This window comes from Lontra canadensis, unplaced genomic scaffold (genome assembly GCF_010015895.1).
Source record: "Lontra canadensis isolate GAN:19392208 unplaced genomic scaffold, GSC_riverotter_1.0 scaffold102, whole genome shotgun sequence".
NCBI lineage: Eukaryota > Metazoa > Chordata > Mammalia > Carnivora > Mustelidae > Lontra > Lontra canadensis.
In genome coordinates this window covers 2,181,159-2,252,725 of record NW_022631096.1, presented here as the reverse complement: position 1 = coordinate 2,252,725, position 71,567 = coordinate 2,181,159, and the positions used below count along the sequence as shown (strand labels likewise).

The 71,567-nt window shown below is 41.9% G+C and overlaps 2 protein-coding genes across 4 annotated transcripts in view; one reads left to right on the top strand and one right to left on the bottom strand.

Annotated features, from left to right (window-relative positions):
* The window catches only part of UBXN8 (UBX domain protein 8), an 18,509-nt gene extending 11,284 nt beyond the window's left edge, over nucleotides 1-7,225 (bottom strand). For 2 of the 3 annotated variants that reach the window (XM_032838124.1, XM_032838126.1), the window contains exons 1-3: nucleotides 7,090-7,225; nucleotides 3,212-3,334; nucleotides 902-972 (exon numbers count right to left, since the gene is read on the bottom strand). In XM_032838124.1, the coding sequence (XP_032694015.1) occupies nucleotides 902-972; nucleotides 3,212-3,334; nucleotides 7,090-7,177 (282 nt within the window). In that variant the 5' untranslated portion in view covers nucleotides 7,178-7,225. The remainder of the gene's footprint in view (nucleotides 1-901; nucleotides 973-3,211; nucleotides 3,335-7,089) is intronic. The other variant, XM_032838125.1, reaches the window with a different exon arrangement.
* Nucleotides 7,226-18,522: 11,297 nt separating this feature from the next.
* On the top strand, nucleotides 18,523-62,718 carry GSR (glutathione-disulfide reductase). The gene is made up of 13 exons (XM_032838166.1): nucleotides 18,523-18,819; nucleotides 34,274-34,300; nucleotides 36,541-36,629; nucleotides 38,092-38,161; nucleotides 40,663-40,810; nucleotides 43,934-43,988; nucleotides 47,604-47,703; nucleotides 50,746-50,832; nucleotides 51,911-52,069; nucleotides 55,350-55,461; nucleotides 57,321-57,452; nucleotides 59,371-59,504; nucleotides 62,392-62,718. Exons 1-13 carry the CDS (start codon nucleotides 18,523-18,525, stop codon nucleotides 62,539-62,541), a joined length of 1,560 nt encoding a protein of 519 aa, XP_032694057.1. The 3' UTR covers nucleotides 62,542-62,718.
* The last annotated feature ends 8,849 nt before the right edge of the window (nucleotides 62,719-71,567 follow it).

The window sequence follows — 71,567 nt, the reverse complement described above, 5'->3', positions numbered from 1 at the left end:
AATGATCAATCTGGCTACTGCCTCAGTCTGACAGTTCAAGGTCAAGAAATAAGTGTTAGATGGTCATGCACAGTAAATGGAATTCCTAGCTATCAAACACCATCTTGAATAGGTTACAGCAGTGCTCAGAGGGAAAGTTATACCTGTAAACATCTAATTAAAGAATGATCTTAAATCAAGAAGTTAACCTTAAAAAACTGTAAAAAGAACAAACTAAACAGAGAATAGAACAGAAAAACAACGAGAACCAAAATTGGTTCTTTAAGAAGATCCAAAAAACTGACAAACCTTTAACCTGATGAAGACAAAGAGAAGACAAATAATTAAAATCAGAAATGTGAGGATATTACTACCAGCCTTACAGAAATAAAAAGGATTAGAAAAACAGTATTAGAACAATTGTAGACCATCACATCAGAAAACCAAAATAAAATAGACAAATTCCTAGAAACACAAATTGCCTAAACTGATTCAAGAAGAAATAGGAGGGGTGCCCGGGTGGCTCAGTGGGTTAAGCCTCTGCCTTCGGCTCGGGTCACGATCCTGGGGTCCTGGGATTGATCCCTGCATTGGGCTCTGCACTCAGTGGCACTCAGTGGGGAGTCTGCTTTTTTCCTCTCTCTGCCCCTCCCCCCTGCTCCCTCTCTCTGTCAAATAAATAAAGAAAATGTTTTGGAACTAGACAGAGGTAGCAGTTGCACAACACTGTGACTCTTCTAAATGCCACTGAACTGTACATTTTAAATTGGGTTTTTTTATTTGGCAATTTTAGGTCATGTGAATTTGACCTCAATAATTAAAAAAATCTAAGCACAAACATAGAAAGCAATAGACCTCAATTTTAAATGCCCCAGATACTCTAAATTCTCTCTATATATGCTCTCTAAAAATTATGCTTTACCTTTTCACCCTGCGCCTCTTGTTGTTTTTTTCTGACAAGTTTTTGTTTTTCCTCATTCTTCTCTTCTTCTTCTAAGACAGCAAAACATAAAAGTGCTTTTTAATTCCCAAATATGATAAACTGAATGCTCTTTTCTCTGAAAAGAGTCTGTAGATAACATTTCAAGAGACACAACCCTCCAAAAAAGACTAATTTTTGAAATAATGAATGAGATATAAGCAGGTAGTTCAAACAAAGAAATCCACAAGTAAAATCTATAAGAAAAGGTCTGTTCTGAAACAAAAGTTCTTTCACATGTATTGATATTTTATGTATAGTTTGGGTGAGGAGGCTTCAAGAATGATTATGGGAGCACCTGGGTGGCCCAGTTAAGCATCTGCTTTTGGCTCTGGTCATGATCTCAGGGGTCCTGGGATCGAGCCCTGCGTCAGGCTCCCCGCTCAGTGGGAAGTCTGCTCTGCTTCTCCCTCTCTCTCTCTCTCTGCCCCTCCGCCCCTCGTGCTCTCTCACGCTGTCAAATAAATAAATGAAATCCTAAAAAAGGAGTGATTATGCTGGGGAGAGGCTGGGTGGCTCAGTTGGTTAAGCATGTGAATTGGATTTTAAGTGTAGGCCCTAGATAGGGCTTCAGCAGCTCCAAGACATGGCATAGAAGCTCGTTACTGAACCTGAGCATGGAATGCTGCACTGCAGACTTGAGTACCATTTGGTCACCCTTAGACATGACCATAAAAGCAAAATGCCAGGATGCCTGGCTGTCTCAGATCTCAGGGTGGTGAGTTCAAGCCCCATGTTGGATGTAGAGATTGCTTAAAAATAAAAACATAAAATCATAAAATCATTAAAAATAAATAAATAAATGCAGGGGAGCCTGGGTGGCTCAGTGGGTTAAAGCCTCTGCCTTCGGCTCAGGTCATGATCCCAGGGTCCTGGGATCGAGCCCCACGTCAGGCTCTCACCTCAGCGGGGAGCCTGCTTCCTCCTCTCTCTCTCTCTGCCTGCCTCTCTGCCTACTTGTGATCTCTGTCTGCCAAATAAATAAATAAAATCTTTAAAAAAAAATAAAAATAAAAATAAAAATAAAAATAAAAATAAATGCAGGGGCGCCTGGGTGGCTCAGGGGGTTAAAGCCTCTGCCTTAGGCTTGGGTCATGATCTCAGGGTTCTGGGATCCAGCCCCACATTGGCTCTTTGCTCAGCAGGGAGCCTGCTTCCCCCACTCTCTGCCTGCTTGCCTGCCTGTCTGCCTACTTGTGATCTCTCTGTCAAATAAATAAATAAAATATTAAAAAAATAAATAAATGCAACATGCCTAGACCCCGAAGCTGGGGTGTGTTTGGCAATTCCGATGATTGAACCACTATTAGGTTATTAGCCACTGAATGGCAAGAGAAAGGATTTTTGCTGTTGTATGAACTTTTTCATTCTGGGTATACTAAATTAGTTATTTTAAGTGGAGCCCAACATGGGCTTGACTTCACAAGGCTGAGATCAAGACCTCAGCTGATATCAAGAATGGTAGCTTAACCGACTGATTGACCCAGGCACCTGCACCAAGTTTCATTTAAATTAATTTAACTGTATTCCCTTGAGGAATTATCCATCTTTTTGGAAAATATATCCATTAACCTGCCTGGCTCTTTAAATAGGAACACTCCTTTCTGTCAACTACTTTCTCTCCTGGCAATAAGTGTTTCCTCAGATTTATGAAAGAAAGATTAGGGGAGCAGCAAAGCACACAGGAAATCAGAAGGCCCAGTCTGGCCACTAACTTGCTATGTGATGAATCAGACTTAGTGATCTTAAGACTCCCTCCTGACTCTGAAACAAAGAGTATAGCTTCTAAATAAATCAATAACAGGTGATTAAGGAGCTTTAATTTTTTTTTTTTTTTTAAGTAGGCTCCATGCACAATGTGGGGCTTGAACTCACGACCCTAAGATCAAGAGTTACATGCTCTACTGACTGAACCAACCAGGAGTCCCAAGGGGCTGTAATCCTTAAAGCCACTGAGCTTTTGATACATTTCATCATACAAATCTTTACAAAATATGGAGGATTAAAATTTTGGGAAGACAAAGTATATAAACAAGCTGATTTTTTACTCATTTGAAGAAAATCTGACAATTAAGCACTGGGGATTTATAGTCCATTAAAAATCAAGACAAAAGTTGTAATGATGACTCTACCTTGAAATTGCACATCACCAATTAACAGTAAGTAGCTCTTACTATGCAGAGTTCTAGAATAAATAAAGGAAAGAAACTTGAGTAGAAAATTATAAAAGGGTAGCATAAATAATAAACTTACCTTTCAGATACACTTGGGATGATTTAAATGAATTAAGCCATGAGGTAGTCACAGAAATAATTAAAGTAAGAAGAGCAAGCAGTAAGAAAATCCGACCACACAGCAAAATTAGATCTTTAATGCCTTATAAAGGTAAAGAAAAAAAAAGTACAATTAAAATTCAAAACACTTTTCTTGATACTAATAATAAATAGCAAGGCATTAAAATAATTTAGAGTGGTATAGTAAAAGTTAATTTATGCAACTGTCTTATGATTTTTTTCATACAGTCTCCTTTGTGACCTAAAATCATCATGGTTGTCATTGCCAGAACGAGTTTTCAGAAAACAATTTTAGAATAGCTTCTGTCTCAGGAATATATGTATAATTCAAGTGACTGGCTACATTATAAACAGTATGACTATCAATAATGAATAAATTCTGGTTTCCCTCTATCCAGAGAAGGAAATGAAATTATCCCACCAGGAATTAAATTGTGACAGTATCATCTTGTCAAATTCTCATTCTATGTAAAAACAGTCATTCTGAAACATGAAATTCATATTTCTCATAGTTAAATTATACAACTGTGTACTTCTCTATTTCTTAATGTTTATTCCATCATTTGCAAATAAAATTACTATATACAGGGGCGCCTGGGTGGCTCAGTGGGTTAAAGCCTCTGCCTTCGGCTCAGGTCATGATTCCAGGGTTCTGGGATCGAGCCCTGCATCGGGCTCTCTGCTCAGCGGGGAGCCTGCTTCCTCCTCTCTCTCGGCCTGCTTCTCTGCCTACTTGTGATCTCTGTCTGTCAAATAAATAAATAAAATCCTTAAAAAAAAATTACTATATACATACATGTTCACCTAGAAATAAGTAAAAATTCAGTATTTCATCTTATTTTAAGAATAAAGATGAAAATTAGATGAGCAAAAATGTAACAAATACCTATATTCTGTGTAACATTATTTGCTAATAGTGAGAGAACAAATACAAAGTTGGGTTAAAAATGCTTTCTATGCTTCCCTCTCTCTCTCTCTCTCTGCCTGCCTCTCTGCCTACTTGTGATCTCTGTCAAATAAATAAATAAAATCTTTAAAAAGAAAAAATGCTTTCTAACCTCCAAGAGTTTTTAGTTTGGTAGTTCTCAAAAGTTACCAGGCATAATCAGGGCAATAATCAGTCCAATTAAAGATTAAAGAAGGAATTATATATACATACTTAAATATTTCTTTCTTTCTTGAAGTATAGTTGACTAGACTTGTAATAAATACTTTATTTATTTTAATTAATTTTTTAAATATTTTTAAGTAATATCTGTACTCAATGTGGGGCTCAAACTCACAACCTGGAGATCGAGAGCCACACATCTTCAGACTGAATAGGCCAGGTGCATAAATATTTCATTTTTAACTCAAAACTGATATATATGTTATCCTTTTAAAAAATAGCAACTTAAAGTTGTTTAAAGAAATACTTGTTTTGGGACACCTGGGTAACTCAGTTGGTTTGGCTCAGGTCATGATCTCAAGGTCCTGGGGTCTAGGGATTGAGTCCTGCATCAGGCTCCCTCCTCAGTAGGGATTCTGCTTCTCCCTCTCCCTACCCTCCACCCTGCTGGTGCGCTCTCGTGCTTGCTTTCCCTCTCTCAAATAAATAAATGAAATATTTTTTTAAAAAGAAAGAAATACTGTTTTGTTGCCTCACAGTCCTCCAACTTTCGCCAGCATTAGCTGTTGACCCAAGTGTTGTTCAAAACAACACCTAACTAAATCTAGGGTATAATAAAAGTAATTTAATACCTACAGCTTTGGTATTTAAAGAAACCACTCAGGTATGGGATTTATGTTCCATTATGCTGCTTTTTGTTCTAACAAGCAAGCAATTTGTAAATGTCATATGGGAATATAAAAGAACTAGATATGTGTGCACATCTTTGAAGTAAAAAAAAAATTTATTAAATTGATTTTTTTGGTACTTATTCTCAAGAGCCCATGTACAAGGCACTTCAAAGAATAATACATGTGAGGAAGCGGCATTAATATATTTAGCTGTAAGTACAAGTAAAAATGGCAATGAAGGCTTTTACATACTAGAAAAAGATAGGAATCATTTTTTTCAGTGTCTGTCCAAAAATACAACCCAGGTGAATGGACAGGTCTGGGATTTCTAATTTTCCAGCCAGGAATTCAATTAGCAGCTCCGGCTGAGTATTAGTGTCTGTAAGTACTGCTCCATATGTAACCACTCCTGCAGTCACTGCACTGGGACATATGGTTTGTAAAATAGACTTAACTACTATTACTGGATATTTGGAGGATGCATATCAAGAAAATAAAGTAGGGGCACCTGGGGAGCTCAGTCGTTAAGCATCTGCCTTTGGCTCAGGTCATGATCCCACCTGGGATCATGCCCATGCCCTCCTCAGCAGGAAACCTGCTTCTCCCTCTCCCTCTGCCCCTGTTTGTGTTCCCTCTCTCACTGTCAAATAAATAAATAAAATTAAAAAAAGAAAAACCATTAAGTGCGAAGTAGAAGAGAATCTAAATTAACAGAGGTGGATACTGTAAAGGCAAGGGAGCAGGTAAATTCAAGAATAGGTAAGTGTGAATTTAACATTTCCTTATGTAATTTGGATAAAGGTCTTTTGTTAGATTCCAATACAGCCTGAGTGAGTAGGAGGTTTCTAGAGGGACTCTGCCGATTTTTTTAAAAAAGCATTTTATTTTAAGTTCTTATTTTCAGCAACATTTCTAGGTACCTGACTTTTTGGGGCTGGAGAGAGGGAGAATATACAAAGCTAGGTTTTAGCATGGTCTCTAACATAAAAACTGAACACAGGGAGGGAGACATGCATGTAAACCCATGACTAACATATCCAAAAATGGACTGATTCTCAAGTCCATTTTCCTCTCAGTTTTCCCTTTATCACTGGCACTATCAACTACCAAGGGTTGTTCACCTTCACATGTAGGAGTCATTCTTGAATCCCTCCTTTCCATTAATCCATCCACAAATCCTGTTGATTCCACTTTGTAAATATTCCAAGTCTGTGCACATTTCATCTGTTATCATCCTAGTCCAGGCCATCATCACTACTTGCCTACTTCAAGAGTCTCACTTGCTTCACTGCTTCCACTACAGTCTCCTTCCAAAATATTCTCCACAGAATCCAGTGACTATCCAGTTATCCCTATGCCTAGCGTGGGGCTTGAACGCACAACCCTAAGATTGAGTCGCATGCTCCGCTGACTGAGCTAGCCAGACGCTCCTCCAGGGACTCAAAGCCTTAGGGACGCGCTCAACCTCCGTTAAGTCTGTTTTCTCAAGTGTAAAATGAGGATTGTAACAGTAACCACCCCCATAGTTATAATACAGATTGGATGAGATAACAGAGTTAGGCTTTTAACGGGTGCTCAGTGAATGATACTATCTCGAGCCACTCTCCCCCTAAGTCTCCTTGTTTCATTAATAGTGATGTTTATCCTTTCCTCTAACACGTCACAATTCCCTTTGTCTAGAATGTTTTTGGCTCTGACTCCGTATCATTCCTTAAATTCCACGGAAGGCCTACATCACACCACCCTATTTCCTTGTGAGCGTTCAAAACAATCTGCCAGTAGTTTCTACGTATGTTCCTGTGCTTTCTGCCAGCCTCTCCCCTTGCACGGAAAACTGGAACACCACCTTCTCCGCCAAAAAACAGTCAGCCACCGCAATGCCCCGGGAGTCTCGCTCCCCGAGACTCGGCGCCGGAAGAGAGACGGAAGCGATGCAGCCTGGGAATTGTAGTCCACGCCGCCCATAGAGGCGGCGGCGGCCTGAGACCGGAATTCGACGCAACACTCGTGGGAAAGTTATGCGGTTGTGAGCGCCAGAAGGAAAAAGCCAACACTTACCTAGGTCGGGGATCCCACGCCGGAGCTCCAGACACAAGAGGGGGAGAGCAGAGAGGAGGAAAACCCCAATGACCCCACGAGAAGCCATGCTAGCAGAAGCTCCGCGGCCGGGGGAGCCCCGCCCCTTCCGGTTGCGCCTTCCTTCGGGCGATGGTGGGGATCCCTTCCTAAGGGACGGTTTTTTCCGGGGGCCGCTAGGTCCTGAAGCTGGGTCGTTGGTTCGACTGATATCGCCCCTGTTTTAGAACTCATAATCTGTAGTCTTATATCAGAAGAAATGCAGGTCACCTCCCCACGTCACATGTTGTCCAGAGAGATGGTGTGTCTGGCAGCCCGCCTAGCCAAATCCTGTGAAAGCAAAGCCTGGGCGCTGGCTGCAGCTCCCTGGCGACAGGGCCCGCAGCGCTCGTCCCTTCGGCTGTTGGACTCTGGAAGCTGTGAAAAAGAACTCTCGAAAGTAAAATACCGGAAGAGAAAGTGTAGGGGCAGCTGACTGTCAGAAGGCAGCCTCTTGCCTCGTGATCTGCCTTGTGTCCGCAGTGGGTGATTGTGGGCTTATGGGTGGGAGCTACTAAGCACTACTCTTCTGAAGGATCTTCCTTACCTCCCTAACGGTTCCTGGCCCCTTCTGCAGCCTCTTGTTCCTATGGGTTGATGCTTGAAAAGTGGGGCCTGAACCAAATTCCGGGTCCTGGAGACCCTGGAGTCCTGCTACTCCTTGCCCTGTGCCTCAGTTTTGCCAGAGCAGGTGTGACTGTTGAAGGCCTAATTTGGCCTCACAGTTCTATGACCTCACTGCCATCGCATGACTCACCTCTGTGGCGTTTCTAAGCAGCTGCAACTCAGTTAAGCTCTGATGGTCCCCACAATTTACGAAGTTTAATGCTTTGAAATTTCGTTTTCTGACCCATCCATCAGTCCTCCCACCTCACCTTTCCGTGTATTCTAACACATTTATTGAACCCCACAGTTTTGCCCGGTACTGCAGAACTACGGGAGATTCAAATACATGTAAGTTACTGAATCTGTCCTCAAAAAACTCAGTTTACTAGCCCTGTAAACGGATAAATACAATACAGCACCTGAGTGCTGTAATAGGGATACACACAGGGTGCTGGCAAACCTTACCCCAAGGGCTTGGGGGAACGCCTTCAAATTGTGTTGTAAATGTCAGGAATTAAGGGGGCCAGTGAGGAACAAAGGAATAGTGAGATTTCAAATTTAGGAAACTGAATGCAGAGGAAATACCAGTTTAAATATGTAATGGTTTAAATAGTTTAAATATTAAATATTTAATGGTTTAAAAGAGTGCAGTTTAAAGTGGAGGTGTGTAGTTAGGTTAGAGCTAGGCCTACGGGGAACTTTGTTTTGTATATAGGCTAAGAACTTTGTCCTGAAAGTGAAAATACAAAATAGGAGGGCACAATCTCAAAATCAGTCCAGACGAAGGAATATAAATTATAACATGACATACCGATTAAATAATTAAATATATTGATTCATTCAGCGATTCTCATTAGTTGTCTGCATGAAGACTCCATCATCATTTTGTTACGATTTCCTCCTTTGGGTATTTTTTTTTTTTTTTTTTTTTCCCCTGGCTTCCTATATTCCTAATTTCATCTATTGATGGCGCCAGTGAGTTTCTGTCAAGACAATAAAGTGGAAGCTTATAAGTACTCCAGATTTGCTTGAGGTCATACATTTCCCAAACTTTGTCCATTCTGAAGTCTCTTCACTGTGATTGTCTATGGCTAACTCCTCATAAAAAGACTGCCAAAATAACCCGCTCTGGAATAAAACCAAATTTCTCACTTACTGCTTTAAGAGAGAATACTATTTTGACAAAAATCTTAGGTTTTCTTTTTTTTTTAAGATTTTATTTATTTGAGGGGCTCCTGGGTGGCCCAGTGGGTTAAACCTCTGCCTTCGGCTCAGGTCGTGATCCCAGGGTCCTGGAATCGAGCCCCGCATCAGACTCTCTGTTCAGCGGGGAGCTGCTTCCCCTTCTCTCCCTGCCTGCCTCTCTGCCTACTTGTGATCTGTCTCTGTCTGATCTCTCTGTCAGAGAGATCACAAGTAGGCAGAGAGGCAGGCAGAGAGAGGGGGGAAGCAGGCTCCCCGATGAGCAGAGAGCCTGATGCGGGACTTGATCCCAGGACTCTTAGATCATGACCTGATCTGAAGGCAGAGGCTTAACCCACTGAGCCACCCAGGTGCCCTTATTAGTTTCTCAGAGAGATGGTCAAGGGTGGTTTTTATAGGGTTTTGGAGTTTAGATTAAGGTAGTTTAAGGTGGCCTTCTCAATTCCTTTGTGGGTACCTCACTGGGAATGGACATAGTGCATGGTATAATAGTTAAGGACTGGTGGGCTGAGCAAAATGAAGGACTTGAGAACAGATTAGCTTCCTTTTTTGGTAAGCAAGGAGTTTTTCCAGTTGAGTCATTAGTTCAACTTCTCAGTACCTGAGAGGGAAACTTTTTACCCAGATGAACAACCTATTGTTCAAATAAATGGATTTTCAGGAAAATATAAAGCTAACAATTAAGTTATGTACTAACTGAGAGCCTTACTTGTGGGCGAGAATTTCCTGAGACAAGTAATGGAGTCATTATGGTGATTGATGTAGTTCTAAGTGATGATAATTAAACTATGGGCTAGATGTCTCAATTCCTACAATATAATCTTATGAACACAATATAATCTTATAAACTATGGGCTAGATGTCTCAATTCCTACAATATAATCTTATGAACATACTTGGGTATAGTATAAGAGAAAGGAGTTTTAAAATCTAGATAGTTCATATGAAACTATCAATGTTCTTTTTTTTTTAAGATTTTATTTATTTTTGAGAGAGAGAGAACATGGGGCAGGGGTAGAGGGAGAGGGAGAAGCAGACTTCCTGCTGAGCAGGGAGCCCAATGTGGAGTTTGATCCTGGACTCCAGGATGATGACCTGAACCAAAGGCAGATGCTTAAACGACCGAGCCACCCAGGTGCCCTAAACCATTAATATTCTTAAAACACAAATTAAACATTTTTCTTAACAAGTGATGCAACCTGTTCATGTATAAAAATGTAGACTTGTCAACATTTAAAAATTATATATAATCATATTTGGTAAAGAGACTGTTTAGTATAATGTAGCCTGAATTATATACATTAAGTGTATCCAAACTGCTTTTGTTACTTAATATTGGAATTTTTGCATTAAAAAAAAAAAATCAACTAGTTGGGGCACCTGCATGGCTCAGCCGGTGGAACATGCTACTCTTTTTTTTTTTTTTAAAGATTTTATTTATTTATTTGACAGAGAGAGAGAGATCACAAGCAGGCAGAGTGGCAGGCAGAGAGAAGGGGGAAAGCAGGCTTCCCGCCGAGAGAGGGCCCGATGCGGGGCTCGATTCCAGGACCCTGAGACAATGACCCGAGCCAAACGCAGAGGCCCAACCCTCCGAGCCACCCAGGCGCCCCTTGGAACATGCAACTCTTGATCTTGGCATTGAGAGTTTGAGCCCCATGTGGGGTATAGAGATTACTTATTTTAAAAAAAATTATTTAAAAAATCAACTAGCTAATAGCTTTCAATATTTTATGAAGAAATTTTTCAGACAAGGAGTGCCTGGCTGGTTCAGTCAGAAGTGCAGTGACTCTTGACCTTGGGGTCATAAGTTTGAGCCCCACGTAGGGTGTAGAAATTACTTAATAAAACTTTAAAAGAAAAAAAAAAAGAAATTTCTCATACAGAAAAGTTGAAAAAATTTATTGAGTATCCATATACTCACCACATTTTATTATATGTATTTTATCACATAGCTATCAACCTTCTTTTTTAACCTTTTTTTTTTTTTTTTAAAGATTTTATTTATTCATTTGACAGGGAGAGAGATCACAAGCAGGCAGGGAGGCAGGCAGAGAGAGGGGAGGAAGCAGGCCCTCCGCGGAGCAGAGAGCCCGATGCGGGGCTCGCGGAGCAGAGAGCCCGATGCGGGGCTCGCGGAGCAGAGAGCCTGATGCGGGGCTCGATCCCAGGACTCTGGGATCATGACCTGAGCCGAAGGCAGAGGCTTTAACCCACTGAGCCACCCAGGCGCCCCTTAACCTGTCTTTTTTGATGCATTTCAGAGTGGCAGACATTAAGAGATCCTGGTGGCTCAATCAGTTAAGTAGCTCACCATTGATCTCAGCTAATGTTGATCTCAGGGTTGTGAGTTCAAGCCCCACATTGGGCTCCATGCTGGGTGTGGAACCTACTTAACCATTAAAACATAAACAACGGGCACCTGGGTGGCTCAGTCGTTTAAGCTTCTATCTTTGGCTCAGGTCATGATCTTGAGGTCCTGGGATCAAGCCGTGGGTAGGGAGCCTACTTAGGGCAGGTGTGCTTCTCCCTCTCCTCTTGCCCCTTTCCCATCCCATGCTCTCTTTCTCTCTAAAATAATAAAATCTAAAAAAAAAAAAAAAAAAAAAAAAAGTCACAGACATCAGTACACCTCCCCCAAAATACTCCAGTGTGCATATCATTATATCATATGAATATGTATACTTCATGTGGTATGCCTATTTCGGCATGCCTATCTTTAACTACAAAGAAACCTAAATATCTAAACTGTATCATTCCTTGAGTTCCAATATAAACATTGTTAAAAGATAAACTGAGGCATATTGAAAATTTTAAGTGTTTGAGCAAAAATCTATTTGAATTGGGCAGCATCCAATCCAGCAGATACAAAGGAACTCTGAGTTGCTAGACAAAATCAAAGACTTTTATAGCCAGAGGGGGGAGGGTACAAGGAAGTTATTCTAGGCAAGAAAAAAAAAAAAAAAAGGTTTGTTATTGAAAGGTTACTTTCTTTTAGGGGATGACAGTGGTCCTTCTGGCAGGTTACCTAAGTGCTGAAAACAGGCAATTCCACTTCTGGGAAAGCCAAACTCAGTTTGGTGATGCAGGGCTTAGCCCAGTGATTCCATATGGGTAGCGCCTGTTGTCTTCTTTATAATACCATACACCAGTGCAACCCATATCTCTATCCAGACAAAACTTTGCCCAGAAAATAACCATTGTTTTGATATTTTTTTCTATCTTGGATTAAATTTGCCTGTTCTAGGACTTTAATAAATGGAATTATAAAAAATGTAGCCTTTGGATTAGTCTTTGTTCACACATTGTAACTGTTTTTAAGTTTTTATTTTAAGATAATTATAAGTTCACGTTATAGGAAGTAATACAGAGAGATCACGTATATCCTTTACCCAGTTTCCGCCAATGATAAATTCATGCATAACCATGGTACAATATCATAAATAGGAAATCAATATCATAAACAGGAAATCAATATTGACACAACCCACCAATCTTATTCAGATCTCACCAGTTTTACATGCAATCGTGTGTGTGTGTGTGTGTATTTGGTTCTATGCAATATTATCACTTGTGTTCATTCATGTGACCATCACCAGTCAAGATACATAACAGTTCCATCACAAGAATCTCTTGTCTTACGATTTTATATTCACAATCACCTCATTTTTTTTTTTAATCCTTCACCACCACCAAACAGGCAATCATTAAAGGATCTCTATCTCTTTAGTTTTGTCATTTCAAGAGTATTATGCAAGTGGAATCATACAGCGTGTAACCTTTAGAGATTGGCTCTTTTCATTCATTATAACCTTGAGAAACAAACAAATCGTTGCGTGTATAGATATTCCTTTTTATCGCTGGATTCTATTCCTTTTTTTCTTTTCTCTCCCTTTAAAAAAAAGATTTTATTTATTTATTTGAGAGAGAGAGAGCGGGGGGAGGAACAGAGGGAGAGGGAGAGGTAGACTGTGCTGAGAAGGGAGCCCAACATGGGGCTTGATACCATGACCCTGAGATCATGACTGGAGTCAAAACCAAAAGTCAGATGCTTAACCAACTGAGCTATCCAGGTGCCCCTCCTTTATTTTTCTTTTTAAGTAAACTTTATGCCAAATGTGGGACTCCAGCTCATGACCCTGAGATCAAGGGTCACAAAGAGAGAGAGGGAGGAGGATGTAACTAGAATAGCTATATGGAATGACCAGTATGGCGGGACTTCATGTCTTCAGCTGAGAGGTCTGGATGTTCACTGCATTGTTCTTTATATTTTGTTTATCTTAAATATTGCAAATACATTTTGAAAGTAAACAGTTACAGAAATAATAACATATGTAGATTCAGAATAAATGTATCAGTGTTATTTCCAAAGCTTTTAATAATCTCCCCCATCAAAATACATTGGCAACAAAATTGAGTAGAGGCCCAAAGGGTGAAAGAGCCATTGAGTACATGTGTGATTAACCCCTAGATGGGCCTTCTGAGATAGTGTCCAACTTCCTAACAAAGCTGACTTGCTGTTCTTTTCAGAAAAATTCCTTTTGCTTATTGTAACTCTCTTTTCGTTAATCTCACATTCAGTTACAGCTACTTAGTGTTTATCATTTCCTCAATATTAAACACTGATATTGCATAACCGAGTAATATTTATTTTATTCCTTTCCTCATATTATTTTTATCCTCATAAATCACTGCAATTAACTTTACATATGCATCATGAGAAATACATTTCATTGAGCAACCTGTTTATGCAAGTTTCTTTGTGTACAACTATTTCCTGTACAGACTCCACAGATTGTTTATAGAAGTATGACTACCACCTTCCTTCTAGTATAATAGCTCTTTATCTGTAACCTCAACGAACACACAGTTGTGATGTAAGTTAGTCACTGATGAGTCATGAATACATCTCCTACGAATTACACCATAGAAGGAATCCAGAGGGAAAAAGAGGCTGCATTTTTTTAAAAAAGGGTATAAAGCTAAATGAAACAAGCTATTCAGAGAAAGACAGATGCCATACGATTTCCGTCATATGTTGAATTTAAGAAACAAAACAAATGAACAAAGGAAAAAAAGACAAAAAAAAAAACCCCCCACAAAAATCCCAGACTCTTAACTATAGAAAAAGAGGGTGGGTGGGTGGGGGAATGGGTGAAATAGGTGATGGGGATTACGGTTATGATGAGCATTGAGTGATATATAGAATTGCTAAATCACTATACAAATATACATATATGAATACCTGAAATATATATGTATAATTAAAAATTTTATTTTAATCTTTTTTTTTTAAAGATTTTTATTTATTTGACAGAGATCACAAGTAGGCAGAGAGGCAGGCAGAGAGAGAGGAAGGGAAGCGGGCTTCCCGCTGAGCAGAGAGGCAGAATCGGGGCTCGGTCCCGGGACTCCGGGATCATGACCTGAGCTGAAGGCAGAGGCTTTAACCCACTGAGCCACCCAGGTTCCCCCTAATTAAAAAATTTAAAAACCATTTAATTATACACACAGTGGGTAAATTTTATGCATGTAAATTCTCAATGGTTTTTAAAAGTCGATAAATGAAGAAGAGCTAAAAATGATACTCGAAATTTTCTCCTACACAAAATATCATTTACAAAAATCTTGGATCAGGGTGCCTGGGTGGCTCATTTGGTTGGACATCTGTCTTTGGCTCCGGTCATGATCCCTGGGTCCTGGCATCGAGCCCCACATCAGGCTCCCTGGTCAGTGGGGGTGCCTGCTTCCCCCTCTCCCTCTGCCTGCTGCTCCCCCTGCTTGTGCTCTCTCTCTCAAATAAAAAAAGTCTTTATTAAAAAATCTAGAATCTTTTATTTTTGCCATAGGACACTATCTATAATGGTTTCTTTCCTGTAATGGTTAAGAGAATAGACTTAGAGTTAGGACTCTAGGATTTGAATTCCAGCTCTGCCATTCACAGCTGTGTAATCTTGTATGAGTTATTTATCCTCTTTTTTTGTTTGTTTGTTTTTATCTATCCTCAGTTATAAAATGGAGATAATAATGGTATTTATTTCTTGGGTTGAGGAGGGGTTAACATAAAGTTCTTAGTACTGCACCTAATAAAGCTCTTAAGCACAGCGCTTACTTCAATATATATTATTAATTATTTTGACAAATATTTCAGTGTGTCTGTGGAAATCACCTGAGTTTGTCTAGTGTTCAAAGAACAATTCAAGAAGAAATATTTTTTTTTAAAGATTTTTATTTATTTGTCAGGGAAAGGGAAAGGGCGATAGCTTGAGCACAAGCAGGGGGAGCAGCAGGCAGAGGCAGAAGCAGGCTCCCAGCTGAGCAAGGAGCCTGACAGGGGAACTCCATCCCAGGACTCTGGGATCACAACCTGAGCCCAAGGCAGATGCTTAACTGATTAAGACACCTAGGGACCCCCAATGATGAAATTATTAAGAGATGAAATAACTGCTTGGGGCTCTGCTCTTTTCACACAAATCATGCTAATTTATAATGACATCACAAGACTGTCACACTTGAATAACTTTGTTGATTTTCATTCTCAGCATTTATTTATTTATTTAAGTAATCTCTATACGAAATGTGGGACTCGAACTCGAGACCCAGAGATCAAGAGTTGTGCGCTCTTCTGACTATGCCAGCGAGTTGCCCACATTTCTAGCACTTAATATCATCCTGAAACTACCTCTTCCTAACTACATTGACTAAATTTTTAGTGTAGTTGGTAACTTTTTTGCTTGAAGAAAACTTAGAAACAGTTTGAAGCCTTCAAGTGCCTGGGACGTGGTTACTCGTTCCCCTTCCCATGTAAGTCAGAAGCAAAGGTAAAAATACTTATTTGAGAATAAAGTATTTTAGTCCCAAACAATACCTTATCAATCTTTAGTTTCAACATATTGGATGGGTTTATGTAATTAGGTGGTAACAAGTTCTTTCCTCCTTTAAAACCAGCAGGGATGCATAAATCTTTACCTCCATTTATCTTCTTTATGTTATTTTATGGCATCATTTTTCTCCCGTATTACCTGGTTCAAAACGTCACTATTTTTTTTTTTTTTTTTTTGAGATTTTATTTGACAGACAGAGATCACAAGTAGGCAGAGAGGCAGGCAGAGAGAGGAGGAAGCAGGCTCCCTGCTAAGCAGAGCCCGATGTGGGGCTTGATCCCAGGACCCTGGGATCATGACCCCAGCCGAAGGCAGAGGCTTTAACCCACTGAGCCAACCAGGCGCCCCCAAAATGTCACTATTGTACCCTCCCTCCAATCTGTCTTCGGTTCGCCTGTGCAATCTGTTCCTAAATATTTGTTCTCTAAACTGCTGCCTTGGCCTCCTACACAGTCAGTTTCGCCATTTCCAGTTCATTTCATATATTTCCATAGTAAGACACCCCTGAGAAATCTTCAACAACTCCTTACCGCCTTCCAAGCAAGGCCTTCCAGGACTCCACCCATCTCCCATCCCGCCTTTCAAAGTGCCTACAGTCCAGCCAATCAGCGCTCCTCTACTTACCTATCTACTGCCTCATTATCCCACCGACTCACCTCCACGGGAGGTTATTCTCTTTATTTGACAAGCCTACCTCCTTTTTGTCAGCTTTCCCATTTTACAGATGAAGAAACTGACACTTAGAGAGGAGGAGCGACCATGACAGTGCCTGTGGTGGGAAATGCACCCAAGTTTTTCAGACTCAGACTCTTTACTCCTAAATACTTAAGTGTATGTCTCTTTAGAACAAGGATATTTTCTTACACAACCACAGTACAAAGATCACACTCAGCAAATTTTGCTTTGATGTAGTACCATGATATATAGGCCACATTTCAAATTTCACCAACTATCCTTTATAGTGAATTTTCCCCATTTCTGAGTCTCATCCAGGATCAAGCCTTGTCTTTATTTCTCATAATTCTTCAATATTCTTTAACCTAGAATAGTTCCTTTGCCTTGTTTTAATTTTAAGACATTGATAGCTCTTATTGATAGCTAGATATTTTACTTTGTTTAACGATTTATTTACTTGTTTGAAAGAGGGCGGGGAGGGGCAAAGGAAGAGAATCTTCAAGCAGATTCTTCTGCTAAGCACAGAGACAGTGGCAGGGCTAAGTCCCAGGACCCATGGGATTATGACCTGAGTGGATACCAAGAGTTTCGACACCCAACCGACTGAGCCACCCAGGTGCCCCAAGGCATTGATAAAGAGTATGGGCTAGTTCTTTGTAAAATTCTCCTCAGTGTGTGTTTTTCTGAGTGTTACCTCATGATTAGATTCAGATTATGGATTTCCAGCACAAATACTACATAGTGAAGTTAAGCTGTGTACGTCTTACTGCATCACATCGCAGCACCCACAATAATGGTTTCATTACTGGCAATATCCAACTTTGATCACTTGGGTATGGTGGAGTCTGGCATCCTGTAAAGTTACTTTCCTCCCTTTGTGATCAATAGCAAGCTGTGGGGACATATTCTAAGATTGTGTAAATAAGCTTCTCCCCATCAAGTGGTTCTCATATTTACTGATGTTTAATGACACAACAATTATCATTAGGCTAGTTGCAAAATGTTGATTTTCCTAACTCTGTTGCTTCTTCTTCCCCTATATTACTTTCTAAGCAGGAAAGAAAAAAAGCTTAAAAAAAGAAGTGGATACTGTTTTAACTGGAGTGTAGTTAGTTCCCATTCCCCTTCAGTGTGCTGGGTCCAGCTTCTCTGACATGGACCTTCACTCCTCGGGCTAGAGAGAGGGCCCTCAGCCTGTGGGTGATGGCCTGGGTCACACAAACTGTGCAACTGGTAGTTCCAGATACTCTAAAACGACACTCCAGTCTCTCTTGCTTGGGAGTAAAATGCTTTTGTATCTCCGTCTCTAACCTACCTTTATGCTTAACTTGTGGATCACCAAAATATTTATTCCAATGTTTCCCAAACTAAATGTGCTTTACAGTCACGTGAAGGCTAGAGAATTGTTTAAAGCATAGATGGCTGGGGTCCGGCCCCCAGAGAATCCGATTTAGCCTGTCTGGATTGAAGCCCAGGAATCGGCAAATCAGCCCTCCAGGTGGCCTGCGGAACAAACTTTGAGAAACACCACCCTCCAAAATAATGAAGGGCAAACCTCCCTTCCTCGAGAAATTGACGCCACTGGCAACTCCCAAGGTGCCAGCTCAGGAAAAGGCGGGTGAAACAAAAGAGGGCGTTCTTCCTTCCTCGCCCCACAGGCCTTCGGAAACCTACATCCGGTTGATACCACTCGGGTGCGGGTCCCGGCTGCTGGGGTGATGGCGGAGAGAGCCCCCGCTAACCGGGTCGGTTAGGCCGGGCCGGCTGGCTGGCGCGCGGTGGGGCGGGGTGGGGGCGGGGTAGGGGCGGGTTCCCCTGGGAGCCCGCGGGCGGCGGCCAGGGAGCCCCACCCCTTTCCCGCACCCCCGCCCCCCCCCCCCCCGGGCCGGGGGCGCGGGCCCCCGGGGGGCGCGCCCGCCCCGGGCCCCCCCCCCCCCCCCCCCCCCCCCCCCCCCCCCCCCCCCCCCCCCCCCCCCCCCCCCCCGCCTTCGCGCGCACTTCCGCGTGCATGGCCCTGCTGTGCTGGGCCCTGAGCCGGAACGCGGGGCCGAGCTGGCGGCGGGTGGCGCGCGCCTTCCCCCGCTTCCCGCTGCCTCAGCCTCGGCCCATCCGCGCCGTCTCCCGCGCCATGGCTTGCAGGCAGGAGCCGCAGCCGCAGCGCCCTCCGCTTGCCGCCGGCGTCGTGGCCTCTTACGACTACCTGGTGATCGGGGGCGGCTCGGGCGGGCTGGCCAGCGCCCGCAGGGCGGCGGAGCTGGGCGCTAGGGCCGCGGTGGTGGAGAGCCACAAGCTGGGCGGAACATGCGTGAGTACGAGGTCCCCGGCGGCGCGTCATGTCGCAGCCGGGCTTTCTCCGCGCTCTGCAGGGGCAGCCTGTCCTCTTTCCTAGCGCCTAGGTCAGTCTGTCCGGGGATGGGTCCCCAGCGCCGTGCTCTCCGCTTTCCCACCCGCTTCTGAGATCAGGGTCCCAGCAGGTTTAGAGGGGACAAGTGTGAAGGGCTTCCCTGCGGCTCCCAAACCCAAGCCGTGGTCTGTGCCAGCTCAGGGACAGTGTTAACCGTAGGTGGTTAAACCTAACAGAACTCCACTGCATCCTCCCTCCTCAAGGTGGAAGAGTATGGCAACCCATCCTTGATCTCATCCCCAGATCTGTGAAACAACTGCCCGTGGAAAAATCGCAGCTGCCGTGGGGTTAGGGGAGTCGGGGAGCGGGATTGGGTACTGATCCTTGAGGAAGACGGATCCTGATCCTCTCCTTTCACTTCCAGGGGCAGAATGATTTGCAGCAGGGGTTCTCCCCTTGACCGCACATTCCAATCACCTGAGGAGCTGGGAAAATTCTGCTGTGGGTTCCACTCCCGCGGCTTCTGATTTCACTCCTCCCAGGAGCAGCCTGGGCTTTGGGAGTTTTTAGAAGCTCCACGGGTGATTGATTGCAGCCAAGGTTGACAACCACTGACTATAGATTACCTTGATGTAGGATTTACTCTTAATTGAATTCTCAGACCTTTTTCTTTTGGTTTTGTCTTTTTTTTGGGGGGGGGGAGGGGGTAGATTTTAGAACCGCTTCCAAAAAAGTGGGTCGTAAAATCTTATGACTGAGAAGCTTTATCATTAAAAAATTGTTTCCATGTTACTGGTGTGGCCTTTCTGTCACAAGATTTGGGTGAAATAGTTGCAATTAATGTTAAAATTTTGTATCCAAGAGTAACCTGGGATTGGGAAGTGTTCTCCACAGTGTTCTGGAGATTGATATTTAAATTGTGCCAGATTGGGAACTCCTTAAGGGCAGGGATGGGTTCATGTATTTTGCACCTCTTATCACCTTAACAAAACATCTTGCTCAATAACCTTATGCGTAATGAATCAAACTCAAAATTGACAGCTTGTGAAAGGGCTGACTTCATTGTCCAGTACTCATTTTTTACTTCAAATGAAAATGGGAATGGCAGAAAGGAAAAATCCCTGGTAATGATCAACTTGCTCCTTGACATCTTAGCGTAGACTCCATTAGTCTGTCTCAGTGGAAAGCAGATTGAGGGGTGCCACTAGGAGGCCCCTGGACAGCTGGTGAGAACTCTTGATGATTTCTCATCTTTGTACCTCTTTTCTTTTTTAAGATTTTGTTTTAAGTCACCTCTACACCCAGCATGGGGCTCACATTCTCAACCCAGAGATCAAGAGTCTAACACTTTACTGACTAAGCCAGCCAGGTACCCCTGTACCTCTTTACTTTTCTCAGTTTTCCTTCTTCCGTGTTATGTCACATGGTTGTGACATCCATCATCCTTGCTTGGTCCCACTGATATTACTCAAGAAGGGGCTGGCCTCATTTTTAGGTTCTTCTTAGGAATGTGAATACACTAAGAGGTAAATTACATCTGAGACCCAGCAAAGAATAGTTCTGGTCAGCCATTTACAGCTTCCTTATAAAATGCCTGGCCTTGCCTGTACCATTCTGCTACAGCAACTTTTTTTTTCCTGTAAACGTTGGGAAATCCCCTATTTCACACTTGCATCACATTCCATTTGGGTTCTTCTCAAACTGGCTTTTGGTTTTGAATTACAAGGAAGGGTGTGGGTATCTGTTAATATCAGAGAATATGTAACAGTCGATAAGATGGGAGTTTGAATTTAAGAATTCCAGATATCTAGGCTAGCCATAGTTGCAGTAATAAATTTCTGATGTCCAGTGATTTCCAAGCAGGTGCAGGGAGAAGGGAGGCCCTCTGAAGCACATCATTTCATTTGTTCATGTCTTCATTTCGTGTATTCTAAATGCCAGGTACTTGGATTGAGGTAGGCAGAGAGAAAAGGGTAGATACAAATATTTATAAGGCAAATGTCCCTTCCCACAGGGAATTTGCAATACAGTAGGGAAGGAAAATGTAGACCTTAACTCCAAAGTGAGGTGGTCTGTGTTAATTGCTGCTGATAGTGAAAAATTACAGTAGCTAAGAAGAGAGTTGGAATCATCACTTCTGCCTGGGCACCGCGGGACAGATGGTTTCTTGAAGGAGAGAGTATCTTTCTGAACCTGAACAGGATTAGTACCATTTTTTGATAGGGTCAGAGGCAAAGGCAGAGGGGCAGGTTATATTGTGTAATTGAATTTAGAACAGAGGGTGTCTCTAATAGAAGTAAAATATGGGAAGCTGATGGGTAGGTTGTGGTTAAAAAAAAAAGTTTCTGGGGGCTCTTGTCTGGCTCAGTCCGTAGAGCATGTGACTCTTAATCTTGGGGTAGTGAGTTCAAGCCCCACATTGGGTGTAGAGCTTACTTAAAAAGAATAAGTGAACTGTGTGAAAGGTTTTTGCATAGGGGAGTGACTGCATAAAAGTGGCTTTATGGTAGTGGTACTAGTGAAAAAAATCCCTTGGGACAAATAGAAATTTCTTTAACATTGGTTCGTTAAGGGGTGCCTGGGTGGCTCAGTGGGTTAAGCCTCTGCCTTTGGCTCAGGTCATGGTCTCAGGGTCCTGGGATGGAAACGCCCCCCGCCCCCCAATCAGGCTTTCTGCTCAGGGGGGAGCCTGCTTCCCTTCCTCTCTCTCTGCCTGCCTCTCTGCCTACTTGTGATCTCTGTCAAATAAATAAAGTCTTTAAAAAAAAATTGATTCGTTAAGCATTTTTTTCCTAAATATTTTGATTCTGGAGTGTGGTGAATTTTTAAAGTTGCTGTGGTTAAGTTCACACTGAGGATTCAAATTAAAGTCTTCCTGTAGTTAGACGAATTGTGGCTTTTTAAGATTTTTATTTATTTATTAGCGAGAAAGAGTGATCATGAGTTGTGAAGGGGAGAAGCAGACTCTCCTCTGAGCAGGGAGCTTGATGTGGGGCTTGATCCCAGGACCCGTAAGATCATGACCTGAGCCGAAGGCAGCCACTCAACTGACTGAGCCACCAAGGTGCCCCAGTGGGATTGTTTTGTTTTTAATTGTTCTATTTTTGTCTGCTCACTTATTAATTCATATTGCCACCTATACAGGTACTTTTTTGGATGTTGGGGTTACGGCAGCAAACAAAGCAGATAAAAATCTCTGTCTTTGTGGAGCTTACATTGTAGGTGTTATCTGCAGTTTCTAAACTTTCTGTGCAATATTTTTGTAATAATTTTTAAAGAGATTTTATTTATTTATTTGAGAGAGTGAGAGAGAGAGAGAGAGCAAGGGCTAGAGAGAGAGCACACACAGAGGGAGAGAAAGAGAGAAGCAGACTCCCCGATGAGCAGGGAGCCTGATGGGGAGCTCGATCCCAGGACTCCAGGATCATGACCTGAGCCAAAGGCACACACTTAACTGACTGAGCCACCCAGGTGCCCCAATACTTTTAGCTTTATGAAACACTACATGGACCTGGTTATTTTCATTTCATTTAGGATTGGACTCACACAGATCCTTGTAGGAATTTGGGAAGCATTGTTCCGGTTCAGCACCCTTACTTTACTGAGGAGCAGAGTGAATGTCAGCTAAAATGTGGTTGAAAACAAACCAAGCATGCTATGACCTATGGAACTGGCGTCCCAGCCATTGGAAACCAGAGCTTTGATGTATTAGTGCGAAGTAAACTGCGACTTGATGAACCTGTTTAAGCCTTATTCTTTACTACAGAGAAGGAAACTTCTTACCCCTCTTTCTTAGGAACCAGACATTTACTCCAAAAACACTTAGTTAAGGGTCTGTCTACCACACTGGCCTTCACCCTGTAGCTCCTGATTTAGTAGGTATGGTGTGAAGCCAGAGCAGATGTATTTTTAAAGAGCTCCATTCTGATTTTGGTATAACATGAACCAGACACAGTGACAGCGTCTTTATAGGACGAAGGGACAGTATGAAGCATTAGGATGAATCTGGTGAATTAGGCATAACTGCGGGTCAGATGACAGTGAATGTGGTCCTAGAGTTACTAATTTCTTGGTTTCATAATTTTATGCTTCTGAGGCAGCTAGTAGAGAATGCCTTCCAAGGTTGTCTACACATGTGACTATTCGGCTTGATTTTCTGACTCTTCCTCAATCTTCCTTTTCTAGGAGGTTTTTGGTTTGTTTGTTTTTTTTTAAACTTTCTGTGAGCTGATTGAGTAGGCCCCTTCCAAGAAGGCATGCATTTCCTTCTTTCCTTCCTTCCTTCCTTCGTTTGACACAGAGAGAGAGCACAAGCAGTGGGAGCGGGAGAGGGAGAAGCAGGCTCCCCACTGCAGGGAGCCCGAGGTGGGGTTCAATCCCAGGACCCTGGGATCATGACCTGAGCTGAAGGCAGACATTTAACCATCTGAGCCACCCAGGCGCCCCAAAACGTGCATTTTTAAGATGAATGATGCATGTTGGTGTACAAGAGCCTTTGTTTAAAAAAAAATTTTTTTTTTTTTTTAAATTTTTGACAGAGAGAGAGCACAAGTAGGCAGAGCAGCAGGCAGAGGGAGAGGGAGAAGCAGGTTCTCTGCTGAACAGGGACCCTGATATGGGGCTCGATCCCAGGACCATGGGATCATGGCCTGGGTGAAGGCAGCCGCTTAACCAACTGAGCCACCTAGGTGCTCCATCACCTTTTTTTTTTTTTTCTTTCTTTTAATTTTTTTTGGGGGGATAGAAATTTTTTTTTTTTAAGATTTTATTTATTTGAGACAGAGATCACAAGCAGGCAGAGAGGAGGGGGAAGCAGGCTCCCCACGGAGCAGAGAGCCCGATGCGGGTCTCGACCCCAGGATCCTGGGATCATGACCTGAGCTGAAGGCAGAGGCTTAACCCACTGAGCCACCCAGGCGCCCTGGGATAGAAATTTTTAAGCTGTTAAGTTCAAGTATGAGATGACTTTGCCCCATATTGTGTTCTGTAGGGGAGGAAAAACTTTTCTTCTACCCTCTTAGGTTTAGTAACTGGAGCCTGCAAATTAGGCCAATAGTAGACAGAGTTATAGGAATTTATTTCACATGCAGATGGACTGTCACAGAGAAGTAGAGGGGAAAAAAGGAGCACTTGGCTGGGAGCTTAATACCAATCTAACAAAGGCCTGGGAGCTTAATACCAATCTAACAAAGGGTAATAAATTGTGGAGAAGTGGCTGGCAAAGGAAAGGAGGTTTGGGCTTCTAGTAGCAATAAATTGTAGAAAGGTAAATATATGAGGGAAACTAATGGAAGATAAAGGTTACTTTTTTTTTTTTAAAGATTTTTTTATTCATTTGAGAGAGAGTGCATGAGGTGGGAGGTGCAGAGAGGGAGAGCAAGAGGGAGAAGCAGACTCCTGGCTCAGCAGGGAGCGGGATGCAGGGCTCTGTCCCAGGACTCTGAGATCATGACCTGAGCTGAAGGCAGACACTCAACCAGCTGAGCCACTCAGGCATCCCGATAAAGGTTACTTTAATAAGGTTTTTTTTTTTTTTCCCTGTAGATTCTGCTCAGTGCTCTTATCTCTTTCATGATTAGGGTTGTTCTCCTCCTCCTGGTATAGAAGAGGGGTAAGGGATACCTTCACAAAGGGAAATTTATGCCCTGTTATTAGGCAGAAAGGAGGAGGGCAGGGAGGTCCTCCTTTGCTCTTAATTATCTTTAGCTCAAAATAATCCATATGCTAAAATACCATAGTTTGGAGTGGCATATTCTGATCTCCTTTAGTTCAAAGTGAAAGAAGCAATTAGGGGCCAGAACTGCTATTAAACTTCTAATGGATAAACCAGGTCAAGAGGCCTGGGTAGCTCTCCTAACATGATTCCACCCTCAAACTGGTCTTTATTTTTCTTCGTTAAGCAAGAAATTGTGATCTGTTAGAGTAGGATGTAGAGTAGGTTGGTTGCTAAAAGTGGGAAGCTGAAAGAAAAGAATTGAAAGAATTCAGTTAAGATCGTAATCTCTTGTTGCCTGTTGTGTTAAGTCATTTCTGAGGGCAGAAAAATAAATGAAATAATCTTTGAATTCAGTTTTTGGCATCTCCAAAAAGTTAAGTGTAGTACTTCCCTCATGATCAACTGTAGAGCAGGGAGAAATGCAAAGATTGCCCAGAGCCATGGTGAACGAGAGCCTTCTGGAAGGTTTGTCTCTGTGGTTCAGTTCTCTGCCTACGCAGACCTGGGAAGAGTCAGCTTGCGGAAGAGTTCTTTCTGATTTACTGCTCCTTTTGCCCCAGGGCCTGTGGGAGCATATGTTCCAGTGTTCTTGCTGAGTGTAGTAATCCTGTGGTGAAGAGTAAATGGGTTATTACGGTATAGACGAGCAGTTCTCACCAATGAGAGTTGGTACTAAGGTTTGATTACCGGGCCAAAAGCCTCCCCTCCTCTCCCCTCCCCTCCCCTCCCATCCTCTCTTCTCCTCTCCTCCCTTCTCTTCTTTCCTTTTTTAATTGAGGTATAATTGACATATAACATTGTATTAGTTTAGGTATACAGCATAATGATTCCATATTTGTGTATCCGATGGAATGATCACCACCAGAAGTTGAGTTAAGCTCATCCCCATACACAGTTACAAATCTTTTTTCCTTGTGATAATTTATTTTTATTTTAAGATTTTTTATTTTAATTTTAATTTTAGTTATTAAGATATTTTATTTTTATTTTAAGATTTTATTTATTTGAGAGAGAGTGAGAGAACGGGCACGAGCAGGGAGAAGGAGCAGAGGCAGAGGGATCATGACCTGAGCTGAAGGGAGATGCTTAACCGGCTGAGCCACCCAGGTGCCCTTGTGATAAGAACTTTTTTTAAGATTGACTCTCTTAGCAACTTCCAAATATGCGATATAGTATTATTAACCATTAACCATGCTGTGCATTACAGCCCCATGACTTACTGATTTACAGCTGGAAGTTTCTACCTAATAAAAAGCCTTCTTGATTACTAATGTCGTTGTGAATGGTGTTGCACAGTGCCAGGTGGAGAGGGTAGCAGGAAAGACAGGGTATTTATTTATTCATTCATTCATTCATTCATTTATTTATTTATAGATTTTATTTATTTGACAGAGAGACACAGCAAGAGAGGGAACACAAGCAGAGGGAGAGGAAGAGAGAGAAGCAGGCTTCCCACCAAGCAGGGAGCCCAACATAGTGCTCTATCCCAGGACTCTGGGATCATGACCTGAGCTGAAGGCAGACACTGAGCCACCAGGCCCCCCTAGTTGGGGGTTTTAAAAGATGCCTGAGAAACAAGCTTCTAAGTAGACCGCTGTTGGTATTTATCGAGGCTGAAAACAATGACTTACATGTTAACAACATGTAAATCAACCGACCTTGGAGGTGATAACATGTACATTAATATTATGATGCCGATATCTCCACAAAAGGCTGAACACACTTTTTAAAAAAATTTTCAGCATGTAGTACAGTATTGTTGACTTTAGGTACAATGTGATACAGCAGGATACCTAGAGCTTACTCATCCTGCTTAACTGAAATTTTGTGCCAGTTGATTAGTAACTTCCCATTCCTCTCCCATCCCTGCCCAGACCCTGGCAACCACAACTCCATTCTTTGGTTCTATGAATTTGACTATTTTAGATATCACATGTAAGTGGAACCCTGCAATATTTGAATTATTTCCTTCATTTTAGTATAATGTTCCAAGGTTGAATATTCATTTTTAAATGGACATTTACAAAAGGAGATCATACCTTCAGTATTTTTTAAAAGATTTTATTTATTTATTTGAGAGAGTGAGAGCGAGCATGTGCGCACAAGCAGGGGGTTGGGGAGGGGGTAGAGGCAGAGGGAGAAGCAGGCTCCCCACTGAGCAGGGAGCCTTACCCTGGACTTGATCCCGGGACCCTGGGATCATGACCTGAGCTGAAGGTGGATGTTTAACTGACTGAGCTGCCCACGTACCCCAGCACACCGTCAGTATTGACAGGTAGCCCTTAAAAACAGAAAGTTACCCTAATTTGTTTTGTGGGTTTAGAGTTTCATAAGGTGTGGCACACCTGTATTTATAAGTGCCAGATAAACGAGCGATCAGAAAGGGTGGGGTTTGTTGAAGTAGGCAAATCCTAATGTAAAATTGGTCTTTTGATTTACCCTGTTGATTAATTTTTTTGCTCTAGGACTTGTATAATAGTGCTTTGTCATCTGCATCAGAAATCTGCGGGGCTAGAAAGAAAGGCTGCCTCTGAACCTCTCAGGGATTCTATTTCTTTGTAAACCATACTTTGAACAAGTCATAACAGAGAATGTTTCTTGTAGAGTCAGATTGAAGGCATTTTGTGGAAAGATTAATGATCTTATCATTAATAATCACTTATTCACTGGGTGTTACAACATTAGATATGAAATGAGGATACATAGGATACTAGGTCCTTTTCTTTTGGTGGGGGAGAGGAGATGTAGGGCCAGGGCGCCTGAGTGGCTTAGTCATTAAGCCTCTGCCTTCGGCTCAGGTCATGGTCCCAGGGTCCTGGGATCCAGCCCTGTGTTAGGCTCCCTGCTCAGCACGAAGCCTTCTCTCACTCTCCCACTCCCTTTGCTTACGTTCCCTCTCCTGCTGTCTCTTTCTCTGTCAAATAAATAAATAAAATCTTAAAAAAAAAAAAAAAGGAGATGTGGGCCACACATCACTGTAGTGCGCTCATCAGGGGTAGAGAACTGGTGGTCCAGAAGTTTTGTCTCATGTAGCTACTTCTGGGTCCCCCTGGATGCCTCAGAGTAACAGGTCTTTTAAATTTGACAGTTGAGGGGCACCTGGGTGGCTCAGTAGGTTTAGCATCCAGCTCTCAGGTCATGATCTCAGGGTCACGGATCATGCCCTTTGTTAGGCTTTGTGCTCACTGGGGAGTCTGCTTGAGATTCTCTCTCTCTCTCTCCCTCTACCCCTCTCCCAGCTCGCGCTCTCCCATGAGCACACTCTATCTAAAATAAATAAATAGGGGCGCCTGGGTGGCTCAGTCATTAAACGTCTCCCTTCAGCTTAGGTCATGCTTCCTCTCCCACTCTCTCCCACTCTTCCTCCCCCCCTTGTGTTCCCTGTCTTGCTGTCTGTCTCTCTGTCAAATAAATAAATAAAGAAAGAAAATCTTTAAAATTAAAAAAAAAATTTTTTTCTTAAAAAAAAGATAATAAAATAAATAAATAAATGTTAAAAAATAAAGTTAACACCTGGGATTGAGAGGTCCACGTTAATCTCATATTCTGCTTAGCTAAGTATTGAGACAAAGCCATTTTATTTTAAAGATTTTATGTATTTATTTGAGAGAGAGAGAGCAGGGAGAGTGAGAGAGAGAAGCTGGTTCCTCTTTGAGCAGGGAACCCAATGCTGGGCTCCATCCCAGGACCCTGAGATCACTACCTGAGCAGAAGGGAGATGCTTAACCAACTGAGCCACCAGGTGCCCTGAGCCAAAATGATTTTAATTTCAACCTTTGTTACTATCTCTTGTATCACTTCATTTTCTTGCTTTAGATTCTGCTTTATACAGAATACCTTTTCTTTCTCCCTGAAGCTAGATGCCTCCCAGTACTAATCTTTAATTGAAGTATGGAATTTGAAGGTAAAGACATGGATATTGATTGTTTAATATGTGTCAAGGTACGATACTGTGATTTATGATAAAACAATATACCTTTGGTCTTGGTTCCCATTCCTGGCACAGAGCTCCTAAAACCCCTTGGAATTTTCTAAGTGATAAGAGTAATAAAGGTATCTTGATATTTATAACAAATGAATATTTCACACCTAAGTTTATATTAATGAGGTGACTTTTGGAAAGATCCTAAGGATGAGACATGGTTGGCTGGAGAACTAACTTTGTGATTTGAGGGTCGGGATTTCATTTCTACCTCCCGCCGCCCGCCCCCTGTGTCTCCCCCGTCCTCTGCCTCTGGGGAGGAGAGAAGGAAGGGGACCTGGAGGCTGAATCACTTACCAGTGCCAATGACTTAAATCAATCATGCTGTTAAGTGCAGGTGGCATTCTTGACAGGTGCAGTTGTCAATGGACCAAATCCTCATTTTACCACCGACATGGGCAATGTGAAGTTTTTACCTATCTAGGCAGAACCAAAGGTGAGAGGGCCCGGCCTAGAAACATGGTGAAGCCCCTGAATTTTACCATGTGTATCATCAGACTCTTCCCATGTTCTGTCCCTGTTGGGAGAGGCCCCCTGTCTTCACTGTGAATCAATGCTGGCAGGCCAACTGAACAGGATTCTGAACACCATCAGGACAGGGAGTTCTTAGAAATGGACTGTCAGATTGCAAGTAAGGCAAAGCTGCCGGAGTGTCTCTGGTGCTGGGTGTACTCAGGAATATGAGAAACTTGTCTCTAAGGTTTATCATTGGTTAATGCCCCTCTGAGGGCTTTGCAGAGAAATTTGCTAGATGGAAAGTGTTGTATGTTTCAGGTCTTATCAGCTTTGTGCACCTCTGGGAAGTCAGAGCTCTGAGAACCCATCAACCTCGTGTCCCAGCCTGGGAGACAAGCTTTCCACCATCATTCGATTTGTTCTTGAAAGGGAGCCAGCCACTAGGGGACTTGATCTCCTCTTTTTTCAATAAGCTTCTGTGAGCTCGGAGTTCCAGAGGACTGCAGAAATAATTCAGGGGAGTCAATGTCATCATTAGATCTATCATAAATTAGAAAAGAGGTGCTTTATTTGCATTATCTGTCATCTTCTCAAAACCTCTGTGTTAGCATTCCCATTTTACGGAATAGGAAACGGAGCTCAGAGATTTAGAAACTTACCCACCAACAGCCAGTAGGTGGGAGGGAAGGTTGGGATGCAAACTCATGTCTGTCTGACTCTATGCTTGTGTTCTTTCTGACCACCTGCTGCGCTTGCTTGTCAGCTGGAGAGGAAGAAGGGTTGAGTATGACTGTACAGAGCTTTCCACCTTTGGCTTCCCCAGCTCTGTTAACTAATGTGTCTTTTCTTCCCTTTCAAGTCAGAGAGGCATTTGGTCATCAGTTATGTTGTGCTGAAGTGTAACTAGGCTTCTAAAACCAGTGGAAAGCCCTGGAGGCCTATTACTGGAGTGGCCAAAATAGGGCGAGTTGTATTTCTTTTTTCTTTTCTTTCTTTCTTCTTTTTTTTTTTTTTTTTTTTTTAAAGATTTATTTATTTATTTGAGAGAGAGAGAGAGACAGAGCAAGTAGAGGGAGAGGGAGAGAAGCAGACTTTCCACTGAGCAGGGAGCCGGAGATCACAACCTGAGCCAAAGTCAAGTCAGCGGCTTAATCAACTGAGCCACCCAGGTGCCCCAGGGCAAGGTGTATTTCAAGGTCATGAACTCTTTTCAGTTATAGCCCAATCCCAGACCCAAAGGGTACTGTGATAGAATATAGACTTTGGCTCAAAAAGGGTCACAGTTTTCCACCTTCCTCTCCTCTTGATTTCTAGCCTAAGGCTTCAGAATTTTCGGGAATGGAGTGATTCTGTTGCCAACCCTTGAGTCAGCATCTTGGATTATGCTGTGACTCTGGTTGGAACTGGAGGCTCCCAAGAGAACAGGGACTAACTATACCTGTTTAGGGTTTTGTTTTGTGTAATGCCTGACACAAGTGAGTGAATGCTTAATCAAATGAATGAATGAATGAATGAATGATTGCAAGTTAAAACATTTTAGAAGGCGAAAAGTCTGAAACTTCTAAAAAGCAAACCAAAATTAGTCATAACACTTGGCACAAGAGAAGGATTGTCTTGGCCCTTGGAAGAAGCATGTCCCAAACTTTTTTAGAAATTGCCTTAAATAGCTTTCAGATAGCCTCAAATGTGCAAGAGGAATATATTGATGATGACTGAGAATGGTTCAGAACATTTAGTCTCTTACAACAATTTACATTGCTTTTGAAGTTCCTGGGAAGCCGGAGAAGGTTGACTATAGGACAAATGGAGTGTATTTATTTAGTGTATTGAAATCATCTCTGCTTTTGGAGATATTGGTTTTGGAGTTTGTCTCATTGAAGCCTCTTGGTGAACTTAAGCTGTGGAGTGCAGGGTATAGAGCTGTGCATAGAAGGGACTGGAAAGCCTGCCCACCAGATGAGCCAGGAAAGGCAGGTCTGATGACAAAATCATTGCCAGGGGGCTGGGTTTCAGCTGCCTTCCTCTCTTCTACCACATAGGAAACATCTGTCTTCCTCCTTCTTTAGAATTGGCTCATTCCATCTATTTCCATAACTCAGATACTTGGGAGTTGAGAAATAGCAAAATAGCACATCCTCTGCTTAGACCTATGCAGGGCAGTGTAGGAAGAAAGCTGTAAATTATTCTGATTGCTAATATAAAGTACTTTCTGAATAGCCTGCTTGTAATGCTAGTGTAGGTGTGATTCCTTTATTTTATGAGGGTTGAATTCTGCACCTTCTCTTAATGCTCTGAGTTCCCATTTCTCTTGCCTTCTGAATCCTTATTCTAACAAACTCTCATGAAAGACCCAAGTCCAGAGTACATGACCTGTCTCTTTCTAGAAGAACCTCCAAATGACTGATAGCTTGCAACTGTAGAGAAACATAACTCACTCCTTTATAATCCCTGAGGGCGGAATAATGGGAAGTAACAGGATTAAAATGAAATGGCAGGAAGTATGCTGCAGATAGAGGACTAGCTTGTGACTGTTCATAAGACCTTCTTTTTCAAATATTCATGATCTTAATGAGATTTGGGCAGGTTTCCTTTACTCTAGCATTTTATATAAAATCTCTTGGCAAGTGTGTATATATGTAGTTCAGATTTCACCAAAGGATACCTAGAAAATATTCGGTAAGAAGTAGGCCTGTATTCTTTGGGCTTATAGGGAGCCAGCCTAGTCCTTATGGTCATGATCAGCAGAGCCACAAGCATCCAGTATAAATTATGTCCAAAAGGCATCAGTATTTAAATATTCAGTCTTTACTCCATGCCACTAGGCATGAGTGAACATACTGATATTTTTAAGGATATATAGTGGAGACCTTGTTTAAATCTCATAACTTCAGGGGTTCCTGGACTCCTGATTTCAGCTCATGTCATGATCTCAGGACTGGGAGATCAAGCCCTGCATCAGGCTTTGCTCTGGATATGGAGCCTGCTTAAGATTCTCTCTCTCTCCCTCTGATCTCCACACACCAACACCCCACCCCCACTCATGCTCGCTCTCTCTCTCTCTAAAAAAGTTTTTTAAGATTTTTTTTTTTTTTGGGGGGGGAGCTGCCTGGGTGGCTCAGTGGGTTAAAGCCTCTGCCTTCGGCTCAGGTCATGATCCCAGGGTCCTGGGATAGAGCCCTGCATCAGGCTCTCTGCTTGGCGGGGAGTCTGCTTCCTCCTCTCTCTCTCTGCCTGCCTCTCTGCCTACTTGTGATCTCTGTCTGTCAAATAAATAAATAAAATCTTTAAAAAAAAAAAGATTTTTTTTTTTTTTTTAATGACAGAGAGGTAACACAAGCAGGGGGAGCAGCAGGCAGAGGGAGAAGCAGGCCTCCTGCTGAGCAGGGAGCCCCATATGGGGCTCGATTCCAGGATGCCGGGACCATGACCTGAGCCAAAGGCAGAGGCTTAACGACTGAGCCACCCAGGCTCCCCTAAAATTTTTTTTTTTAAAGATCTCATAACTTCATTGTAATGGCCAAGATGTCACCAACACCTCCCAGTCAGTATTTATAAGATTAAAGGGTATCAGGAATACACATTACATGACTGGTTTCCAGAGCTGAGGGGGTCTCTAATTTGCCCTTTGAAAGAGTGAGGTCAATCTAGTTTTCCTTCTGCAACCAGCTCCTCCGCTGAGATACACCGGTATGTAACCCATTCAGCCAAGTACTAATTTCTTCACCCGAGGGGCAGTTTTAATCAGTCTTAGTCTTTTAACTTTTTTATTAAGTTCATTTGAAATACATCTCAACACTTGTGTAAGTTTAAGGTGTACAGCATGTTACCTTGATACATACATATAATATGATTGTCCACGTAAGGATATTTATCACATCACATAATTATAGTACAGTATTATAGTCTATAGTCTAATTAGTCTTACCCTTAACCCAGCCTTTTTTTCCATGTTCCATTTTTTAGCATGAGCTCAAAAGGAAACAAATGGAAACAAAAATCTGTACTTAAATATATATCACAGCTTGTTTACGGGGACTGTTGGGAAGAATTTCTCTCTCGGGGTGCCTGGGTGGCTCAGCTGGTAAGCAGCTGCCTTCAGCTCAGGTCATGATCCCAGGCTCGGGAGATCGAGCGAAGCCCACTTCTCCTTCTCCCACTCTCCCTGCTTGTGTTCCCTCTCTCCCTATATCTCTCTGTCAAATAAATAAAATCTTAAAAAAAAATTTTTCTCTCTAGTCTGAGGGGTATAACTAGTTGTTTTCTTAAACAACTGGTTAGTTTTTGTTTTTAAAGATTTTATTTATTTGGCAGACATCGAGAGAGGAAACACAAGCAGGGGGAGTGGGAAAGGGAGAAGCAGGCTTCTGGCCAAGCGGGAAGCCTGATGCAGGGCTCGATGTGGGGCTCGATCCTGGGATCCAGAAACCCCAGGACCATGACCTGAGCCAAAGGCAAATGCTCAACCAGTTGAGCCACCCAGGTGCCCCAACAACTGGTTAGTTTTTATGTGACATCTTACAATTGTTTGTGTTTTGGTGGCTAGAAGGCTAAGAATCAAATTTGTGGTCTGTCTCTAGCAAGTATGGAAGCATAGATATATAAGCATGTATGTATATATACATATATATATACCCACACGTATATATGTATGTGTGTATGTACGTATGTATACACACACACACACACAGACACACACATTTGTAACAGTAAGGATGAACCTTACTGGTTGATTCCTCATTGTCCTTTGGTCCTGAAAGGTAACATATTTCTGCTAGAGACTTTTTCAAAGGGGCATTCTGAGGGTTTTACCCAGCATCTACCACAGTAAGTTTCCCAGAAATCCTCTAGATTAGCTGCTCAGATGTTTCAGTTGCCCTTATTTAGCTGGTGGGTCTTTCCTTCTGCTGCTTTCTTTTCTGCTTCAGACTTCTGTGTTCTGTGCAAGTTCAGGCTTGCGCCACCTTCTGACCTCTTCCACCCCTGCACTGCATAGCCCCATGGACGTGGAATTATTTTCTCTCTTTTTCTCAGTGACCGTTTTTCTTGAGAAAATGCTGAGGAACAAAGGTCCCTGCCTCATTGTATAAGAAAAGGAACACTCATGTCTTTAACAACTCTGTAATAAAAAAAAGGAACTAACTGTAGAATGCGACTTAGAAACTTAAGGAGTTCTCCTGGGTTGATGCTTGGGGTTAATTTCTTGCAGGTTTGTGTGATGATTTCAGTTTAATATTCTTAAAATTTGTCCTTTTTCCTCCTAGGTGAATGTTGGATGTGTACCCAAAAAGGTAGAATTTCTATTTCTTCTTCCTTCAACACTTTTTTTTACATGTTTGATAAAGCAATGCGTTGATTTATTAGCTTAGAGTGCGTGAGTGAGATAATATCTAGGTCTAGTAATTAGGACTGGTCCATCTGCACGGGATTGCTTTTTCTCAATCTAAATGATTGAATGGAAGCTGCTTAAGTATTCTCATTTAATCCTGTAGCCTCATGGATTCTCTTAACAACTGTGGTGGTTTTCTTTCCTGGTATCTGTGGTGTAGGGCACACTGAATGAACTTGTCCTTCCCCTGTGAAAAAAGAGGAAGAAATGGCAGCTCTTATTTCCAAAGCTGCCTCTTGCTTGTGCTGGCAAATAATTTTACTCCACATTTGAACGTGCTTTAACATGTTCTAATCCTAAATTTACAACCCTTTGTTACTGAGATTACATTCTAAACTGGCATTTTTTTGGTAACAGGTAAATGAATATTCCTAATCTCTTCAGTGACACATACCTGAGTATAATGCCAGAAGGGTTTTTTTATAATCTGTTTCCCAGTATGGGTAGGTAGGTTTGGATTTTTGTGTGTTGTTGTTTTTTTTTAATCATAGGAAAGTTTCTTTTTTACTGTGGGACACTTTTCCTCAATTGTTTTCTTTCCTTTTGGTCTTAGATTTTGTACCCTGTTCTTTTTTTTTTTTTTTTTTTTTTTACAAATTTTATTTATTTGACAGACAGAGATCACAAGTAGGCAGAGAGGCAGGCAGAGAGAGCGGGGGAAGCAGGCTCGCCACCAAGCAGAGAGCCCGATGCGGGGCTCAATCCCAGGACCCTGGGATCACAGCCTGAGCTGAAGGCAGAGGCTTTAACCCACTGAGCCACCCAGGTGCCCCTTTGTACCCTGTTCTAATTGGAGTCATGCAATTATGATATATAAATTATGTCAATCAGTTATAAAGTAGTTTAAACCAGTTATGGTAGTAAATCCATTGATTGGTGCTACCTCATTATTTAAATACCATCTGGGTATAGTAGCCTGAATTGGTAATATTTTGTTCCTGTATATTACGTTTTGTTTCATTCTATTCTGAACACATGTGCAGGACATTTACTTTGTATTTTCATAGGGCTCTACTGACTTCAAAGTGCTTTTTGCATTCTTGAAGATCAGTTGGTTAATTGCCTCTTGTTTTCTAGAACAGGCTAAAGCCTGGAGTAACTGCCCTCCAGAAGGATAGAGTGGGGCAGCGGTAGATAAGAAATCAGATGGATGGGGCTGCTACTACCCTAATTAGGATGAGCCTATCGTATAGAGCTTCTCCAGAGGCTGTCGGATGCTATAGCAGCATATATAATACGCATTGGAAGTATATAAATATGGTACCTCATGATGGGATGACATATAGTGGTATTTCTTAAAATAACTCATCTTATTTTGTAGTACTGACAAACCTGTTGTATGTACTATTTAAGATAAACAATCTAGCAGATAAAATGGTTAATTCTATATTATATGAATTTCACCTCAATTTTAAAAAATGAGCAGAATCCAGCAGGGTCACCAATTACTCATCTTTAGGCATAAAGGGAGAACAGTACAAAGAAGAAATCTAATGCTTATCAAAAATGGAGTCTTAGGCTTATCTGACAAAGAAAAATGATTGTCATCTAGAGTTCTGGATGCCAACTGGAATTCAGCTATCTTGATGATCAGTTGTCATAAAAGGCCTTTACAAATTTTAGGCTGCATTCCACAGAGATGCAACAAACCTTTGAATTCCAGATGCCTGATTACACAACAAGGATATGTTCATAGGTACCGAGTTTATAAGAGGGATTCGTTCTCTTAAGGTTTTCAGTCCTCAGCTTGATCTCATAGCTTCTTCTAAATCACTTCACTATAAAGCTACAGATGCATTTCCATTCCCTAGAATTAATCATAGAAGATGGGGCTTCAACAAACCTAAAACTTAAACGGAGGAAGTAAGCAATAATAAATTTTACCAGCAGGACTGGGAGGCTTATAACATCCTGCTTCTATGGAGTAGGGAATATAATAGAAATAATTTCCTGCGACATTTCAGCAGCTTCCTTACATCTCTCTGGTCATATTGCTGAACTTTTAGAGTGTTTAGTTTTATTTTTAATTTAAAGTTCATTATTTTTATCTGCTATTATGTAGTTACCTTTCATTCATGATTTCTTTCTTTTCTCAGGACTCATGTACTACTGTTGTGGTTACTTTTTTTTTTTTCTTGACAGGTAATGTGGAACACGGCTGTCCACTCTGAATTCATGCATGATCACGTTGATTATGGCTTTCAAAGCTGTGAGAGTAAATTCAATTGGCGGTAAGCGTTAATGCTCAGAGTGTTCTGTTTACAAATATATTTATCTTTCATAATTAAATGAGCCGTAAACGTTTTTGGGGAGGGTGTTACTATGGTAAAATGTATATAACAAACCTTTGCAGGTGATGGATATATCCGTGGCCTTGATTGTGATGCTGGTTTTAAGGTGTGTACTTCTCTCTAAACCCATCAAGTTATGTACACTAAACATGTACAGTTTTTTGTATGTCAGTCTTACCTCGATAAAATGGCTTTCAAAGACATGAAAAGTCAATTTTAGCTATTTTTAAGTTGTCAATACAGGGCCATTAAGTATATTCATAGTGTTGTGTAACTATTACCACCATCCATTTCGAGAGCCTTTCCTCCATCCAGAACAGAAACAAGGTGCTTATTAGACAATAACTCATCTCCCCTCCCCCCAGGCCCTGGTATCACCATCCTACTTTCTGTCTCTATGAATTTGCCTGTTTTAGGTACTTCATACGACGTTTGTCCTTTTAAGCCTGGCTTATTTCACTTAGAATAATGTTTTCAAAGTTCATCCATGTCGTGGGATGTGTCAGAATTTCATTCCTTTTTAAGGCTGAAAAATATTCCCTTGTGTTCATACCACATTTTGTTTATCCATTCAGCCTTCAGTGGACTTTTGGTTGTTTCCACCTTTAGTCTGCGGTGAATAATGCTGCTGTGAACACTGATCTACAAGTCCCTGCTTTTGGGTCTATACCTAGGAGTGAAATTGCTGGGTCAAATAGCAATTTTATTTATTATCATTTTCAAAATTTTTTATTTGTTTCTTTGCCTCGCCCCTCAAATGGCGATTTTATGTTTAACTTTTATTTTATTTTATTTTTTATTTTATTTATTTTTAAGATTTTATTTATTTATTTGACAGATAGAGGTCACAAGTAGGCAGTGGCAGGCAAAGAGAGAACAGGAAGCAGGCTCCCTGCTTAGCAGAGAGCCATGTGGGGCTCAATCCCAGAGCCCTGGGATCATGACCTGAGCCGAAGGCAGAGACTTTAACCCACTGAGCACCCGGGCGCCGCTATGTTTAACTTTTAAAGGAATTGCCATAAAGTTTTAGGAGCCATCAAAATTTTCAAAATACTCAGAAATCCATCCACTTATTCAACAAATGTTTATCAAGTGGCCCCTAAGTACTCGGGACTTGCCAAAGCAGCTCTCCCTGTCTTATCTGCAGAACGAAATTTATACACCGTGGATGCCACGTGAACATCTTCCCTGGACTAGAGTAAGGGTTCTCTACATATGGCAGAGCAGATGGGCACAGGGGCAGGGGCAGCTGCCTTCAGAGATACTCCCTCCTGGGGATCTTGTTGACTGCTCTGTGTGTGTGTAATTCTCTGCTGAAAGGGGTGTTCAGGGACAGATGCCCCAGTCCCTAAAGGAAAGAAGAGAACCCTGTTTCTCAGTACTGACTCAAGTTTCATTACAGCGTTATAAAGGAGAAGCGTGATGCCTATGTGAGCCGCCTGAACACCATCTATCAAAATAATCTCACCAAGGTGCGTGTGCTGGGTTTGGGGTTTGGAGAGGGGGCCGTTCTCTGCTGGAGTGTGCTACCGGTCTGGCCAGACAAAAAACATAGCCTTTGCACGTATCTCTTGTTGTTTCTTTAATTTCTTTTGCAGTTAATGGTTTTGAGGTTGACCTGCCAGAGCAGGGTCTCTGCTCAGGAGGTGTCTTTTTTCTACAGAGTGGGCTGTGCCTGCTGTGATGCGTAGACCAGGTCTCTCATGATGGCCACCCCTTGAGTAGGTCTCACCCTCCAGTTAGTTCTAGAAACCCCAAACAGAGACTGATTTACACAACAATACACCAGCTTATTCAGATCAGAAGTACAGCCTGGCTGGAAGGCTGCCATTGCTCATTTGCTCCCAGCAGCCTCGACCTTGGTGGCTAGATATAGTCAAGAGAACAAATTACAGTTCAGAAGGTTGTTTTTGTGAATGAAGTGTGATCAAGTACACCGGGCAAAGGCCTGTTTACCTTCAGCAAATATATATTATCTTTTGCCAGTCTCTGGCTTTTTCTGCCTTGGTGCTTAAATGTTGTACTTCCCCTTGGGGCTGCTGGAGACGTTGACAAATGGTGCACAATCTGGCTGATGCCCTTTTTCTTTTCTTTTTTTTCTCTAAGAGAGGGAAAGAGAGAAAGAGACCAGGGAGGGACAGAGGGAGAAACAGACTCCCCACCAAGCAGGGAGCCGGTCATGCATCTCAGTCCCAGGACTCTGGGATCATGACCTGAGCCGAAGGCAGGCACGTAACAACGGAGCCACCCAGGGGTCCCCGGCTGTCCTTCCCTTGACAGTGTATACCCCACCACCCTTCATTTGCCTTCGTGGTTTCACTTTGCAGGTTCTAAGATTTCTGCATGGCTTAGATTGTATTTAGATCAGTAGATTGTCGGTGATATTTGGGCCCCCATAATCTCATTGACAGCATGTCTATAAGCCAGCTTTTAGGGTTCAGTTACTTCTATAAATGGCTAACCTCATGTATTTTTATAATGATTCTTATTCATTGGGTTTACTTTTTTGGAGGGTGATATTTTCTTTCTTTTTTTTTTTTTTAAAGTATTTATTTGACAGAGAGTGAAAGAAGGAGAGAGAGCACAAGCAGGGGAAGCAGGCTCCCCGCTCAGCAGGGAGCCCGATGCAGGACTCGATCCCAGGACCCCAAGATCATGACCTGAGCCGAAGGCAGAGGCTTAACCCACTGTGCCACCCAGGTGCCCCCGGAGGGTGATATTTTCTGACCTTAATCCTAATTCAAGTATTTGAGGGCCTTCGGTCCCCTCTACATGGATGACAAGAGATTTTAAGACCATTAGACTTGAGCATAGAGCATACCACTTGTTATACTAAGACACCCACATCAGTTTTTTTTAAAAAATGGAGTGAGCTTAAATACTTTTGCAGAAGAGCTAGGAAAGTCACTCAGGGAACAGCATTTTTTTTTTTTTTTTTTAAATATTCACAAATCTTGGTGTGTAGTCAAACTTAGTGTATGTGACCTTATGGGAAAGGAATTACTTATAGTCGATCCAGAGCTTGTGAATAGGAAAGGATACTTTCTGTCAAGTATCTTAGGAAATGAAAATAAAAATTCTATCTGTTTCTCCCCCTCATGATTATTATTGGCAGTTGACCCAGACCCCTCTAGCACCCTATGGGAAACCATTCTCTCCTGAGGAAGGTTTTTCTTGTGGCTTCTGACGCTGACCTTGATTCAGCTTGGTTAAGCAGGGCACCCGGAGGGCTATTTGGGAAGGAGGAAATAACTTAATTCAGAACAGAGCATGTTCCGAAATGTTGAAATATGCTCTTTTGTGATCAAGCTCCCACGATTCCATTGTCCTGGTAAGTTGCCCACATTTGCTTGCCGATACACATATCACAGCTTCAGAAGCTTGTCCTCATTCCCCGAAAGGGAGGCCCCAGCACAGAGGGTGCCAGAGTCTGACTTCGTAACGTCTCTAGCACAGAACTTCATTGTTGTCGGATTTTGTGGTATACTTCCATTTAGTTTGAGAAAACAGAAGTGTTGCATTTCCCTCCCTTGGCCAGAGTGTTCCTCTTCTGCCTCTGCTTTCTTCACCTTCATCCTTTTGTCTTTCTGAGCCTTCTGCCCCTCCTCCAGACACACCATTCTTCAGTGTGATTTCATTGCCAGTGAGGAGGACTTTCTCCCCAACTCCTGTGGACAGAGATGGAGGGTTTTTTCCTGGGAGGTGACTGGCACATATTTTTTTCGGTCTCTGGATTTTGGCCCAAAATAGCATCTTTATAGCATCCTGCGGCGCACTTCCAGCATCACACGGCAACCCCCTTACCTAAGCGTCAGTGAACAGACGTTCCGCAGAAACTCAGACGTGACAGAGTTGTCTTGGCGTCAGCAAACCTCAAATCTAGATGGCCTCCATAGAGAGGGAAAGAGCAGATATGTCGCCACAGGTGTTCTTGTATCTTGAGCACAGGCTAATGTCATTGTCCCTTCTCCAGTCCCATATAGAAATCATCCATGGCCATGCAGCATTCACGTGTGATCCGGAGCCCACAGTAGAGGTCAATGGGAACAAGTACACTGCTCCTCACATCCTGATTGCCACAGGTGGCGTGCCCTCACGTCCTCAGGAGAGCCAGATCCCCGGTGAGTCTTCTCAAGGCAAATACTTGTTGTTAACCGTCAAGGGGAGTATACTGTTGTCTTCAGCCTTCCGAGCGATGCTAGGGGATCTGCCTGTTCCAGTTCTTGCTCTTGGACAAGGCCACACAGAGGAGAAGGCCTCCGCAGAACCTAAATGTAATTGGCTTAACTTGTGCCTGGTGATGGGGCAAAGATATTTCTTCTAGCTCCAAGTTCATACAGCCTACAGGTAACACAGCAAGAAAAATCAGCAAAGAATCTCATCCTTTCAGCATGACAGAGATGGTCACCCACCTGGGTTTGTCCCCTGGGTGGTTATTTACAAGACATGTTCTTTGTTTGTTTGTTTGTTTTTGTGTGTTTATTTTAAAGATTTTATTTGTTTATTTGAGAGAGAGAGAGAGAGAGAGAATGAGAGGAGAGAGGTCAGCGGGAGAAGAGCCTGATGTGGGTCTCGATCCCGGACTCCAGAATCATGACCTGAGCTGAAGGCAGTTGCTTAACCAACTGATCTGCCCGGGTACCCCTACAAGATATGTTCTGTACTTGTGTTTTGTTTAAGGAAGTGAAATCTTGTACAGATATAACTTAATAACCTACTTGATATGCATAGTTTTCTCTCTTACATAGAAAATTATAAAATTAAAGCAGTAAGGAATTTCAGATAGTCCTATTTGCTCTTGCATTTTGTGCACACAGGGATAAACTATGAACATGCTGCCTTATTCTCACATAAGAAACATGGTTCATGTCTTTCTCTCCAGCTAAATTATAAGGTCTTTTTGGGCGGTGATCATAGCTTATCCATATTTTGTATTCTCCCTGGATTGGCCTTATAAGATCCGTGACCAACCTGAATTAAATGAGAAATTTGGGTTGTATATGCATTTATGTGTTTTGTTCTCTCTGGGGAGAGGATCCAAAACTTTCACTAGCTTTAAGAGGAGGTTCATGACCCCCAAAAGTTCAGGAGCAACTACCGTAAAAAACAATAAGGTACTATTCTCAAGTACCTTAAAATTTAACTGAAAATTTGGACATAAGCATCCTAATATGATGCAGTCTTCAAGACTGCTTGTTAAGTGAAAAAAAGCAAGGTATGAAACAGAGTGTATAGTATGCTACAATTTGTGTCTTTTTCAAAAGGCAGGAAGACTGTCCACAGCACTGGAATATCTCTGGAAAAATACTCAAAGCCCTGTGATGCTGACTCCCTTAAAGGAGAGCACTAGAGGTCGTGGTGGAAAGACTGCTTTTCACTAGATGCTCTGTTGTGCTTTTCGAATTTTTAAAATGTATACATTTACTAATTTAAAACATATAATAAAAAACACATACAAAGAATTAAATAGAAGGTCAGTGTTCCAGGGTTATTTCTAGGCTTAGGGTGCTCACAGGTGGGACAGATTACTATAGGATGGCATCAACCAAAAAGACTTTCCAGGAAAAAGGAGGCTAACAGATTGAGTGGTAAGTGCTGAGGAAGAGGAAGACAGAAAGAACCAGTGGGAAATAAAGATGTCTTCGAAAGGTATTGAGCCAATTCAACCAATTTTTCCAGTACTGAAGTTCTGGGGGCCCATTCATTAAGCTGAGACTAGAAAAGAGTTAGGGCCAGATTACGGAGACTTACAAAGTCAAATGAAGGAATCTCTAGAATTCACGACAACTGGGTCAAATAACTGTTAGCTTATAAATAGAGTTGTGACAAGATGTAAGCGATAATTTTAGACAACTGATCTGACAGGGACTCACAGAGGAGGGAGATGAGTGCGGAGAGCCGTCGTAGTAGAATGTGTGGGGGTGATGATATGGTGCTGAACCCCAGCGTTAGCCTCTGATCTGTAAAGGAGAAGCTCGGTTCTGCAGATGCTTACTGAGCCGCTGCTGTGGGCCAGGCCTCAGAGAGGAGGACAGGCATAATGGACTCAGAAGGAAGAATCAGCTGCTGGATTTCATTGATTCCAGGACACATTAAAAAAAAGTATATTCATCACATCTGAGATCAGGATGTGTCCTTTATTTTGTATTAAAGATTTATTTATTTTAGAGGAAGAAAGAGATCACAAGTGGGAGGGGAGGGGAGAGGGAGAGAGAGAATCTCAAGCAGACACTGCATTGAGAGTGGGGCCCGATGTGGGACTTGATCTCACGACCCTGAGACCATGACCTTGGGCTGCAACCAAGAGTCTGATGCTTAACTGATTGCACTCCCAGGTGCCCCGGATGTGTGCTTTAATCATGACACCTCAAATTTGGCAAAGTGTAGTATTTTTATTAATTGATGAAATACTGTGGGTGGCATTGAGAGAAGGAATCCTAGATGGACAACTCAGGGTTTCATTTGGGTTATTGGTGGAAAGTGTTCGGTTTAACTGCAGTGGTAAACTTGGGAGAGGGATATAGCTGGGACCTAAAGTTTAAGATTCAATTCTTTTTTTTTTTTTTTAAGATGTTATTTATTTATTTGACACACAGAGATCACAAGTAGGCAGAGAGGCAGGCAGAGAGAGAGGAGGAAGCAGGCTCCTTGCTGAAGAGAGCCTGATGTGGGGCTCAATTTTAGGACCCTGGGATCATGACCTGAGCCAGAGGCAGAGGCTTTAACCCACTGAGCCACCCAGGTGCCCCTACGATTCAATTCTAAACATACTGAGTTTGAAGCAAAGTAGAATTATGTAGTGGGGCAGTTAGGAATCTGGGACTGGGACTTGGGGAAAACGTCAAAACTGGAATATTTGAAAGTCCTCCACCGTCAGGGGAGAGTTGGTTGAAACCTTTGAAGAAAAACACAGGAGAGCCAAGGCTGAGCCGAGGGTTCACACCTACATTTGGGGGCAGGAGAATGAAACAGAGCCAGCAGAGTCTCTTCATGAGAGCCAAGACGATCTTAGTTCCTCAGAAAAATGTAATAGGCAGTCATCACTTCTCTTAATTCTAGAGAGAAAATGAAAATGTGTACTCAGGAAAGACTGGGTTGGCAGCTTCGCAAGTGGAGACTTTGACAAAACTTGTCAAAACAGTATGTGATGGCCGAGAAAGCATCTGGGTCCTATACAAAATTTTGATACCCTTTTATAAGGGAAAGCTTGGTCTGTGTGATCTGTATTGCATTTTCCTCCCTAGGGGCCAGCCTAGGAATAACGAGTGATGGATTTTTCCAACTGGAAGAATTGCCTGGGTAAGCGGTTTGTTCTTCCTCAGTCTCTCTAGCTAACATTTCTTTTGCCTCCCCCGCCCAGCCATTAAATGCAGCCTTCCCTTGAATTTTCTTCACCTGCTTCTCCTTTAATGACCTTGGGTATCTCATCCACTAATATCCCAGTGAACAACTCAGACCTGTCTTTTTCTTTCTTTCTTTCTTTAAGATTTATTTATTTATTTGAGAGAGAGTGCAGAGGGGCAGAGGGAGAGAAGCAGGCTCCCCGCTAAGCGCAGAGCCCAGCATAGGGCTCAGTCTCAAAACCCTGAGATCACGACCTGAACCAAAATCAAGAGCCAGTCACTTAACTACCTGAGCCACCCAGGCGCCCCCTGACTCAGATCTTTCATTACAGTTTTTAGGGCGAGAATTAAACACACGGTGGTTTTGAAGAGTAAATAGTAAAGTCCTAAAACCATCTTCTTTCTTCACCTGAATACAGCATCATCTGCCGATGTGTCGCAATTAACTGATTCTGGTTTCCAGAGCCGCTGGTGCCCAGGGAACCTCCATAAATGAAAGCCCTGTTGTTTGCACAAAAGAGAGGTTTTCTGGGTTTGTCCTCCATGTGGATTTGTCCAGACGACCTTCGTAAATGTCTGTCACGAAATTAGATGTGTAGGAATAAAATCTACTGAGGAAGACGGTTTCTCTAATTTGAGGAAGCTGCCAGTTGCAGGCTTTCTAGGTTGGAGGGACCGTTTTGGCTCAGGATGGGCCTTTATCTCCCTCTAAGTAGCACCAAATCTGGAAATCAGTGTTGCTCAACGCCGCTGCTCCCTCGAGGGGCTGCCAAGCCCATTCCAAGTCTTAATCCTGTGTTTCTGTAAAGGCCTTCATGGAGGGTGACTAATAACCCATTGTCTGAAACTTTACCTTAATTCACCTGGAGCCGCAGATGGTGAAGAAGGGGCAAGAGAGCTTCTCGGAGTCTCTTAGCTGCAGTGGAAACCACCCATGAAGATATTTGGAGCATGCACTCTTCTGACTTTGAGGGAGGCACAGTCCATTTTATATTTGCTGTTTGCAGAGCACACAACTGTGTCAGAGAACCGCTCTTTTTCCCTCATGATCCGCCCGGTCCTGTTTGGTTTTAGGGTTGAATGAGGACACATGGGAGAATGTTTCCAGAAATGTGGTCATGACTTGTCATGTCTGGATGATACAAGTCAATCTAGATTCACCCTCATAGAATCTACTTTACAGATACCTGTCCGTGAAGTCTTTTAAAATAAAGGATTTAAAAAATCAAATCATTTATTTTAATATATTTAAAATGCTAGCAAGACAAGTTTAATAAGTGAATTTATGTGTGTTAGGAAAAAAGGATTCTGGGAACATAGGAAATGAATGAACAATTTTTTTTCTTTTTCTTTTTTTAAGATTTTATTTATTTTAGAGAATACATGAGTGTGTGTGTGTAGGGAGAGACAGGGAGGAGGGAAAGGGAGAAAGAATTTGAAGCTGATGCCTCACTGAGCGGGGCTCGATCTCATGCCTTCGAGAAAGGAGCGGAGGTCAAACATAATAGGAAAGAGGGAGGTTGAGATGGAAGAGCTATTTCATGGTTTCCAGGCTATGGGGACATTTCTCTTTTCAAACACTGGGTTGTAAGGTAAGCTGACATGCCGCTTTTTGGGTTCACGCTTCGTCCTCTGTTTGGACCAGACCCCTCTGATGGCACAGACTCACCCCATGGATACCTTACCTTTGGAAGGTAGTAAAGAAAGCTTTCCTCTGGGGCACCTGGGTGGCTCAATGGGGAAGCCTCTGCCTTCGGCTCAGGTCATGATCTCAGGGTCCTGGGATCGAGCCCCACATCGGGCTCTCTGCTCAGAGGGGAGCCTGCTTCCTCCTTTCTCTCTCTCTGCCTACTTGTGATCTCTGTTTGTCAAATAAATAAATGAAATCTTTAAAAAAAAACCACACACACAGCTTTCCTCTGCTCTTCCCAGATTGCTTGGTTCTTTCCAAGCACTGTAAGTTCTTTGAAGCCTCAGCAAACCCAGCCCTGACTGGGGCAGCTCCATCTCAGGGGTATCGACGATGCTCCAGGCTGCAGCATGTTGGGAATCCTCATTGCCCTAGGGCCGGGATCGGCTTCTCCACCCCTGATTCAGACCTTCGTCAGCCTTTATCTAGTGCTGAAGATGCCTTTTTAGACTGAAATTTAGGCAGGGGAGTCTACTTTCATTCAGATCTATCCTGTAAGTTACATGGCTTGCTTTAAGTAGCCTGTAACCTACTGCAAAGATTGGTAGAATTGAAGAGTGATCAAGGAGGAGTTCTGAGGGGCGCCCAGGTGGCTCAGTAGATGTGCGTCTGCCTTCGACCCATGTCACGATCCCAGGCTCCTGGGATGGAGCCCCGCATTGGGCTCCCTGCTCAGTGGGAAGCCTGCTTCTCCCTCTCCCATTCCCCTTGCTTGTGTTCCCTCTCTCGCTGACTCTCTCTCTGTCAAATAAGTAAATAGAAATAGAAATCTTAAAAAAAAAAAAAAGGCAGTTCTGAGCAGGGAAGAATCATGGTGAGTTAGTTGCCAGTTTTAGGTTTAGGTATGAAGGTCACTCATAAGGAGTCATCTTGGGGAGCACCTGGGAGGCTCAGTCGGTTTAGTGCTTGCCTTTGGCTCAGCTAGGTCATGATCTCCAGGTCCTGGGATGGCACCCCCACATCAAGCTTCCTGCTCAGCAGGGAGCCTGCTTCCTCCTCTCTCTCTGCCTGTTTCTCTGCCTACTTGTGATCTCCATCTGTCAAATAAATAAATAAAATCTTTAAAAAAAAATAAAAAAATAAAAAGTCATCTCTAGTTTCAAAGGTTTTTTTTCTCTCTGAAGAAATGAGGCAAAATAACTTTTTTTTTTTAAAGATTTTATTTATTTATTTGACAGATCACAAGCAGGCAGAGAGAGAAAGGGGGAAGCAGGCTCCCCACTGAGCAGAGATCCCTGTGCGGCAGGGCTCTATCCCAGGACCCTGAGATCATGACCTGAGCCGAAGGCAGAGGCTTATTAACCCACTGAGCCACCCAGGCACCCCAAGAACTTTTCTTTTTTTAAAGATTTATTTATTTGAGAGATAGAGTGAGTGTGGGGAGAGGGGCAGAAGGGGAGGGAGATAAAATCTTTTAAGCAGACTCCACGCTGAGCGTGAAGCGTGACATAGGGCTCGATCTCACAACCGTGAGGTCACAACTGGAGCCCAAACCAAGACTCGTTGCTCAACCAACAGCACCACCCAGGCGCCCTGAGGCTGAAGAACTTTTGATAACTAAAAATATACTTCCCTTCTACAAAGGGATATTTTCTACATAAAACTGCAGTGTGGTATCCAGGATTGAATCTTGGAGCCGCAAAAGGAAATGAATGGAAAAACTGGTGACGTCTGAATAAGTCTGGAGTTTAGTCAGTAGCAATGTACCAACATCCATTTCTTACTTTTGACACGTGTACCGTGATCCTGCAAGATGTTAACTTGGAGAAGAACAGGGCAGAGTGTATACAGGACACCTCTGTACTATTCAACTTTTCTGTAAATCTAAAATTAGTCCAAAATCCGTTTATTTAAAAATACTAACTGTCTCTCTCATTTTAGCCGCAGTGTCATTGTCGGCGCGGGCTACATTGCTGTAGAGATAGCTGGCATTCTTTCCGCTCTGGGTTCAAAGACATCACTAATGATACGGCATGATAAGGTAAATTCTTTGCTTTTTTCCTTTTCCCTTTCCTTTGCTTGATCTTTTAAAAAAATCTACCCTGACAATATTAAAGACCAGGGTGTAAAGCATGTGGAAGTCAGTTGGTTTATTCTGCATGGAACTGCAGAGAAGCTCTTTGAATTGGGCTATATGTCCTTATCAGCTACCAGCTGATAATGATTTTGATTGGATCAAACTGGCTGGTATTTTCATCCTGAAGTAGTAGATGGTATCAGGTGTCTTAAAAGGAAACCTGCAGGCTTAAATATAAACACTAGTTAAATTGAACAGACTGTCACGTTAATTTCTTATTCTGGAAATCAATTTTGTATGATCAGAGAGTAGTGTTGGATTAATAACACTCAGTCAAAAAAATTTACTACAGTGTTTGCATTAAAAGAAAATGTATCAAACATACTTGCACACCTGTGTTCATGGCAGCATTATTCACAAGAGCCCAGGCATCGATGAAGCAGCCCAAGTGTCCTTTGACAGATGAATGAATCAAGAAAATGTGTATATCATATGGTAGAATATTATTCAGCTTTAAAAGGAAGGACATTCTGACTCGGGCTACAACATGGATGAACTTGGAGAACATTACGCCAAATGAAATAAACCAGTCACAAAAAGACAAATCTTATGATTTCCCTTATATGATGTATCTAGTCAAACTCATAAAAACAGAAAGTAGAATGGTGGGTTACCAGGGTTGAGGGCGGAAGGAAGTGGGGAGCTGTTTAATAGAGTGTAGAGTTTCAGTTTTGCAAGAAGTAAAGTTCTGGAGATGGCTGGCACAACAATGAGTAGACATAACGCTCCAGAACTGTATCCTTAGAAATGATTAAGTTGGTAAATTTAATGTTATATATTTTTTATCACAAAAAAATAATAGTAACGGAAGTTTACAGATCATCTTATTGAATGTCATTTTACAGATGAAGAAATTAAAGCCAAAGTTTTGCAACTGCAAATCAGCCTCATAACTGAGAGTTAGCTGAGGGCTTAGAAAGCCAAGGACAGTACAGTTGACCCTTGAATGACTTGGCGGTTAGGGGTGCTGACCCCCTGTGCAGTGGAAAAATCCAAGTGCAACTTTTGACTCCCTACAAACTACTAATAGCCTACTGTTGACCTTGACCTGGAGCCTCACCAGTAACATAAACAGTTAACATGTATTTCGTATATGTGTTATGTCAAATTCTTACAATAAAGTGTGCTGGAGAAAAGAAAGTGTTGCTAAGAAAATCATAAGAGGGGTACCTTGGTGGCTCTGTTGTTTAAGCGTCTGACTCTACTCTTGAATTTAGCTTAGGTCATGATCTCAGGGTTATGAGATTGAGCCCGTCATCCGGCTCCATGCTGGGCGTGGAACCTGCTTAGGATTCTGTCTCCCCCTCTCCCTCTCTCTGAAAAAAAAAATAGTCTTAAGAGAGGGGTGCCTGGCTGGCTCAATGGGGAGACCATGTGACTCTTGATTCCAGGGTCATGAGTTCAAGCCCCACACTGGGTGTAGAGCTTACTTAAAGAAAAAGAAAATCATAGGAGAAAACACATTTACAATATCATACTGTAAAAAAAAAAAAAAATCTGCATAGGTGGACCCATGCAGTTCAAACATGTTCATGGATCAGTGGTTTCTGCCAATATGCAGCCTCTATGTCATTATCTGGTGAATGTTGCTTTATATGTTTGTTTTTTTTTTTTAAAGATTGTATTTATTTATTTGATGGAGAGCACAAGCAGGGGGAGCGGCAGGCAGAGGCAAAGGGAGGCTCCCCACCAAGCAGGGAGCCCAATGCGGGTCTCGATCTCAGGACCCCAGGATTATGACCTTAGCCAAACGCTTAACCGAATGAGCCACCCAGGCACCCTGTTTTTGTTTTTGTTTTTTGGTTTATTTTTTGTTTTTTGTTTTTGATTAATCATGATAGTACCACTGGTTTTGGTACAGTTTTGAGCTTTCAGGGACATAGTTCCAGACAATAACAAGAGTGTTGGCCTAAGAATCTGGTTGATCTTAACAAGTGTGTGATTTGAGCAAGTCATTTAATGCTTTAGGAACATTTATCAGATCCCTAACCATTCAAATGATTGGTTCATTTGATTCTATGATTCTAATTCTTGATTATTTGAGCAAATAGAGGGAGACAAGGGAAATTAATAACCCCAGTCAACATGTACTTAAAGGAACTTTCTCTTTGGCCTTGAGACTTATCATATAATTCACCCGTAGGAGATTTATATCCTGAAGAATGTCTCCCCTAGGTAAATGTTATGTTATTTTGCATCGCAGGAGTATATCCAGAAAACTGGAAGGAAGGAGAGAGGTAGAGGGATTGACAGCCTTAATTTAATGTATAAGTAAGGAAATAAACTGCAGCAGTGTATCAGTAGAGTGGATAATCCCTGCATTTGGAAAACCAGCTCATCGCACATGCACTTGGGTTTCCTGCCCTTGCCAACCCCCAGCCCCCAAACATCAGGCTGATTCTCCTCTTCCCTGTCCTGGTGTATGTCCGTTCTAGAGCTATCCTATGAATAACTCGTGACCTCCTATCTTCACCCTGCCTGGGGTTTGTTGCAGGTGGATTATCACAAAGAATTCTCCAAGGCTGTGGCCTTGACTTTTTTGCATGGATAAGGAGATTTTGCTAGTGAGATCTTCCCTTAAATCATACTAGAGTAGAAGCTGCCTTGGAAATACAGAAAGGGGAAGGAGAATTTCTGTTCCTGAGAGATAAATATGGAGAAAAGCAGCAGGCTTGAGAGGAGAGGGACATGGCAAAGAGAATAGAAGCCTGAAGGTTGCCTGTCTGTTTAACTCTAAAACGGGAGTGCGTGAAACCAGACATAATACAGACATTGGTGGTGATGTAGGAATACAGATTGAAACTCCACTTACAATATGGCCATGAAGGAAAGAGGTGATAGGAGGGAAGATGCTGATATTTGGGTACCAAGTTTGTAATGTTATCTTCATTTAAGTTTTATTCCTTTCCCACCACCCATCTCTCTGGTGCCTCTGTTTGTATACAGGTACTTAGAAATTTTGATTCAATTATCAGTTCAAACTGCACTGAAGAGCTGGAGAATTCTGGCATAGAGGTCCTGAAGTACTCACAGGTATGGCTGAGCCCCAGGTATGCTTATAGCTCTTCTTCCTGTGTGTTGTGAATCACACTTTCTGCTTTTGGTTCCACCTGAGTGTTTAATAAATGCAAACTCTGTGTCTCCCCCAGTCAACGTATCCCTTTCTAGAGTACTACCAATTCTTTTCTTTATCCTAAGCGGTATTTCTCAATATGTTAGTAAAGTCAAGGTATAAAAGATAAGAAATCTGGTAGTTAAATCTAGTTAAAACTACAACTCTTTTGTGTGTGTGTGTGTGTGTGTGTGTGTGTGTGTGTGCTCAAATGCCTTATCAAACATGCTTATTTTTGAGGATTGTATTTCTTTTTCGGGGAATAAAATTATGGACTCTGTTTTTAAAGTGCACCCCTTTGAGTTCTGCAAATGGACAGACTTACAGAGTACTCTACTTCTTAGGGAATCACTGAATTTCAGTTTTCATGCAGCAGTAGGTTTGCAAAAGCAATTATGTCTCTAGAGCTGCACCCTCACAGTGATGGCCCCATCAAGTAAAATAATAAATGTGAGGTTGCTTTGTGAATGTAGAGGTGTTAACCTGGTAGTGGGGACAGAACCCCCTGGGTTCTTCACCAAACTGTGTGCACCTAGCTCTTCTGATCCAATTCTCACTCACTCCCTATGCTGATTAGGAACATCCAGGAGAAATACCAACTATGAGGTGTGAGTGAGGTTCTTAGCAATGCCGCTGTGGCCTGCTTCCTCCCACCCTCCCGTTGCCAACACTGTGCTTATTAGATTTGTGACTTAAGATTTTATCATGTTTTTTAAGAAGCACAGTTTAAAAACCTTGTTTTTAAGCTGAAGCATTAGGGTGTTGACAGAAACGGACACTTCTGGCCGTCGGCTGGATAATTTGGGCCAACCTAGGAAATAGTCTTGGCTCCTAGGAGTTGCGGTGTTGGCATCCTTTGAGCAAAAGTGAATGTGTCAGCATCAAGGATCCACATATAGGACCTGGTGGAGAATTTTTAAATGTTAAGAGTTCTAATTTCCTCTTTATTTTCCACCTTCTCTCCCTCTCTCCAAATTAACACGTTTTATTTGCCAATAGGTCAAGGAAGTGAAGAAGACTCCCTCTGGCTTGGAACTGTGCATGGTTACCTCAGTTCCTGGTAGGAAACCCACCTTGACCACGATTCCGGATGTTGACTGTCTGCTGTGGGCCATTGGGCGGGACCCAAACTCCAGTGGCCTGAATTTAAACAAAGTGGTAAGCTTAGTCTAACCAAAACACTTGAATATTTAGCACTTCTGTGTTCCCCACCACCTTGACCCCTAAACTTTTGGTAGGTTAGATTTTTTTCTTCTTTAATCTGTGCATCATTTGTCATCAAATCCCATTGCTTCTTGAAATTGAAAAAAATATTATTTTACCTTTTTAATGTGATCATCCGAGATCAGGTCTCTGCCCTGACTAGCTGCTTCCTTACAGATTTCCTTTTTACAATGATACTGGCTCTTTAAAGCCTTGAAATTATTCCTTATCATCTATAACCTAATCTCGATTATTGGGTGTGTCCATCAATCCTGGACATTTTGGGCACTTGGGGATGGAAGTAGATGTGAAGCTGACTTACCAGTGTTGTAATTAACATTCTGAGTTGTTCTTTTAAATTTTGAAGGCAAGTCTCCTGTAGTAGCTTGGGGTTTGGGTCTCAAGAGTTTGACCCAGTTTTGAGTCTTAGTTCTGTTACTTACCAGTTGTGTGGCCTTCAGCAAGCAGCTTCATTACTCTTTAAGTTTCAATTGCTTCATGTAAGTATAGGGATAAAAATAGTACTTGTCTCACTGGGTTATAGATTATGCATGCAAAGTAATTAGTTTATTTCTTTATTTGGGAGAGAGAAAGTAAGAGAGAGCACTAACGGGGGAGGGAAGGGGTAGAGGGAGAGGTAGAAGCAGACTACATGTTGAGCAGGGAGCCCAACGTGGGACCTGATCCCAGGACCCTGAGATCATGACCTGAGCCAAATGGAGATGCTTCACCGACTGAGCCACCCATGTGCCCCACAAAGGAATTAATTTAGATGCTGGCTGGTTGTATGAATTCAGTCCATGTTAACCAGCTGCTCTTTTTGATGATGGTAAGGATTTTCCTGATAGGCTATACTACTCTGCAAGTAATAACAGGATTATTTTATGTTTGTGGTTTATATATTTGATAGGACTTATGAGCAGTGTGTAACATTTTAATTTATGTTCTAATAGTAATATCCTTTATCATTATTTTTTCATTTCATAAAAGGTGTTCTTCAGCATTTTAAAAAGTAAAAATATCCAGGGAGATGTTTCCTTGTTTTTAATTACTATTTGGTGAAATTTAGTTAAAATGGTTGTCTGTTTTCATATCATCCAGGTTTTCACCTTTCAAGAGATATTTTGTCATTGTGTAGATACAGGCTTTGGTAGGTTGAGTTTTCAACCTTTCAAATATTTTCCTGAATCTTTAAAAAATGAGATGAAAGTTTTCAGTCTTATTCAGTATTAATATATATTTGCATGATGCAAATGAACATTTTTACCATGTATAGGTCTTGTCAACCTATACCTTGTTACTAACCCATTTTATTCTTGCCCACAACTCTTTAAGGACTAAGGACAAAGAAACCAGAAGCAGCACATAGATAATAAACAATCTACCAGGCTGTAATTCTGTGGGGTAGGGAGGATATCTGTATTACTTACCACTATTTACAGTGACCAGGTTAATGCCTCATTTGTACTAGAGGCTCAAGTATTTGTTAATAAATAGGCAGTTATACAAGGTCCCATAGCTAGTAAGTGGCAGAGCTGGGATTTGAACCAGGTCTCTGTCCAAAGGTTGTACTCTTAACCACTGTGTTGTCTATTTCCACTATTTCTCTTCTCACATGGGAGTTTATACAGGTGGGATCTGCAAAGCCACAAGATAAGCATGCCACATCTTTTTGGAGCCAAAATTTGACTCCGTATGCAGGAAAAAAAATTGGTTAAGGAAACATCAGTATGTTTTAGAGAGAATACCAAATTTATTTGGATTTTTTAAAATTAAAATGGTGGGGCGCCTGGGTAGCTGAGTTGTTAAGCGTCTGTCTTCAGCTCAGGTCATGATCCCAGGGTCCTGGGATTGAGCCCTATGTTGGGCTCCTTGCTTGGCGGGAAGCCTGCTTCTCCTTCTCCCATTCCCCCTGCTTGTGTTCCCTCTCTTGCTGTGTCTCTCTGTCAAATAAATAAAATCTTAAAAAAAAAAAATGAGAATGGTAAGCTTCAAACAAGCCTGCTTTTGATGACAGCTTCAGGCTAACCCCTCTAAGTTATGAATTAGTGCACTTCAAGAGGAGTGTTTCAGTGGGAAAAGGGTCCCCACCCAGATTTTATTTATTTATTTAATATGAAAAAGAGAGTGAGCGGGAAGAAGGAGAGAATCCGAAGCCAGCTCCAGGCTGAGCGCAGAGTGCAACCCAGGGTTTGATCCCACAACTGGCAGATCACAATCTGAGGCAAAACCAGGAGTCAGATGTGTAACTCACTGAGCCACCCGGGTGCCCCCATTCAGTGGGAAAAGTTTGAAAGTTTGAAAGCGCTGTCTTTGATGGACTCTACGGCGGTAGGAAGTAGCGCATCTGAGAGTTGAGTATTTCCTTTTCATGTTTTACCTGGCCAGCTGAATTGTATTGCAAAGGCGAGTCCTGTTAAACACCTCAAAATTGGATAAAATATTACTTTTTATTATTTTTTTAAGATTTTATTTATTTATTTGACAGAGAGAGATCACAAATAGGCAGAGAGGCAGGCAGAGAGAGAGCAGGAAGCAGGCTCCCTGCCGAGCAGAGAGCCTGATTTAGGGCTTGATCCCAGGACCCAGAGATTATGACCTGGGGCCAAAGGCAGAGGCTTAACCCACTGAGCCACCCAGGTGCCCCCAAATATTACCTTTTAAATTAAGTAAAAGATATGAACTTTTCAGCTGTTTTTTTTTTTTTTTTTTTTTTTTTTTTTTAGATATTTTATTTATTTATTACAGAGAGAGAGAGATCATAAGTAGGCAGAATGGCAGGCAGAAAGGGGAAAGCAGGCTCCCCACTGAGCAGGGAGCCAGATGCGGGATTCTATCCCGGGACACTGAAATTGTGACCTGAGCTGAAGGCAGACAGATGCTTAACTGACTGAGCCACTCAGGCACCCCTGAACTTCTCAACTTGTTAAGATGGTTGTCATCTTGGGTGCCTGGGTCATAGTCCCAGGGTCCCGGGATGGAGCCCTGAGTCGGGCTCCCTGCTCAGTGGGAAGCCTGCTTCTCTGTCTCCCTCTGCTTTCCTCCCCCCACCCCGGCTCATGCTTGCTCAAATAAATAAATAAAAATATTCTAAAAATGTTTTTCATCTTGTGGTTGAGTGTTGCGGTTTTCAGATTCAGGCTGAGAAGGTGCTTGAACTGAAGATCCGGAGATTGGGTTTGCCTTTTTTGGTAGATAGGCCAAATAGTGACATGATAGCCTTTCACTTTTTTAGGGGATTCAAACTGATAAAAAAGGTCATATCATAGTAGATGAGTTCCAGAATACCAGCGTCAAAGGCATCTATGCCGTTGGGGACGTGTGTGGAAAAGCTCTTCTTACTCCAGGTACTGTTTCTCTTTTGTTGGGTAAGGGAAGCTCTGCGGGTTGTAGAAAACTGTTGAGCCACTCACAGTCCACTCAACTTAAGCAAAGTTGAAAGGATGAGTGTCTTAATGTGGGCAAAATAATAATGTACTAAAATCGTTTGGTACCTGATGTTTTCTGACTAATACTTAGTTTTCCTTAAAAGACTTTAAAAGTGCTTTAGTGAAGACTGAAATTGTTATAGAGATGACAGCTTCTTCCTTCTGAAGAGACTAAGTTAGAATCTGAGTTGCATGGGGTGACAGTGGAAGGAGGTGGCTTTGGGAAGAAGCAATTTGGAGTGGCATTCTTATGTGATTATGTAGTCTTTTTTTTTTAAGGTTTTCATTTTTGTGTGTATGTATTTTTAAATTTTTTTTTAAGTAGGCTCCATGCCCAACGTGAGGCTTGAGCTCATGATCCTGAGATTTGAGAGTCACATGCTTTACCCACTGAGCCAGCCAGGTGCCCTGATTATTATAACGACTAAGATCGACCCAACTCCCTTCATCCCTTACCTCAATCTACTTTCTGAGTTAACTGGCACCATTCCAAGCTCTTTGCCCCACCTGTATTAGCAACATCGCTCCATCTGCTTTCACCCTGTACCCCTGTGGTATCTCACTAGCCTTTCTAAAATGGCCCTGGGTCTTTTGTCAGACTGGAAAGTTACTGCAGTCACATGCCCAAAGCCTTATAGCTCCTTCAGGAAGTTCTTTTAGCCAAAGCAAAATAACAAGCAAAGTTTCAAAAACTTGACAATAATCTAATTATTGAAAATTATATCAAAGAAAATTTCTTTTGTATCCTACCGATACCTTATTTTGGGAAAAAAACGTGAAATCAACAAAATTAATAACTGATGCTTTTGCTAATGTAGGCATTTTTAAGTCAACAAAATTAATAACTGATGCTTTTGCTAATGTAGGCTTTTTTTTTCTAAATACGAGATTAAAAACAGGTTAAGGAGAATAAACTTTAAAAAAATAAGAAGTAAAAGTAATTTAAAAAATAAACATAAAAAAGTCTTGTGTGGGCTCCTGGGTGGCTCAGTTGGTTAAGCGTCTTAAAAAAAAAAAAAAAAGCATCCGACTCTTGATCTCAGCTCAAGTCATGATCTCAGGGTGGTTAGTTCAAGCCCCACGTTGGGCTCCAACTTAAAAAAAAAAAAAACAACTTACTCTGTCAAGTCAGTAGCAGCATGACTAAGTGTGTAATTGGCGATTGTCTGAGACAATCATCAGAACCAAATGAACCTGGAAGTCCCTTTGGACAGCAAGGGAGAGTGTGGAGTCATTCATCATCCAGGATCATGGTCTTTATCCTTGCTAAGCAGAGCCCTAATCCATCAGGACTAGCTAGGGAGGAGGAGCCATGATGTACGTGGTAGATAGGGGGAGGCTGGGGAGGCCTTCTCGGGAATTAAAGGAAAACAAACAAACAAACAAAAAAACAACCTTACTGTGAAATGAACAAGGTTATAACGTACAACTGCAGTTGCTCAAAACTAATATAGTTTGCTTCATTCGTATTGTATCAAAAAGCCAATATCCTAATTAAGTAGGTAACTGTCTGCCAGATGTTTGGGAACTAGTAAATATGTCCCATCTTCCCCCCTCCCCCAGTAGAACGTACAGAATTCACATAAGCTGATAGTTTTGAATTGTTACCAAGGCATTGGTATGTCTTCATTATGGTGATCTAGATGTTATAATGAGCTTTGGTGTGACTCTTTGTCAGTATTAGTACTTTAAGCCAGAAGAGGAAATGGTTAGTAGAACAATTCTGCGGTTTAAAGTGAGCAATAAACTGAAATGCTGATTTATAAATATCTTTGTAGTTGCCATAGCTGCTGGCCGAAAACTTGCCCATAGACTTTTTGAATGCAAAGAAGATTCCAAATTAGACTATGACAACATCCCCACAGTCGTCTTCAGCCACCCCCCGATTGGGACAGTGGGACTCACGGAAGGTAGGTATTTAAAAACACAGGTAATTTGTACTTTTCATCTTCCCTGGAACTTCAGGGGGAGGTTGCTGACTAAACCTATCTTCACTCCCTAAATTCCGCTCCTTTCTAGCTGGCCTCTTGTCATAATTCCATTTTCCTCCTTAACTGCTAACACTTGGAGAGTAGAATTCCTTTTCCCCACACTACCCTTTTTGTCTCTTTGCCTTTTTTTAGCTTTCTTATTTGAACTAATTTCAAATTTAAAGAAAAGTTGCAAAAATATCATAGTCCCTTCCCTTCCTCTCTCTCTGCCTGCCTCTCTGCCTACTTGTGATCTCTCTCTGTCAAATAAATAAATAAAAAAAAAAAAAAAAAAAAAAGGGGGCGCCTGGGTGGCTCAGTGGGTTAAGCCACTGCCTTCGGCTCAGGTCATGATCTCAGGGTCCTGGGATTGAGTCCCGCGTCGGGCTCTCTGCTCAGCAGGGAGCCTGCTTCCCTTCCTCTCTCTCTGCCTGCCTCTCTGCCTACTTGTGATCTCTCTCTGTCAAATAAATTAAAAAAAAAAAAAATATCATAGTCCCCTTATCTGTGGTTTCACTTTCCATGGTTGGTTCCCTGTGGGCAACCATGGTCTGGAAGGAGATGATCCTCCTGACTTATCATCAGAAGGTCAGGAGTAGCCTAATGCTGGGTCACAGCACCTAAGTCACTCACCTCACTTCATCTCACCACACAGGCATTTGTTACCTCACATCATCACAAGAAGGGTAAGTGTAGTATGATAAGGCATTTTGAGAGAGACCACATTCATGTAACTTTTATTACAGTGTATTATAGTTGTTTTTAATATCAGTTATTGTTGTTAATCTACTGTACCTAACTTACAAATTAAGCTTTATCATAGATATGTATGTATAGGAAAAAACAGTATACAGAGGCTTTGGTATTATCCACAGTTTCAGGCATCCACTGGGGACCGGGAATGTTTTCCCTGTGCATAGTAGGAGACTGCTATACTACAAAGGACTATGTATACCCATAACATTTTTGCTTTACCATAGTTTTTCTCTACACACAAACACACACATGCTTCAATATCTGTTTCCTGGGAACGAGTCCATTCCTTTACATAAGCAAGCTACAGTTTTCAAAAGATAACATTTAAATTGTTACAATATTGGGTGCAGGGATAGGGAAGATAGGTAAAGGGGATTAAGAGGTATAGACCTCGAGTTATAAAATAAATAAGTCATGGGAATGAAAAACACAGCACAGGGAATATAGCTATTAATATTAAAATAACTTTGCATGCTGACAAATGGTGACTGCACTTAATCATGGTGAGCATTTTATCATGTTTATAATTGTTGAATCAGTATGTTGCACGCCTGAACCTAACATAATATTATGTCACTATGCTTTAGTTTACAAAAAAGGTAATAAAAAAGAAATAAATTCATACAGTATTATCCAGACTTTAGATCTTACTCACATATGCTCATTCTCTCAAATAATGTCATTTTTTTCTTTTTTTTCTTTTCTTTTCTTTTTTTTTTTTTTTAAGTAACCTCTATACCCAACATGAGGCTCAAACTCACAACCTCCAGATCAAGAGTCATATGCTCCACCCACTGAGCCAGCCAGCTGCCCCTTAAATAATGTAATTTTTAACACTTTTTCCCTGAATGTCAGGATTCAGTCCAGGATGCATTGTATTTATTTTCTTACCCCTTTGGTCTCCTTTAATCAAGAGACAAAAATTCCCTAGCTTTTCCTTTGTCTCTCATGACATTGGCATTTACGTTACAGAATGTCCCTCTTTGTAGTTTTCTTTGATATTTTCTCATGATTTTACTCAGATTATATATTTATCTCTTTGACAGCTCAGTGGAATTGTTTAGGTTTTTGACAGATGCTTTTCCCCCCCTGTGCATTATAGATGAGGCCATTTATAAATATGGAAAAGAAAATGTGAAGACCTATTCAACCACCTTTACCCCAATGTATCATGCGGTTACCAAAAGGAAAACAAAATGTGTGATGAAGATGGTTTGTGCCACTGCAGAGGAAAAGGTATGGGAAAAATGTAGTAAGCTAAAGAATGTCTTCAGACTTGGCAGGGATGGGGGTATTTGGCAGGATGGGGAGTCGGGAGACCAATTAAAGAGTTAAGCCTTCTCTGTTTCAACTGGTGCAGTCCTACTTTTATCTGCCTACATATACTGGGGTTCTTTGTAATATTTCATTAAGAAAGAAGTTTCCAGGGGCATCTGGGTGGCTTATTCAGTTAAGCGTCTGCCTTTGGCTCAGGTCATGATCCTGGGGTCCTGGGATCGAGGCCCACTTCGGGCTCCCTGCTCAGCAGGGAGCCTGCTTCTCCCTCCCTTCTGCCTCTCCCCCTGCTTGTGCTCTCTCTGTCTCTCTCAAATGAACAAATAAAAACTTCTAAAAGTAAAAAATACAGAAGGTTCCATATATTTATGTTTTTAAAACACAGGAAGGAAAGTTTGAAAACCACAGAAAAGCCCACTGTCATGGACCTATAGGTTAGAATAGATAGACGCCTCAGAAATACTACTGATAAGTATAAGAACTTATCGGAAGATAAATTTATATTTAACATAGCCAATCAGGGAAGAAGAGAGTGCTTATTCAATAAAATTTTCTGGGATACCACTTACCTAGTTTTGGTTTAATGTTTTGAGGAACTGTCTGACTGTTTTCCAGAGTGGCTGCATGCTTTTCACATGCCCTCAGCCCTGTGCGAGGGTTCTAGTGCCCCCAGCCCCTTGCAACTTGATACTTGCCTTTAATTGGAATCATCCCACTGGATACAAAGTGGTATTGTGATTTAGATTTTGAACAGGTTTGAATTTGAACAGATTTTTTAAAAAATAATTTTTATAATAGATTTGTTTGGGTACTAGTCAACCTTTGGGGCTTTTTAAATTAATTAGTTAATTAATTAATCTGACAGAGAGAGACCGCGAGAGAGGGAACACAAGCAGGGGGAGTGGGTGAGGGAGAAGCAGGCTTCCTGCTGAGTAGGGAGCCTGACCCTGGCTGGATCCCAGGACCCTGGGATCATGACCTGAGCCACCCAGGTGCCCCCCATGGGGCTTTTTTGCAAATTGAATTAAATATTACAGCAGGACATGGCAGAATGCCCTGGGAACGTGGCTCTGTGAAGGGACAGCGGCTTAGTTGAAGATTCAGGTGTTGTTTCCGGGTTTTTTTTTTTGTCAAAAAGAGCATAGTCTGTATGTGATTTGGTGACCCTGTAAACCAAAAGCCAGAAGACATAATCCCTGTGTTATAGAAATCAGCGTCACTGAGGATTGACAGAAGCAGAGAATCAGAGCAAAGATTAGTAAGGTGGGCAGCAAAACAAAAGTTGCTGTTTTCTGGCCCTTAATGTTCCTGAATAGTCTAAGATGTCCAGATATTGGATCAGTGAGGTCTCTTCTTTTCTCTTATCAGTTATTTCTTCATGCCTTTGATCGTTCATTCATTTGATAAACATTACTTGACAGACTACCAAAGACTAAGAACTGGGATGTGGAGAGGAATCCTATAAAGTTCGTGCCATCCCCGAAAGCTCTTTGTAAATTCAGTTTAGATCACAATATGTAAAAAAAATCTGGCCGTGTTATATATGTATGGGTTGGGGCTTTTTTGTTGTAAATTGAGATATACTTTTTTTAATTGTAAAAAAAACAGAACATAAAATTTACCATCCTAATCACGGTAAGTATAGAATTCAGTAGCATGTTTTTTCTTTCTTTTTTAAAAGATTTATTTATTTGACAGAGAGAGAGAGAGAGAACAGCCAGGGGAACAGTAGGCAAAGGGAAAGAGAGAAGCAGGCTCGCCCTAAGCAGGGAGCGCGATGGAGGGCTCAATCCCGGGGTCCTGGGATCATGACCTGAGCTGAAGGCAGATGCTTAATAACTGAGCCACCTAGGTGCCCCTTGGTAGTATATTCTTGATTTATTTATTTATTTATTTATTCATTCATTCATCATTTATTTTTAAAGATTTTATTTATTTATTTGACAGAGATCACAAGAAGGCAGAGAGGCAGGCAGAGAGAGAGAGAGGAGGAAGCAGACTCCCCGCCAAGCAGAGAGCCCGATGTGGGGCTCGATCCCAGGACCCTGGGATCATGACCTGAGCCGAAGGCAGAGGCTTCAATCCATTGAGCCACCCAGGCGCCCCTATTCTTGATTTATTTTTAACCAAAGTATTTTTATAGCTGAATTTTATACTTTCTCACTTTGGTAAGAATATTTGCTGGAGGGGAACATTAACAATTAACACGGTTTTAAAATGATTGAGAAACAACTGGAAAATGCTATGTGAAACAGATATCTCTTAATGGTCCTCCGTGTGGTCATGCAGTGTGTGTGGACTAAGGGCCTCGTGAGGGCCATCTTTTGCTTGGGCCTATGGAGAGAGTGGGAAGCAAATGTAGGCAGGTCCCCTCTGTGTAGAGACTAAAATCTGCAGGGAAGATGGGCTGTAATTTTCTAGTCCCCAAAGAAATAGAACATTGTAGGGGGAGAGTCATGAAAGAGAGAGAGTGGTACTGGAGATCACATGATAGACAATTTGACTTGGTTGGGAAGGCTAATGGAGCTAGCAGAGGAATGAATGGGCTTAACTCAAAAGGGAAGGAAGAATTGGACAGAGGGAACAGCTTGTGCAAAGGAGAGAGCACAGTGCACACTCCGGATAGAAGGAAAGCCAGAGGGGCCTGAGCAGTAAGGGCTGTGTCGGGGGGCTGGGGAGGGACATGGACGCAGGACTGCATAGTACCCTGTGTCCTGCCATGTCCAGATAAGAGACTCAGGTGTCTTAGAGGTTTTAAAATATCACGTACCTCGCATGACAAATAAAAAATGTATTCATCTACCTAATAAAAATTTTACTTAAAGCATTTTTCTTTTTTTTGCTCCAGGTGGTTGGGATCCATATGCAAGGAATCGGGTGTGATGAAATGCTGCAAGGTTTTGCTGTTGCGGTTAAAATGGGGGCAACAAAAGCTGACTTTGACAACACGGTTGCTATTCACCCGACCTCTTCAGAAGAACTGGTCACACTTCGTTGAAAACCCGGACACTCACGTGGCTGGCAGTTGGACCAGTAGACCTGAAAAGAACCAAATTACCATGTTTACTTATGTTCCCCTTTTACGTATTTCCTTATTGTAACCGGGAAATTCTGATAGTGGAAATTTTCAGCTCATAATAGGACTTATTTTTGTAATTAGAGATTTGTTTTGTCATCCAGGGTTCATTTTCATTTGATTCCACCTCATAGTAATCAATATTTTAAAGTTGTTTTATTTTTTGTTTACAGCTCTGTGCTAGCTGTTTTTTTTTTTTCCCATTTTGTTCTGTTTTGTTTTTGTTTGGACCTCCTTCCAGCTATAAAACTATATGAAGTACCATGAATTAAGGTACTTGAATGAATACAACTTGCTAATTTTTAATAGATGAGGACACCAGCTCTGAGTATTACAAAGCTGCTTCAAAGATGTAACCTTTCTCTAAAAACGTATAATATGAGAGACCCACCTTCCCTATTTTGTTTCTTTCATTTTAAATGATTAAAAAAAAAATAATCATGTTCCTTTTATGAGGTGAAGTACATCAAACTTGGGAAAGATTTACACGAGCAAGGGACATTTTGGAAGTGATTTCTTCTTTCAGAAGGAGAGGAATTCAAAGTCTCTTCCTCTGCTAAGAGTTCATAGTTCAATGAGAGATTTCAAGTTTTTTCTGTGTTGTCATTTTTTTTTTTTCCTAAAAACTATTTTCAAAAAACTGAAAATAAAATCATAGACTTTTCTTCTAACAAAATTTGTTATTAGGAATTTATACCTAAGAAGTCATTTTCTAAGACTATTTCACATTGGGGATTACATGCTAACAGTGAGCTACCTTTAGTAGGCTTAAGGCCTTATGCGGGGCAGGGCGGAGATTTTTATAGATTAAGAGCAGAGGTATAAAAGAAACATTTAGCAAAGTTAATGGTTGAGTTGGAAGAACAATCTAGAAATCACTTAGGTTTTCAGCATTTTATATCCATTAGCTTTCACCAACTAGGTAAACTAGTTCAAGTTTTCCATGGTTTTCATTAGTAACATAGTGCTACTGAGTTCTTTCTTGAAGCTTTAACTGAATGTCTTTCTGGTTAGCCATGTCCAGGTTGCTGACTTACTGAGTAGGTCCAAAATCATCAGAAGAAAAATACTATGTTAGTAACTAGGTTATGTAATTGTTGCAGCAAGAAATTGGGGTCTAAAAACCCAAACATGGGCTGATATAACTACTCCCCATCTCTTTGTCAACCACCTAAAAGGTAGTAGACCACGGTTCTCTGCCAACCCGGTTTGTGTCTTACTCTGTATAGGGCCCAGACTTTAGGTGTGACTTTGTAAGGAACAGGGAAGATGCTACTAGTTAGAGCCACTCTAACATCACGTATTTTTTTCTTAGGTGTCCATTGCCCTGCTTTTTTTCTGTGTCCGCGGTAAACCAACATGCAAGTAACCTTTTCCAGGTTGCAGTCTTTATTCTCATCAGTTCCCAAACGGGTCTAGCCTGTGAGGCGATCTGGCAGCACAGTCTCTGTTACACAAAGCACTAAGCAACGTAAAGATACACAAAGCAGCACGTTGTAAACTATCTGGCACATTGTAGGTCCGCTCATTAGAGTGGATGTTGCAAGAAAGACATAGTATACAGTTGACCCTTGAACAACGTGGGTTTTGATTGTGTGGGTCCACTGAGAGGTGGATATTTTATGGTATTTTCTTTCGATGTTCCTCTTTTTTTTTTTTTTTTTTTTAAGATTTTTATTTATCTCTTTGAGAGAGAGAGCACAAACAGTGGGGAGTGGGAGAGAGAAGCAGACTTCCCACTGAGCAGGGAGCCTGATATGGAGATCGATCCCAGGACCACAGCCTGAGCTAAAGGCAGGTGCTTAACCAGCTGAACCAGATGGACACCCCTCGCCCCAACCTTCTGATTTTCTTAATACCATTTTCTTTTCTCTAGCTTGTTTTTTTTTTTTTTTTTTCAGTGAGCTCTATGTCCATGTGGGGCTTGAATTCATGACCCCAAGATCAAGAGTCACAGGGTCTGCTCTACTGACTGAGCCAGTCAGGTGCCCCTCTAGCTTATTTTATTGTAATAATGCAGAATATATAATACATGTAACATAAAATAATGTGTTAACTGACTGTGTTATTGGTAAGGCTTCTGGCCAACCACAGACAATTAGCTGTTAAGTTTTTGGGGAGTCAGAAGTTATACTGGTGTTTTACGGTTGTGGAGGATTTGGTGCTCCTGACCCCCACATTGTTGAGGATCAGCTATACTTGGTTTCAAGTAATCATGTACTCTAGAATAAGAGATAAAATTCTACACAAATAACTCATTCAAAGCATTGTGTTCATCACAAGGTGACCATATGATTTATTGCCTAGAATGGGACAGTTGGGAGTGAAAGGGGGCACTATTAATTAATTGGAACAATGGGCACTAATTTACACTACTGCAGGAAAATGGGACAGTGCCAAAAAGCATTGTTGGAAGAGGTGGAAACATGCAAGTTAAAAGACAGAAAGTGCCGTTTCACTGGGAAAACTGAAGGGCATGAGAAAAAGAGTTGTATATGGTGTGGAATTTGGGATTGTGGAGGAGGTTGGAACATGTGGAAGGTACAGTAAAGCAGAATTGGGCAAAGAACATATGAGAAATAATAGAGTTCAGTTTGGAGCATTAGAGAGGATGTTGGTTTTGTGTAGAATGTTCTTCCCCATTTGTTTACGTGATGGTCCGATTATGTGTTGTTGCATTACAACCTTCCTGAAAACTTAGTGCCTTAAAATAGCAACTTTTTTTTTTTTTTTTTACCACAGTTTTGTGGGTCAGGAATTGGGGCAAGACTCAGCTTGCGAGGATAACTCTTCTGTTGCTGTTGACAAAGATCATTTGTTGGTATTCAAATTGTAGATGGGCTGGTCTAGAGATTCTGAAACTGTCATTCATATGTCTGGCAGTTAGACAAGGATGACTGACTGGAAGGCTGGCCTTAGCTGGGACTGTGAACCTGAGTGCCCACGTGTAGATTTTCCAACACAGCAGTCAAAGAGTTGAGGCACACGGAATCTCAGGGCTTTCAGAAATTGTCCCAAGATTCCCAGACAGATGCTGCAAGCCTTATGATCTAACCTTGGAAGTTCTAGAACATCGCCTCTGCCACAGGCTGTTGGTCAAGCAGATCACTAAGGCCAGCCCAGAGTTTTGAGGGAGTGAATTGGACTTCATCTCTCAGTGGGAGGAGTGGTAAAGAGTTTGTGTCCATCTTTAATTAGACACCTGTCAACCTGCTCAGTTTACAAGGCTTGCCTTAACCTATCTTTGTGAAGACTTCTTTAGTATTTTTATGTATTATATGTTCCCATAACAACTTGTCTCATTTTAAGTCTGTGGTCACATAGCAGGTCTGCAGTCCATGTTCACCTGGTCATTTTACATTTAACGTCAATCAGTTTTATATTCTCAGTGTTGAGTTTCACAGTACTACTGTACCTGATATATCATGTAGCAACTTCTGCTGCAAGAAGGCAAAGCCAGTGTTACTGTGTGATTTTTGACACTAAATAGTAGAAAAGGCCAAGATTTCCAACTTTTTAGAAAAATTAGTAGGCAGGATGTTCAGGTCTTCAACAGATTTTTCACTTTTCATGAATCTGACCTTTTTGATGTAGATGAAGAGCTATTCAAGGTGGATATGGAAGATGGTTTCCATTGTGCCTGACTCTGAGAAATACTCTTATTGCCATTGCCTTTGGTACAATATTTCAGCATGTTGGTTCGTAAATGAAGATCAGAGTCAGTGTTTCAAAGGTAAGTGGCTATATCCAGTCATTTCTGTATTCTGTGTAGTATGTTTTAAGGGCTATTTAATCTGTTGGGGCAAGTCAAAAGGTAAAATGTTGGATGCTAGGACTGGATTCTATCTAGACTTTAAATTTTTATGGAAAGTTCCTCTTTTAAGTTTTTAAAAAAATATTTTATTGACTTGTGAGAGAATGCATACATCAGAAGGGGGTGGGGTGGAGGGAAAAGGAGAAGCAGACACCCCACTGAGCAGGGAGCCTAATGCAGGGCTTGATCCCAGCACATTGAGGTCATGACCTCAGTCAAGACCCAGGCACTTAACCGACTGAGCCACCTGCCCTCCATTTTAAGTTCTTTATCTGTAAGTTGTAGCAGCAGACATTTGTTCTTTATGGCTGTTCAACATCTAGATTCCTTAAGTTTGGAGAATCCCAACCTTAATAAATCTCAGAACAAAGCCCAGATATATCTCCACGTAAACCTGAAAAATGCCAGGTGCATGCTTCTCAGGCTCCCCTGCTGCTAGGGAGAAAGCACAGGACATAGACTTGACCCATCAGATATACCTGCCCCTGACTACTCAGAAACCAGTGATGCAAAGAAATAGGGGTAGAGAATCCATTCTAGTAGCAGGTGATGGCAGCTGTGGCAACAACATCAAGGGGCAGCCTGGCAGTAGTACCAATTCCTACCATGTCAGTTTCTAGCGATGGTGGCTGGAACCCAATAGCATTAATGGTGAGCTTACTGGCCCATTTCCGAGTCATGATTCTGGCCATCATGGCTCTAGCTTCCTGGCCTCTGACCCTGGATCACCAGCCCTCTAATTAAAGATTCTGTGAGCTACCCTACATAGGATACATTTCATTTCACTTAAACGGGCTACACAAGTTTCCAATGTTTAACTAAGGACTGTGACTAGTAGTTTTGCTTCCTTAAAACAATTTTGAACTATAAGAGAACTTATCTATGAATTCTTATTACATTGCCATTAAATATTTGTCCACGTGGGGCACCTGGGTGGCTCAGTGGGTTAAAACCTCTGCCTTCAGCTCAGGTCGTGATCCCAGGGTCCTGGGATCGACCCCCGAGTCCAGCTCTCTGCTCAGCAGGGAGCCTACTTCCTCCTCTCTCTCTGCCTGCTTCTCTGCCTACTTGTGATCTCTGTCAAATAAATTAAAAAAAAAAAAAAAACAACCTTTTAAAAAAAATATTTGTCCACGTATCTGTTCCTTTGCTCCTTTCAAAAACAAGGAGCAGGCTCTACACATCTTTGGACCATGTATTTTTCACTGTTTACTGCAATGCCCAATACTATTGAATGAATGAGAGTGGGGGAAGATGTCAAAATTAGAATGTGTTGTTTGGAGAGGACCTTGATAAATGGATGAAAAGATTTGCAATGAGGAGTCATTAAAGATTGTGAAAGGAGGGGCACCTGGGTGGCTCAGTTGGTTAAGCATCTGCCTTTAGCTCAGGACATGATCCCCGGGTCCTGGGATGGAGTTTGGCTTTCAGCTCCCTGCTTAGGAGGGAGCCTGCTTCTTCTTTTCCCCTTGCCCATACCCATATTCCTGCTCTCTCTCTCACTTTTGTGCATGCACTCTAATTAAATAAAAATATTTTTAAAAGATTGTGAAAGGAAATGCTATCAAAGTGGGTTTGATTAAAACCCACTTTGGGGATGCCTGGGTGGCTCAGTTGGTTAAGCAGCTGCCTTCAGCTCAGGTCATGATCCCAGTGTCCTGGGATCGAGTCCCACATCAGGCTCCTAGCTTGGCAGGAAGCCTGCTTCTCCCTCTGCCTCTGCCTGCTGCTTTGTCTGCCTGCGCTCGCCTGTGCTGTCTCTCTCTCTCTCTCTCTCTCTCTGACAAATAAAATCTTAAAAAAAAAAACCACTTTGATAGCATTTGGGAAGCTTAAAGTAAAACCCACTTTGATAGCATTTGGGAAGATTAAAGTAGAAATAGGAAAAAAGAAAGTAGGGTGGGAGATCAGAAGTGAGGCTGAGACTGTCTGTGTGTGAGGTAACAAAGGGCCAGGATTGGGGTGGTGGCAGTGGGAATGGGAAAGGACACATACAAGAAAATCTGCAACTAAAGAATCAACAGGATTCATGAACTGGTTGAATTTAGGGCTTGAGAGAGGGAGGAGTCAAAACTAGCCCTGAAGTTTTACAGCATGAGGGACTGGGAGAAATACGTCATTAATAGATCATTCATAAAATCCCAACAGGTGGAGAAAGTTGTTTAAAGGGGGCAGATGCTATGTATTGGACATTTTGAATTTGTGGTCCCAGTATTTATCTGGATATGAAAAAGATGGGAGTTTAGGAGAAAAGTCAGTACTAGCGAGACAGATTTGAATTGCATACGTAGACGTCATAGTTAAATGCACCAGTGTGTATGTATGTATGTACATGAAGATATATGTGCACATACATATATAAATATTAAGGCAAGAAGGTGTGTTAAGAAAGAGAGGAGGCTAGAGTGTCAATAATGCCTAAACTGAAGGGGATAAGGAGCCAAGACCTCAGAGGAAAGAGATGGAACAGGAGTAAAGACACAAGGAAAGAGCTCAAAGAAGGGAACGGTACACAAGAGGCCGCTGAGCCTAAAGACGGTAAGCTACAGGAATTCACAGAAGTGCCAATGTTCTCTAGCCAAAGACCAAAGGAACCCTCACTGAATAAGCTGGGTTTGTTACTTGTTGCAGTAAAACATATATGGGGTATAGAGGGACATAGACTTCTTAATTTAAAAAAAATTTTTTTTTTTTTTTTTAAGATTTATTTGAGAGCACACAAGTGAGAGAGCATGAGCAGGAGGTGTGGCAGAGTCAGAGGGAGAAGCAGACTCCCCTCTGAGCAAGGAGCCAGATGCAGGGGTTTCATCCCACGACTCTGAGATCATGACCCAAGCCAAAGTCAGATGGTAAACCGACAGAGCCATCCAGGTGCCCCAGTAAGAGTTCTTTCTAACAAAAAACCTATTATAGAATATGGAGTTTCCTTGCGTAATTTGGGGGAAGGTATAAGGAAGCAGAAGTTGATTCTAGATTGGTGTTGTTAAAAAGCAGGGGGCAATCTTCGGATTTGATATTACAATAAATGTCTGGGGGGGCAACTCCGCCCCCCCGCACATACCCCAATTACTAGTTGTTGGCAAAGAATAGCAATAATTCATTCAGCAAGGGGGGGGGTTGTGTGTATTCTGTGCTGCGTGGTGATCTTGACTAAAATGAGTATTCTGTGAAACTCACTATGTCCAATAGGAGAAAGATATGATTTAGATTCATTCTCAGAAATCATAGGCTGTTTGTTTCTTTCTTAGGAGGTTATTGGTGACTTTTGAGATGCCAAGTTAAGTAGAGATGTAGCATGAAAATAACAAAATAAAAATGGCTAAAAGGAGATTATATAGTGAGAAAGAAGCAGCAGCAGAAACTTTAAACTATTCATTCACCTGTTCCAAAGAATTCATTGTCTGTCTGTTAAGGCTCCACTCTGAAGATAAGGGGATTGCTGGGAAGGGCAGGATAAAATCTGTGCATATTTTTACCTGAGGGGATGGAACATGTAAGTAAGGGAAATGGGAGATTGATGATACTGGCACAAGAGGGGATAATTGAAATAGGTTCTTTCAGAGCAAACAATGAACATTGTTTAATGCTTTTAAAAGTGTCTTTTTTTTCAGTTTCTTCAATAAATGGTGCTAGGAAAAGGGCAGCTATGTGTAGAAGAATGAAACGACCATTCGTTTACACCATACACAAAGATAAACTCAAAATGGATAAAAGACCTCAACGTGAGGCAGGAATCTATCAGAATTCTAGAGGAGAACATAGGCAGTAACCTCTTTGACATTGGCCACAGCAACTTCAACTTCTTTCAAGATACATCTCCAAAGGCAAAGGAAACAAAAGTGTAAGTGAACTTTTGGGATTTCGTCAAGATCAAAAGCTTCTGCACAGCAAAGGAAACAGTCAACAAAACAAAGAGGCAACCCACAGAATGGGAGAATGTCATATTCACAAATGACACTACAGACAAAGGGCTGATATCTAAGATCTATAAAGAACTCCTCAAACTCAACACACACAAAACAGATAATTGCATCAAAAAATGGGCAGAAGACATGAACAGACATTTCTCCAAAGAAGATATACAAATGGCTATCAGACTCATGAAAAAATGTTCATCATCATTAGCCATCAGGGATATTCAAATCAAAACCACATTGAGATACCACCTTACACCAGTCAGAATGGCCAAAATCAACAAGACAGTAAACAACAAGTGTTAAAGAGGATGTGGAGAAAGGGGAACGCTCTTACACTGTTGGTAGGAATGCAAGTTGGTGCAGCCACTTTGGAAAACAGTGTGGAGATTCCTTAAGAAATTAAAAATAGGGGGTGCCTAGGTGGCTCAGTAAGTTGAAGGCTCTGCCTTCAGCTTGGGTCGTGGTCTTAGGGTTCTGGGATCGAGCACCGCATTAGGCTCTCTGCTCGGCGGGGAGCCTGCTTTCCCCTCTTTCTCTGCCTGCCTCTCTGCCTATTTGTGATCTCTCTCTCTATGTCAAAAAAAATAAAATCTTAAAAAAAAAAAGAAATAAAAAATAGAGCTACCCTATGACCCTGCAATTGCACTACTGGGTATTTACCCCAAAGATACAAATGTAGTGAAAAGAAGGGCCATCTGTACCCCAATGTTCATAGAAGCAATGGCGACAGTCGCCACACTGTGGAAAGAACCAAGATGCCCTTCAACGGATGAATGGATACAGAAGATATGGTCCATATATACAATGGAGTATTATGTCTCCATCAGAAAAGATGAATACCCAACTTTTGTATCAACATGGACGGGACTGGAGGAGAGATTATGCTGAGTGAAATAAGTCAAGCAGAGAGTCAATTATCATATGGTTTCACTTGTGGAGCATAAGGAATAACATGGAAGACACTGGGAGATGGAGAGGAGAAGTGAGTTGGGAGAAATTGGAGGGGGAAACAAACCATGAGAGACTGTGGACTCTGAGAAACAACCTGAGGGTTTTGGAGGGGGGGGGTGGGAGGTGGGTTGAGCCTGGTTGTGGATATTACGGAGGGCACGTATTGCATGGAGCACTAGGTGTGGTGCAAAAATAATGAATTTTGAAACACTTGGAAAAAAAATAAAATGAGGGGCGCCTGGGTGGCTCAGTGGGTTAAGCCGCTG

What these genes read in the sequence shown, in the direction of transcription:
- GSR (XM_032838166.1), top strand. Translation starts at nt 18,523, where the DNA reads ATGGCCCTGCTGTGCTGGGCCCTGAGCCGGAACGCGGGGCCGAGCTGG. An exon ending in TTGGATGTGTACCCAAAAAG is followed by an intron (nt 34,301 to 36,540) that starts GTAGAATTTCTA and finishes TTTTCTTGACAG; the next exon opens with GTAATGTGGAACACGGCTGT. An exon ending in AAAAGCTCTTCTTACTCCAG is followed by an intron (nt 55,462 to 57,320) that starts GTACTGTTTCTC and finishes ATATCTTTGTAG; the next exon opens with TTGCCATAGCTGCTGGCCGA.